Consider the following 72,089-nt stretch of genomic DNA (forward strand, 5'->3'; position numbering starts at 1 on the left):
CGTTTATTGTGTGTCTGGTGTGTGGGTGTGGGGACAGTGGGAAGAGTGATTAACACCGGGGTTCAAGCTTGCAGGATAGCTGGAGGAACCCTAGAAGTGTATAGTAATTGCTAGACTGCTCCCCAACCCTTAGAGTGCACCAGATTGTATGTAAGATTTGTATCTGCCTGTGTGTGGTCAGCTAGCTGGATTGGAGTGGAGTCTCCCTCTAGTGGTGGCCAAAGGTAGTGTAGGCTGTGAAAGTACTGCAGCCAGTCTTACATGCGCAGTATAAGTTCCCCCTTATTCCCTTAGTTCCTCATATACCCCGGTCACGGAACGCACGTCGCGGTTAGTTAGTAGCCGTTGGGGTGTGAATTCGTGACAGGGGGCGTCGGCGGTAAAACAGCGCTATTTTTAGCGCTGTTTTACGGCAGTATTCGTCCGCTAGCGGTGCGGTTTTAACCCCCCGCTGGTGGCCGAAAAAGGGGTTAAAACCCCTCGTATAGCGCGGCTATAGCCGCGGTATAGCCGCACTGCCCCATTGATTTCAATGGGCAGGAGCGGTTTAGGAGCGGTGAATACACCGCTCCTTCACCGCTCCAAAGATGCGGCTGACAGGAGATTTTTTCTTCTCCTGCCAGTGCACCGCTTCGGCTTTCACACTGAACAACCAGCGGAGGCTGTTTAGGGGCGGTTTGCAGGCGCTATTTTTAGCGCAATAACGCCTGCAAACAGCCCCAGTGTGAAAGGGGCCTTACTGTGTTATTCCTCAATTTGCATCAAGTTATGCTCTTCTTCTGAGGATTAGAGTTTCACTATTTTGTCTTTTTAAAATTGGATACACTCAGCTAATGTTTGTTAATGAGATTGTTACATCTTTATATTATAAAGCACATAATCCAAATATTATTTGCAATTACATTTCCAAAACTAGATAACCGTGCCCCCACCCATCCACAGCTTGAGCCCATATGGGGTGGATGGGTGGTCTGTAGGCATGCTCCACAAATTATTTCCATAGATTTTGACCTTTATTCTGGATCCTCACATCTATTACCATCCTATAATGTCTCATCAATGCTTAATTTTCTTCTCTACTGTAAGATTAATTCTAGTCATGAATATATAGATATGTTTCTATTATTTATACATGTATCCCAAGTTACAACGCTTGTTATAATTTGTATTCTTTTATACAAATTGCAATAAAATATTTAACAAGAGAATGTCCAGATAGCCCCCGTAGAGCTGCCTGAATGGTGTGACGGGTTTTGTTTACCACCTGCCATCAACAATACTCCCCTTCTACAGGGCATTTCTCCTGCAAAATCTCCTTACCAATCTGGGAAGCACCGCAGAAATGCAAGCAGAAGCAACTATAACTCTCCTGCTTCCAAATGCTCAGACATGAGAGGATCCAGATAAAGCCAGAGTTTTACTATGCACTTACACTTTGATAACTTTCTGTTATTACCCGTTCACCACTTCTAAGTTTCAGGTTGTAATGTTAATAACACTGTGAAAGCACCACTTTGTTCTAGGGCTGGGAAAATTAAAGATTAATTCCTCGATTAATCGTTATTTTTTTTGATCGATCAAAATTCTTTTGATCGGTACTCACCTCTCCACCGGCTTCCGGGTCTTCAGGGAGTTCCGTCGGAGATCCGGTGACGTTGATGTCCCCCCCCCCCCTTTCCCCAGGTGCCTCCGTCTGCTAACGAAGGGAAGGGGGGAGGAGTCTGGTGACGTCGATGTCCGTGAAATCATAAATTGAGGAAGACCGATCCTAACGATTTGATTGATATCACTGGTCAAAGTATTCAGATAAACATCTATGTAACTCCTGGACTTGGCTATGAAAATCAACATATCTGAGGGCTTTCCTGGCTGTAAGTCAGTGTGACGATGAACCGACATTGATTGGTTATCCAGCAATGAAGAAACATTTATAATGAGTAGAGCTGGGTGATTTTCTCAAAAAAAAAAAAAAAAAAATCTGTGATTTATTTATTTATTTATTTTTTAAACTTGATTCACGATTCGAATCGAGGTGTGTTTTTTTTTTTTTTTTTTTTTTTTATTTTGATGGACACCGCGCCGATCCTGAGGAGCTGCGGGCAGGAGTTTTTAGGCGAGACCGCGGCTTCGGCCTAGTCCACTGCGTCCGGCCTCGCGGACTAAGTCGAAGCCGCGGCCTCGCCTAAAAACTCCTGCCCGCAGCTCCTCAGGTGTCAGCGCTGGTCCTGGTGAAAAATAAAAAATCTAAAATCGATTTGCTGAAAATTTTAATCGATTTTGACCTCTTAACTCGATTCAAGATTCAAATCTATTTTTTTGATGAGGGCACTTTTTTTCAAAAGAGCTGACACTTTGCTGTCTCAGCAGGTGATGGATGTCTCTGGCTCTCCATCGGTCCCCCTGATGCACAGCGGTGCTATTTAAATAGACTGTAGGGTGACGCCATAGCCCCGCCCCACTGAGGAACTTCTGATTGAACGTAACTTGTTCGGGGGAGGAGCTACGCATGACGTCGGCTAAAAGTAGTTGGATCTGTATGTGCATTATAATTAATTGAAATTAGTCAATTAATCGATTTTAAAAAAACGTATTAATCGAACGCGAAAATTTTAATCAGTAACAGCCCTACTTTGTTCATCTTTAGATAAAATGGAAAGCTGTTGTATAATTTCTAAGATGCCATTCTGCCATTTAGCCACTTGAGGGCACTGTCACCACACAGTCTCGCAGAAAAAAATTATTGATAAAATCTATTCCGCAATGTTTTTCCCACCACCAGAGGGAACCGTTTTAACAGAAACGGCTCCACAGGAAAAAAAAAAAATTAATTTTTTTTTTTTTTTTTTGCTTTCTGTTTTGTCTAATAATTTTAGACAGTTATAACTCTTTTCCTCTTTACCCTGAGAACTTCAGACGGAATGACGTGCGATAAACTATTCTCCCCAAAGAAGATGGATTGCTTCAGAACTTTCGTAGCAAGTGTCATAAGACCTTTTTGTGCAGTAGTTGGTGCCTTAAAAGTCAACCGTGAGTAAAATATCGGACACATTTGATGCCACAAACACAGAATACTTCACCTCAATGACCTGTAATGCCGCGTACACACGGGCGGACTTTTCGACAGCAAAGGTCCGACAGGACGAAACCTCTGGACAATTCGATCGTGTGTGGGCTTCATCGGACCTTTGCTGTTGAAAAATCAGGCGGACTTTAGAAATGGAACATGTTTCAAATCTTTCCGATGGACACAAAATCCGCTCACCTGTATGCTAGTCCGACGGACGAACAACGACGCAAAAGGGAAGCTATTGGCTACTGGCTATGAACTTCCTTATTCTAGTCCGGTTGTACGTCATCCCGTTCGAATCAGTCGGACTTTGGTGTGATCGTGTGTAGGCAAGTCCATTGCGTCAGAACTCCATCAAAAAGTCCTTCGGAGTTCAGTCCGTCGAAAGTCCACTCGTGTGTATCTCTTATATATGAACTGAATGGTACTTAGATATGTTCAATACCAAAGTTCTCTTCTAGGTTTACATAGGTTATATGTTCTTGATGTTTATTATTCTTCTATTCGTCCCTGGTATATCATTGACTACAAAAAGAAGAAACCTGTTTTAATGTTACCCATGTCCTTTTTGGCTGTCTTTTATATTGCCTTAATAGCAAAACAAGTTGGAGCTTACACAGAGTCAAAGAATGATTATATAACATACCTTGATATTTGTTCCCAGTCCTCACAGAATTCATTATATTACAACTAAATCTCTATACATTATACAGATTACCTCTATCCATAAACGTGCCTCCCACCTATCCCCCACAGAGTCGCATTTGGTGTCATCCCTCACACCAACAACCAGCTCTAGACTATACGGACGTATATCAGAGCTAAGACTCATCTTCGGTACCATTGGTACGACCCTACTTTTTTCTATCTCTTTACAACTTGACCCCTTCCCTGATCCCAACCCTCTCTCCATACCTCCCTTTGTACCCCTATTTCACTCCTGCTTAATTACAACCCCAAGATGGCATATTCTCAATTAGGGAAATCCCCTACGTTCATTTCGCACAATGTTAACGGCCTCAACTTCCCGAAAAAAAGATCTAAATTGCTGAAAGAACTTAGAAAAGTAGGTCCAGGGCTTTTTTTTTTTTTACGCCACTGAATGTATGTAATGGCAAGGAGTGCTGGGTTGCGCTACAGTGTCTATTGATGCTGGCTGCTGATCGATCTATTGTTGCTGGAGGGGATCTATTTCTGCAGAAGGGTTGATTGCTGGTGGGGGGATCTATTGTTCCTGGGGTGGGTCTTATGTTGCTGGGGGGGGGGTCAGTTGTCGCTGGGAGGGATCTACTGTTGAGGGAGCAGTCTATTATAGCTGGCTGCTAGAGGGTCTATTGTTGCTGGGTGGTATTTTGTTGTAGGTGGTCCATTGTTGCACGGGGGGGATCTACTGTTGCTGGTGGGTCTATTGTTGGCTGTGGGGGGGGGGGGGTCTATTTTACTGCTTTTCTTGTTATCAATAACAAATTCCATACTAATTATTTAGTACCGCAACTGTTACTTTGTTCTGTATTCTCTAAAAGGGGCAGTGCTGGGAGGTGGGTAGGGGGTGGAACCAAGGACTCTCAGAGAGACCTGACCAATCTAGCCAGGGCTGACATTGGAATCGCTACCTTATCAGACCATGCACCCACTGCCGTTACCCTAAAAGCTAACCTTAACAAACGGAAGACCTTTAACTGGAGACTTAATGCTGCTCTACTAACCGACCAGATAATACATGACGATATATTTGAATCCATCAAAACTTACTTCATGATAAACGCAGACTCGGATATCAATCCCCTCAACAATTGGGAAGCACACAAGAGCGTTATTAGAGGTGATTTAATAAAATGGGGAGCACGGGGAAAAAAAAAAGAGACAAAGAAATTACATCTCTATCTAACAAAATTGCCAAATTAGGGACTCTGCACAAATACTCCCTTGCTTCCAAGGCTGAAAATGAACTCGTAGATTGCAGGAAGGCACTACAACAAATTCTAAATCTCAAAACCCAAAAATCTCTTTTCTTTCAAAGAAGTGTTTTTTATGAACAGGGAGACCAAAGTGGGAAACAACTTGCTAGAACATTTAAAGATACAACTGCAAATCACATCCACGCCATACGCAACAAAGAAGGGATACTAGAACATAAATCCGGGAAAATAGCTGAAATTTTTCACGATTTTTATTGTAAACTATACAACCTCCCCCCCCCAACATAAAAAATTTTGAGTGACCGTAAATTCCCACCCTTAAGCAAAGAAGATATGAATAACCTGGAGGTCCCCATTACCATTTCAGAACTTCAGACGGCTATAAAAGAATTTAAAACCAGGGAAAAGCCCAGGCCCAGATGGATTCACTTCACAATACTACAAAACTTACAACTTCTCTCCCATCCCCTCTTGAGAGCCTTTAACTACCTCTCTGATAACAATAACAATTCCAAAGCCCTCCTAATGGCTCATATAGCTGTTGTCCCCAAGCTAGAAAAAGATCACACAGGCTGTGCAAATTTTAGGCCAATCTCACTTTTAAATGTGGACATTAAACTCCTGGCGAAAATCATAGCCACCAGAATAAAACCCCTCTTCTCAAAAATGATTGGACCCAAACAAGTGGGATTTATGCCCGGTAGAGAAGCCAGGGACAACATACCAAAAACTTTAAATCTCATACACTACTCTCGAAGGTCAAAAATCGAGGGCCTTCTGTTGTCCACTGATGCAGAAAAGGCCTTCGATGGGGTCTCCTGGGATTACATGGTATCCACATGTTCCCATATAGGTATAGGGACTAATATGTTAAACTGGATAAAGGCCCTTTACCAGAAACCACTAGTAAAAATCAAAATTAACAACATTTTATCTGAACCGGTTACAATTCAAAACAGTACGCGTCAAGGGTGCCCCCTCTCTCCAATTCTCTTCATTCTAACCTTAGAGCCCCTAATCAGAACCATAAACCTAACTCCCCCAATTCACGGCTTCACTCTCCATAATAGAGAATACAAATCAGCAGTTTATGCAGACAATTTTTTTTTTTTTACGCAACCTCATATTTCAATACCTAACCTTAAAAAAGATCTTTAAAACATTTGGTTTCATATCCAACTTTAAAGTTAACCAATCTAAGTCTGAAGCACTCAACCTTGGCTTACCCCAGAATACATTACAACTCCTAAAAGGTAACTCCAATTTCAAATGGGAACAATCCATACTCAAATATCTGGATATCAAATTAACACCCAATATTGACTCGCTCTTCTCAGCAAACTTCACTCCCCTGCTAAATTGTATAGCTAAAGATCTACAAAAATGGACCTCCAGGTTATTCTCATGGTTCGGAAGAGCTGCAATATTAAAAACGACAATACTCCCGAGACTGTGGTATCTATTTAATGCATTGCCCATACCCATTCCCAACTCCTTTTTTCTCCAGACTACTGATGTTACAGAGAAGATTTTTGTGGGCTGACAAAAAACCTAGGATAAATTTTCGCCTCCTCAAACTCCCCAAAAACAGAGGAGGGAATAGGTTTTCCAGACTTTAAAAAATATTATTACGCCGCTCAAATTACTAGACTAATCGACTGGCACTGCCAAGAAAAGGACTGGGTACATTTGGAACAGTTACACAACACACAACCACCACTTTTATACTACCTTTTGGTCTAACCACTCTAAAAAATACCAGAAAAATAGACCACCCCCTAGTAGCCACTACACTGAACATATGGCATAAAATAGCCACACAAAACAAGCTAGCCACAATCCCAGGTCCATTAACGCCAATAATCAACAACCCAGACTTCCTTCCAGGCCTGAATCAAAGAGCAACCCCGACACCAGACTGCAACTCAAAACTTCTAGCCATACACTGTTTTAATGGAAACCGGATGAAATCCTATGAAACTTTTAAAAGCAGATCATGGCAATCTATTCTCTAATATTTGGTTCTACATACAGTACAGAAGATTTTCTGCTCAACAGTAAACATAAAGCCTCACACTGCCTACAACTGACGCCCTTAGAAAATATTTGCCACAAAAGTTCTCAGATCTTTAAACCAACCTCCATGGCTTATTCATGGTTGAACTGCTGGAATCATGCTGTGGACAAAAAAAAACATAAAGAAAAATGGGAAGCTGACCTAGGCACTAAAATCAGCGAAAACCAACGGGAAAAGACATGTCTTGGCACATAAATGTTCCTTGAGCACAAAATACCAAGAGATATACAAAACTCTCACACAGTGCTACATAAGTCTGCAAAAAGCTAAAAAGATGGTCCCACACAACATCGGACTCCCGCTGGCGTTGCGGAAAGGAGACGGGTTCATTCTTACACATCTGGTGGAGCTGTCCCCCAATCCTTGAATATGGGGAAAATGTCTCACATTGGATTAAACAGATTACTGACTCTAAAATCAACCTGAATGGTGCTGCCTGTCTGATCCACATCAACTCCTTCACACTAAGCAAATACAAGAAATCCCTAACCAGGCGTCTCCTAACCGCAGCAAAGACTCTAATGCCGTGTATACACGGGCGGACTTTTCGACAGCAAAGGTCCGACGGAACGAATCCGCCGGACAATTCGATCGTGTGTGGGCTTCATCGGACCTCTGCTGTCGAAAAATTCAGACGGACTTTAGAAATAGAACATGTTTCAAATCTTTTCAACGGACTCAAGTAAAATTCGTAAATTCAAAAAATTAGTACATTCGGAAATCTGAAATAATAATTAACTAATAATAACTTAACTACTATTACTAGTAACTATTAAATTATAGGTATTGTCATTTCCCTTCAAATTTGGCTGTCAGTGAACGTAACAAATACGAATTTATCCAAAGTTACGAATTATCCGAAATAACGAATGCTGCATCTAAACAAATGGAATGGAACAAATTAATAATAATAATAAAAAGTTGTTATTATTGTTGTTTATTATTATTATTTCATTATCTTCGGATAAATTCGTATTTGTTACGTTCACTAGAAGCCAAATTTGAAAGGAAATTACAATACCTATAATTTAATAGTTGCTAGTAATAGTAGTTAAGTTATTATTAGTTAATTATTATTTCAGATTTCCGAATTTACTAATGTACGAATTTACGAATTTTTCGAATGTACGAATTTTCGGAAAAATTCGTTAAACGGGTTTTTGTTAATTCGGATATTTCCGAATTAACGAATGTGTCGAAATTCGTTAAAAAAAACGAATTCGGAACGAAACGAACTGCACATGCCTACTGGTTATCTCTCGCCTCGACTACTGCAACTCCCTCCTCATTGGATTACCTTTTCATAGACTATCCCCCCTTCAGTCCATAATGAATGCCACTGCCAGACTCATCCACCTTACCAACCATTCAGTGTCCTCCACCCCTCTCAGCCAATCCCTGCACTGGCTTCCACTCACCCAACGAATAAAATTCAAAGTACTAACAATAATTTACAAAGCCGTCCACAACTCTGCCCCCAGCTACATCACTAACCTAGTCCCAAAATACCAACCAAGCCGCTCTCTTCGGTCCTCCCCTGACCTCCTGCTCTCTAGCTCCCTTGTCACCTCCTCCCATGCTCACCTCCAGGATTTCTCCAGAGCTTCTCCCATCCCTTGGAACTCCCTACCCCAATCTGTCCGACTGTCCCCTAATCTATCCATCTTTAGACGATCCCTGAAAACCCTTCTCTTTAAAGAATCTTATCCTGCTTCTAACTAACACTGATTTTTTACTTCCTCCATCAGCTCATCCCCCACAGCTATTACCTTTTGTATCAATTGACTCTTCCTTTTTAGATTGTCAGCTCTAACGAGCAGGGCCCTGTTGTACCAAATTGTAATGTAACTGTAATGTCTGCCCTCATGTTGTAAAGCACTGCGCAAACTGTTGGCGCTATATAAAACCTGTATAATAAGAAGTAATAATAATAATAATAATAAAGACATGGATGATCTAATTGGGGTGGAGGAACTTGACTGGCCTGCACAGAGTCCTGCCCTCAACCCGATAGAACATCATTGGAATGAATTCCAGCGGAAACTGTGAGCCAGGCCTTCTTGTCTACATCACAAATGCACTTCTGGAAGAACGGTCAAACATTCCCATAGACACACTCCTAAACCTTGTGCACGGCCTTCCCAGAAGAGTTGAAGCTGTTATAGCTGCAAAGGGGGGGGGGGGGCAGCTCATTATTGAACCCTACGGACGGTCTAATTTCATTTGTTTAGCATAAAATTAAAAAAAAAACCCAGTGGTGATTAAATACCCAACAAAAACCTCTATTTGTGTAAAAAATTATAAAAATGTAATTTGGGTACAGTGTTGCATATGACCTCAAAAGTGTGACAGCGCTGAAAGCTGAAAATCGGCCTGGGCAGGAGAAAGGCGCCTGGTAGGCAAGTGGTTAATTTAGAAGACTGTCCTGTGCCGCGGTGTTGAAGTGGTTTCACAATACCGTACAAAGGTTTTACATACTCGATATGTGTGACGAGTCAAGGATAAGCTGCTTATCTTAAGGTCTTAATTTTGTACAAATTGTACAACATTTGATGTTTGTCTCCATGTCAAATTGTGAAAACTGGGCGGGATCACTTTTTTTTTTTTTTTTTTTCCCCATGTTTGGGTTTCTCTGTATGGTCGGATTTCTCCCCACCGCTAGAGAAGTGAAGTTAATAAGTGGGTGTTACCCGTCATTCTTATATGACAGAACAACACCGATGTACACAATAGTCCTCGCAGCCATGAATGCTCTTAGATTAAGATCCATCTCTCTCCTGTTCCCCGGGGCCCGGGCCCGTCTCTTGCCGCAGACCTCCAGGGTCGGGCGGATGCAGCACAGAGCAGCGGCAACAGAAGCTGCGGCGGCCGCAGTATTAGAGGGGGACAAAAAATTGAAAACCTTCGAAGACTTGCCTGGACCTTCTGTATTCACCAACCTCTACTGGTACTTCATCAAAGGATACCTGTTCCATACGCATGAGTTATCTGTAAGTATAGCGCCTACTAGAGCTCCTCGTCATTCCTAATTCAGCCACTAGAGAGAGTACTCAATGCTGAACCTGGCCACACAGGACAAAAAAAAAAAATCCATTCATTAACCACTTCAGCCCCGGAAGAATTTACCCCCCCCCCCCCTTCTTGACCAGAGCACTTTTTGCGATTCGGCACTGCTTCGCTTTAGCTGACAATTGCGCAGTCGTGCACCCAAACAAAACTGACGTCCTTTTTTTTCCCCCACAAATAGAGATTCCTTTTGCTGGTATTTGATCACCTCTGCGTTTTTTATTTTTTGTGCTATAAACAAAAAAAGACCGACAATTTTGAAAAAAAAGCAATCCTTTTTGCTATAATAAATATCCCTCAAAAATATATAAAAAAAAAAATTTTTTTTTTTTACTCAGTTTAGACCGATACGTATTCTTCTACATATTTTTGGTAAAAAAGAAATCACAATAAGCGTATATATTAATTGGTTGGCGCAAAAGTTATGGCGTCTACAAAATAGGGGACAGTTCTTATGGCATTTTTTTTTTTTTTTTTATTTAGTAATGGCGGCGATCTGCGATTTTTATCGTGACTGCGACATTATGGCGGACACATCAGACACTTTTGACACTATTTTGGGACCATTGTCATTTATACAGCAATCAGAGCTATAAAAATGTACTGTGTAAATGACACTGGCAGTGAAGGGGTTGAACACTAGGGGGCGATGAAGGGGTTAAGTGTGTCCTAGTGAGTGATTCTAACTGTGGGGGGAGGGCTTATGGGCTACCACTGACATGACAGCGATCACTGCTCCGGATGACAGGGAGCAGTGATCTCTGTCATGTCACAAGGCAGAACAGGGAAATCCCTTGGTTACATAGGCATCTCCCCGTTCTTCCGCTCCATTACATGATCTAGTCCACGGGACTCTTGGTCATTGAGCACGCGGCATGCGCCCACAATGCTGCATCTTAAAGGGGACATACCTGTACGCCCATTTGCTCAGCCATGCCATTGTGCCGACGTATATCGTCGTGATCTGGTCGGCAAGGGGTTAAAGCTGAACTCCAGGATAAGCAAATACCATCTAAATCCATTCATCATGTGTATTCTTTTTTGAATCTTGGTGAGCTTTGTGTATTTTTTTTTCTAGATCTGTGCAGTAATCCAGTGTGAGACTTTGCCTTTGTGCAGGAGCTTCCTGTAATAAAGACCCGTCAGTGCCGATCTCTCTCCTTTGGCAGGGTGACTGGTCTTGTCTCCGCCCCTCCTGTAGTTTTCTGTAGTGGGTGGAGTCTGGGCCCCTCCCACAGCCCTGCTCTCTGCACAGGCAATGTACAGCAAAGTAATGATACTATTGCTAACTTTACAAGTTTTTCAAAAGGCATTTGGTGCACACAAATTGGATATAATTGGTATGTGGCTATTGCAGAATATATATTTCAAATAAAAGTTTGTGTCCGGAGTTCAGCTTTAAAGCTGAACATCAGGATAAGAAAATAAAATATTGTCTAAATACAAGAGGCACGTGTATTCTTCCTTAGAATCTCGGGGGTTGCATTTAGAAAAAAATTTGCATAGCAGTTCACCCAGTGAAAGTTTAGGTATGTCTGTTCTGTGCAAACGGGGAGATTTTTCTCCTGTGCGGGTTGAATATTTTTCAATGATTTAAAACGGTAAATATCAAATTTGCCCACAGGATGGTGCTAACAGCATAGGAAATTCCTATGATACTTAGCACCATCTAGTGGCCAAATGCAGTACTTTTTTTTTTTTTTTTTTTGACATTCCACCAGCACAGGAAATAGTCTAACATTCATTTTTCTTTCTTCATTTACATAGATCGAATATAAATCCACTTTCAGTGGGGTAAATTTCTAGCGCAGATTTTTTACAAACACATCCCAGGGTGTGCTCTTTGTATTTCTTTCTGCGTGAACCTTCCCCTCTGACTATCGAGGAATGTTTTTAAATGAAAGTTTTTTTGTGCTTGAAGTTCAGCTTTAAAAAAACGATCTCGACATTGGTATATTATAAGATAAAATTGTTACATAAATTTAGCTAAGCAAAGCGCTGGATGCATCAACTCCAGTACAACCAGCCTGCCCAGAGACAGATCGAAATATGGACGGTACTGGCCAAACCTGCCGATATATATGGCGGGCTTAAAAGTGAAAGTCTCCAGTTGAAAGTTGTTCCCAGTGGTGAAGATGCCAAGTAAGCACGAGCGAAGGTTCAGGCTGAATATCAATGTCTCCGACCAAGGAGGTCAATGATGTCATCATGGAGGGAGACAGCAGGAGTGCGGAGGAGGACATGGAGGAAGCGGAGGAGCACAGAGGGGGGTGGAGGAGGACATGGAGGGGGACATCAGGAGCGCAGAGGGGGAGCGGAGGAGGACATGGAGGGGGACATCAGGAACATTGAGGAGGGCATCTGGAGCGCAGAGGGGGAGCGGAGGTTATAGAGAGGGACATCAGGAGCATGGAGGGGGAGCGGAGGAGGACATGGAGGAAGCGGAGGAGCACAGAGGGGGGTGGAGGAGGACATGGAGGGGGACATCAGGAGCGCAGAGGGGGAGCGGAGGAGGACATGGAGCGGGACATCAGGAACATTGAGGGGGACATCAGGAGCGCAGAGGGGGAGCGGAGGAGGACATGCGGGGGGCATCAGGAGCACGGAGGACGACACAGAGGGGGCCTGGAGTAGGAGGACACTGAGGGGGACTGGAGGAGGACACACGGGACAGTCAGGGACGATCGGTGTGGCGGTGGGGGAAGTTACAAGCACCAATCTCCCTGTATAGATTTCAATAAGGCAGCTGAAAGCCGCAGGAGGGAGAGGAGGAGAAGTGTCTGTCAGCTGCCTTATTGAAATCTATACAGGGAGATTGGTGCTTGTAACTTCCCCCACCGCCACACCGATTACTAGGAATGCACCGATACTGAGCATTTGCACAAGTACTTGTACTCGTCCAAATGCTCCAGTGCCTAATCTGATACCTGGGCAGTCATGGACGATCGGTGCAGGCAGTTACAATTACCGATCTCCCTGTATAGATTTCAATAAGGCAGCTGAAAGCCGCAGGAGGGAGAGGAGGAGAAGTGTCTGTCAGCTGCCTTATTGAAATCTATACAGGGAGATCGGTGATTGTAACTGCCTGCACCGATCGTCCCTGACTGCCCAGGTATCAGATTAGGCACCGGAGCATTTGGACGAGTACAAGTACTTGTGCAACTGCTCGGTATCGGTGCATTCCTAGTAATTAACCACTTGCCACCCATTCTGACATTTCTTTCCTACATGTAAAAATCTCATCATTTTTTTTTTGCTAGAAAATTACTCAGAACCCCCAAACATTATATATATATTTTTAGCAGACACCCTATGGAATAAAATGGTGGTCGTTGCAACTTTTAATGTCACACTGTATTTGTGCAGCAGTTTTTTAAACTCGTTTTTTGGGGGAAAAAAAACGTTTCATGAATTAAAAAAAAAAACAAAAAAAAAACTAAGGTTAGCTCATTTTTTAATTTTTTTTTTTGTATATGTGAAAGATGGTGTTACGCCGAGTAAATAGATACCTAACATGTCATGCTTTAAAATTGCGCACACACGTGGAATGGCGCCAAACTTCGGTACTTAAAAATCCTCCAGCGACGCTTTCAATTTTTTTTTTTACAGGTATATGTGTATCTGGCTCTGATACTAGCCAGTGACCTCACCACAGGTCCCTGATCTGTCCCTCAATGCAGGAAATCACTCGGTGGGTTATTATTATATGTTAACAGCCACGGAGTGTCAGCTCTGCCATTGGTTTCTACAGGTTTCTACATCAAAGACATCCGGCTGTACCCACTGCATAAAATCACTGAGCTGGGCCCTGATCCGCGGTCTGTATGAGTCCTAAAGGTGCCGTCACCATATTGTCCTCCTGAATTCTCGGTGAACTTCTGCACTGGTTTCCGAGAATCAGTTAATCCCCTTTACCAAACCGGTTCCCTCATCCACCCGATGGCGTGACAGACGCCGAGGAATGTTCTTCTCTCACAATACAACCTTCACCCCTGTAATATCAGATGTCTGAGAGGAGGTTCTGTGTTATTGTAAAGCTAAAGTATAATCTGCTTATATTTTACCTCTCCTGGTTCCTTCCTCGTCCCCCCTTCCCTTCTCCCTCCCCGTCCTTTACATGTTCATTACATACCAACTAACTATGCAAACCTTCCCTTCAGTCTTGCACAGTTGTAGATCGGGATCGACCGATTACCGGCGGCGGATATTCACGTTTTTAGAAGTATCGGTCAAAAAACTGACCGATATTACCGATATTGCTTCAAGGGGTTTTACCAGGGTCATGCATGCAGCCGGTACCGTTTTTATTATTATTATTATTATTATTATACAGGATTTATATAGCGCCAACAGTTTGCGCAGCGCTTTACAACATGGGGGCAGACAGTACAGTTATAATACAAATCAATACAGGAGGGATCAGAGGGCCCTGCTCGTTAGAGCTTACAATCTAGAAGGGAGGGATTATCAGGGGCGGACTGATAACTCATGGGGCCCCCGGGCAATAGGAGATTATGGGGGCACACAGTATACACGCACACAGTATACAATCACACAAAAAACACAGATTTATACATACTGTCCCTGGTTTTACTGAGGCTGGCAACCCTGATGGGGTCCCCTAGTGGCCCAGGGCCCTCGGACAGTGCCTGAGTGGCTCAATGGTCAGTCCACCCCTGTTTATTATTATTAAAGGCAGCGGGAGGGGACGTTCCCCCCCCCCCCTCCCGCCGCTCGCCCAGGGAGGCCTGAGCAACCAGACGAAACGTCCGCCCGTCTGGCCGAAGACCCGAACAAAGCCGATGCTTCGTTCGGATCTCGGATCTAGTAACCCGGAAGCAATGCCATGACATCACTTCCCGGATTACTGGCATCTTAAAGGCGCCAGTTATGACAAAATAAAGTATTCAAAAATGCCGATCTTGACGTTTTGAATACTTTGAAGTGCAGTGGAGGGGTTTGGGGTCTTATAGAGCCCCCGATCCCGCCATAAAGAGTACCTGTCACTGCCTGGAAAGAAGAAAGAAATGGCTGCACATCCAGAACTTCCGGTTGCCTTTTATTTTGTTTCACAACGATAACACCAAAGACACCAAACTGTGATCACGTAGACGTGTTTCTCACATACATCTTGTGCTTAATCATTACGATTAATGATTAAGGAAAAAGATAAAACTGCGCATAGGTAAATATATACACAAATTAAAAAGCTGCAGTCCCTATGTATAACACAAACATAAATTAAACCAAGTAAGAAAATGTGAAACTGCGCTAATAGACTGATATAGATGACAATTGACCATCATAGGGTGCAAAAAAAGACCATGTGAATATATGGAGCATATAAGTAGTTGCTCATAAAAAATTTGCATTCAATACATGTGCAAAAGTGCATAATCATGTGCATCAGTGCAAATTTTGAGACATATTAAAAGTCCATATAATAAATGCGATGACCACCCAAGTGCTGATGAGTGTTGAAAGTTTGTTGATGATTAAATATGAAGTGTCAGATCCACCGTCACCAAATATAAAAGCTGGCCGCTTACCAGAGACCCATGACCCCCCGCTACAGAGGGTCTGGGTAAGCTGTTAAGGAATAATCACTCCGGACCACCATCAAAAACCAGACAGCTCCGCTGTGTTGAAAAGTTGGGGGCCTTGATATCAGATGGATCAGTAGCGGGTCAGCAAACCCTCAGCACGGAAAACCATAAATGAAAAGAGAGCTCCAAATAGTGTAAAATCCTTTGGTTTTATTAAATAAAATGTATATAAACACTCACATGTAAAATAACACTGGCGAACGAAGTGAAGAGAAGTCTGGGGCACCGGCCGGATACCCTCAGACAGCCCGTCCTGCTGGTAGCCACAGCGATCGGAGGTGACGCGAACACGTCGCTCCTTTCCGCCCTATGCGGCGTTTCGTAACAAGATTACATCTTCCAGGGGCATACTTCTCTTTTACATGGGAGTTAGAAAGCTGAGGGGTCTGGCTTCTTCCTCTAGAGCTGCCTTTTATATTTGGTGACGGTGGATCTGACACTTCATATTTAACCACTTAACAACCGGCCCATAGCCGAATGATGGCTGCAGGGCGGTTGCTTAACTCTGGGAGGGCGTACTATGACGTCCCCCCAGAATTCCCCTCTCGCGCACCCCCTGGGGCGCGCACCCGAACACATCCGTGACCGCCGGCCGTTTACCATGTGATCGCGCCGTCAAATGGTTCCTCTCCTCCCCTCCTGTGTACCGATTGGTACACTGTGAGCGGAGAGGGGGATGGATGGATGGATGGCTGCAGCGCTGTGGGCTGTATGTGTAGTGCCCACGGCGCTGCACAGAGACATCCAGCCATCCAACCATGCTCAGCCATCCCTACTACTCTGCAATGCTGTGCAATACTCTGCAAAGCCCCACATTACCCTGGAATACCCCACATTACTCTGCAATACCCCCACAATACTCTGCAAAGCCCCACATTACCCTGCAATACCCCACATTACCCCGCCATACCCCGCCATACTCCGTCATACCCCGCCATACCCCGCCATACCCCGCCATACCCCTCAATACTCCGCCATACCCCGCCATACCCCGCAATACCTTGCCATACCCCGCCATACCCCGCCATACCCCGCCATACTCCGCCATACCCCGCCATACCCCGCCATACCCTGCCATACCCCGCCATACCCCGCAATACCCCGCCATACTCCGCAATACCCCACCATACTCCGCCATACTCCGCAATACCCCGCCTTACTCCGCAATATCACCGTACTCAGGAGGAGTAGGAGAATCTATTTTGGGGTGTCATTTTTGGCATGTACATGTTATGTGGTAGAAATATTGTATAAATGGACAACTTTGTGTTAAAAAAAAAAAAAAGCATTTTAACCACTTCCCGCCCGCCGGCCGTCATACAACGTCCTTGACTTTGTGCGGAGATATCTGAATGATGGTTGCAGCTACAGGCATCATTCAGATATCAGCTTTTTCAGCCGGCGATTCCCTACACCATAAGAATGATCATAGCGGCTGTTCCACTGCTTGATCGTTCTTACGGGAGGCGAGAGGGGATGTCCCCCCCCTCCCGCGCTTCTACCGACTCACCGCTACGATCGAAGCCAGGATCGTTTTTTTTTTTTTTTTTTTTTAATTTCAGGTTTCCCAGCCTAGAGGTGAGATGTGGGGTCTTATTGACCCCATATCTCACTGTAAAGAGGACCTGTCATGCCATATTCCTATTACAAGGATGTTTACATTCCTTGTAATAGGAATAAAAGTGGTCAAATTTTTTTTTTTTTGGAAAAAAGCATCAAACTAAAATAAATAAAGTAAAATGAACAATAAAAAAAAAATTTTTTTTTAAAGCGCCCCTGTCCCTGTGTGCTCGCATGCAGAAGTGAACGCATACGTAAGTCCCGCCCACATATGAAAACGGTGTTCAAACCACACATGTGAGGTATCGCTGCGATCGGTAGAGCAAGAGCAATAATTTTGGCCCTAGACCTCCTCTGTAACTCAAAATATGTAACCAGTAAAAAATTTTAAAACGTGGCCTATGGGGATTTTTGAGTAGCAAAGTTTGGCGCCATTCCACAAACACGTGCAATTTTGAAAGGTGACATGTTGGGTATCTATTTACTCGGCATAACTTCATCTTTCACATTATGTAAAAAAATTAGGCTAACTTTACTGTTTTGGTTTTTGTAAAGCACAAAACTGTTTTTTTTCCAAAAAAAGCGTTAAAAAAATTGCTGCGCAAATACCGTGTGAGATAAAAAGTTGCAACGACCGCCGTTGTATTCTCTAGGGTCTTTGCTAAAAAAACATATATAATGTTTTGGGGTTCTATGTAATTTTCTAGCAAATAAATTATGATTTTTACATGTAGGAGAGAAATGTCAGAATTGGCCTGGGCACTCCAGAATGCCTGATGGTGCTCCCTGCATGTTGGGCCTCTGTATGTGGCCACGCTGTGTAAAAGTCTCACACATGTGGTATCGCCGTACTCGGGAGTAATAGCAGAATGTGTTTTGGGGTGTAATTTGTGGCATGCATATGTAGTATGTGAGAAATAACCTGCTAATATGACAATTTTGTGGATAAAAAAAAAAGTAAAAAAAAAAACCTTGATTTTGCAAAGAATTGTGGGAAAAAATGACAACTTCAAAAAACTCACCATGCATCTTTCTAAATACCTTGCAATGTCTTCTTTCCAAAAAGAGGTCATTTGGGGGGTATTTGTACTTTTCTGGCATGTTAGGGTCTCAAGAATATAGATAGGCCGTCAGTACTTCAGGTGTGATCAATTTTCAGATATTCGCACCATAGCTTTTGGACTCTATAACTTTCACAAAGACCAAATAATATACACCGATTTGGGTTATTTTTACCAAAGATATGTAGCGGTATAAATTTTGGTCAAAATATATGAAGAAAAATTACTAATTTGCAAAATATTATAACAGAAATTAAGAAAAATGTATTTTTTTACAGATTTTTCGGTCTTTTTTCTTTTATAGCGCAAAAAATAAAGAACCCAGCGGTGATTAAATACCACCAAAAGAAAGCTCCATTTGTGTGAAAAAAAGGACAAAAATTTCATATAGATACAGTGTTGCATGACTGAGTAATTTGTCATTCAAAATGTGAGAGCACCAAAAGCTGAAAATTGGTCTGGTTAGGAAGGGGGTTTAAGTGCCCAGTTGTCAAGTGGTTAATCATCAACAAACTTTCAACACTCATCAGCACTTGGGTATTTATTATATGGACTTTTAATATGTCTCAAAATTTGCACTGATGCACATGATTATGCACTTTTGCACATGTATTGAATGCAAATTTTTTATGAGCAACTACTTATATGCTCCATATATTCACATGGTCTTTTTTTTGCACCCTATGATGGTCAATTGTCATCTATATCAGTCTATTAGCGCAGTTTCACATTTTCTTACTTGATTAATGATTAAGCACAAGATGTATGTTTGAAACGCGTCTACGTGATCACAGTTCGGTGTCTTTGCCTTTTATTTTGTTTCATAAAGATAACACCAAAGACACCAAACCATGATCACGTAAAGGCGTTTTTACACATACACCTTGTGCTTAATGATTACAATTAATGATTAAGCACAAGATGTATGTGTGAAACGCGTCTACGTGATCACAGTTTGGTGTCTTTGGTGTTATCTTTATGAAACAAAATAAAAGGCAATCGGAAGTTCTGGATGTGCAGCCATTTCTTTATTCTTTCCATATTTCCCACAGAGGCGGGCCGGGACTGGCACTCTGCAAGATACTTCCATCAGCCTTATCTTTATACACCTGGAGCAGCGGTTCTTTTTCTTGTATACCTGTCACCGCCTATTACTGTCACAAGGGATGTTTACATTCCTTGTGACAGCAATAACAGTCATAAAAATCAAAAATTTAAATGTACAATATATCGGCAAAAAATATCGGCAGGAGTAGTGGCCCAACTATCAGTATCGTATCAGCACAGAATAAACGACATTGGTCGATCCCTACTTGTAGAGGCTCCTTTCTTGTACTGAAATTGATTATTTTGATTTCACTGCACACTGTGAGCTTTTCACAGTGTGCATTAGAAGCTGCAGCAAGTTAGATAGAGCCCCACCTCATTTCCTGGCTGGAAGAGATCTAGCATCCCTTAGCCCTTATTTTCCCTGGCCCGCCACATTCATTCATTGGATTTCAGTTCTTCCAATCGTGAAGGCTCAGAAACACATGTGGGTGTTACCTAGGGTGGTCTTTATGCAAATATAGCCTGCCTAGGAAAGCCAACTACTCCAGAATGACACCCACCCATCAAGGCGTTTTTACATTTGCATAACTCCTCCCGAGAGCCCGTCTGCTGCTTGCAGACTGCAGGGCTGAGAGGGTCTTGGGAGGAGCACTGAGATTTTTTCAGGAAGCTATGTACAGCACCCTGCTGGCCCTTCCCACAAGCTATGATCTGCCTGCATTGCATAGAGAAGCACAGAGACCCAGTGATGACATCAGTGTGTCTAAAAAAGGTATGTAATGAAAATAGAATGGTTTCATTTAAAAAAATGTCATTAACATGTTAATTTTGGGGGGTGGGGGGGGGCAAATATAAGCAAATTAAACTTGAAGAGGAACTGCAGTCTGCTCACATAATTTGTAATAAAAACATCTTTGCCATTCATTTCCTGGATTTACACAGACACACACAGATGCACATCTCCAGCACTGCAGCTCTCATTGGCCCTCTTATGACTCTCTCCCCCCCCCCCCCCCCATTCCTGGCAAGAGTGAGTGAGAGAGAGAGAGCTGTGTATGATATGATAAGCCTAGACTTTTTGCCAGACAAGAAACAGGAAGTGGGCTGTATAAGGTATTTACTGGCAGAAAAAAAATTGTTTTACTATCCAAAGTTAAAACAACAAGGGCTGGAGATTTAATAGATGGAAAGATTAAAAATGGCTAAAGGTCTGCTTTTAGCTTTAAAATGAGCCGGTCTCCACAGTAGGGTGACCACATTTCATGCAGCAGTCGGTGACATCACAGGGGGCGGTGCCACCCTGTGATGTCGCCGGGTGGCCACACCCCTTGCCTATTTAAGAACTGTCACTTGGCTTACAATGCAGTTGGCGGGTGGCCAATGTTAGGCTAACATACATTAAACAAATGCTCTGTATATGATATATCTAAGGCACTAAAGTTGCATATAAAAGGGGGCGTGTCCAAGATGGAGACCGGAGCAGACGTGCTTTGAGAGAGCTCCGCTCAGTCTCCGGCTAGCACCGCTGTTACCCTGCAGACCGAAGATCCTGGACGCCCTGAGACAGCCCAGCTGCCGGCGGAGGACGGTATGACAAAGGGGAAGGGGTCCCTGGCCGCCCGAAAGTCCCAGAAAGTCGCCCAAACTACCGCTGCGCGGAACTCCCGTCCCGCCACAGGCCCCAACATGGCGTCGCAAGCAGGAGAAAGCGACGTGGACCCCGCTGAGAAGGAGCAATCCAACTTTGAGGCCCTCATGCAGGCGATCACTACATGCCAGACAACGCTAACAGGCAAGATAGAGCTGATACAGCTGGATATTAGCCTCATTAGGAGAGACATGGACACTTTTCGCTCCCGCCTTGCAGAGGCTGAGCGCCGCGTGGGGGACGCAGAAGACACGCTGCAGTCCCACACAGTCTCACTCCGCACGCTGCAAACAAAAATCAAGTCCCTGGAAACCCGCGCGGAAGATGCAGAAAATAGAAATAGGAGGAATAACCTCCGAGTGGTGGGACTACCTGAAGGGGCTGAGGGAGCTGACCCCACTGCCTTCACGGAGCGTCTCCTGCGCACGCTTCTACCACAGGCGCCATTCTCAGACTTCTTTGTGGTGGAAAGGGCACATAGGATGCCTGCTGCCCGGGGGCCCCCGGGAGCTCCTCCACGCACGTTTATTCTGAGATTGCTCAACTTTAGGGATCGAGATGTGGTCCTGCGTGAGTCAAGTAAAACTGAACAACTGCGGTATGAAGGAGCGAAGCTGATGATATTTCCAGATTTTTCGGTGGACACACAGAAGCTGCGTCGATCATTCGACCAGGTGAAGCTCAACCTTCGGAATAGGAAAATAAAATACAGCATGCTGTTTCCAGCTAGGCTCCGAGTCCAGGATGGTGAGATGGTGCGCTTTTTTACCTCCCCTGAGGATGCATCGCAATGGCTGGAGACTCTGCCTAGGCAGGGGTGACTGCTGCAGGCAGCAGGGTATGTTTACTTTCAACTATCTAATGTGTTCTGGGGGTCCCCTCCTCCGACTGACCCTGAAGGGTTAATTGATCATTTCCCCCCCCCCTTCCCTCCAGAGTGGGACGTTTACACACGACCTGAAGGACTTCCTAGGAACTGGTTGCAGTTCTTCATGTTTCACCCACCCGACCACATGTGGATTCTATATTAATCCTGCTCATGACACAGGGACATTGGGGGGGTGGAGGAGGGTTGCCCCGAATTTCTGCATTGCATTTTATGGCGGAGTTTGCAACAGTTTAAGAATTGTGCCCCCGGAGGAGTTATGTCTGTTTTTTTATATAATTTGTTCTTTTATCTATAAATTTTTCTCCCCGGGTGATCCAAGATACAAATCTGCAGGGACCGTTAATCCTGTGAAATTTTTGCTGGAAGACTACTTGCACGTACTGTGACACTCAGGTGTCCTTCTGTTCATTTCCCCCGTTGGCAGTTGCCATGACAGTTTCTGAGATGAAGGCACACCGAAGTTCGGGGGGTGGTGCGGGGTGGGGGGATGGGGGCTGGAGTTGGAGCACAGGTTTTTGCTCCCAGTTGGGATTTTTATTTTTTTGCTGCTACATGAGTACTCAATTATATGTAAATGTCTCCTATATTAAGGGTCAGTGTTATTCTAATACTCATCCACTAGATGGCAGAGATGTTCCTCCTTACAGAGTTTTTACAATGACGAATAAGATTATGCTACTTTTGTGTATTTACATATATAGATGGATATGGATTATGCTGCATAGTCGCCTTTACACATTTCTTGTAAGATTTAAATGACTCCCCTGACTATTTTGTCTTGGAATGTTAGAGGTCTGAATTCCAAGATAAAAAGATCACTGGTTTTCAATTTTTTGAAAAAGTACAACCCGCACATATGTGTACTCCAGGAGACACATTTGGTCGGGAGTAAGACGCTGGCACTCAGGAAACCATGGGTTGGTGCGTATTACCACTCTACCTATTCTTCCTGTTCCAGGGGTGTCAGTGTCCTCATACATAAATCCCTTGGGTTTACCCTACTGGATCTACACCTAGATCCTGAGGGGAGATATGTGGCCCTGCATGCGATGTGCGACAGAATGGAATTGCTGATCGTGGGCATCTATGTCCCCCCCCCCTGCCACGGTGAACATACTGGGGAAATTAGCCCCAATAATAGCATTATATCCGTCAGCTGGAGTTATATTGACTGACTGGAGACTTTAACATGGTCCCAGATGCAACTCTGGATAGATTTAGCGGGGGGCCCTCTTCCATCTCTCCCCTCTCTCAATGGGCGGAAAATTTCGGGTTCACTGATATATGGAGACTGAAACACCCTAACATGAAACAATATACGTGTCATTCAGCTACACATGCTTCTTTCTCCAGAATTGACCTGATGTTTGCCACGGACTCCCTGCTCTCCCGGATACAGGAGGTTGAGATCCTGCCGCGTGGCATTTCAGACCATGCACCTCTCCTGCTTAGACTTAAAACGGATTCACCGGTGGGTGCTGCACTCTGGCGACTTTCGGGTCTGTGGATTACGGACGAGAGGGTGTCCCCCCTGGTGGAGGGAGAGTTGGGAGTCTACTGGGCAATTAACGAGGGCACGGTCCCCCCCCCGACACTGTGGGATGCCTTCAAGGCGCATACCAGGGGCCAGTATCAAACTGCGATTGGGAGGGTTAGGAAGGACACCAGACTAGCACTAGAGGAGGCGGAAAAGAGGGCTCTTCTGCTAGAGGATAGATATGTGCATACTAAAGACATACTGACTTATGACGCGCTGCAATCCCTTCACAGGGAAATCTCCCTGATGAGGGTTGAGACCACCAAGAAACAGATACTTGCTCAATCCCAGAGAATTTTTGAGCAAGGAGAAAGAACAGGTAGACTATTAGCATGGTTAGCTAAAGAACGCTCCTCCCAGTCACACATTGCCCACATAAAGGACGATAGGGGAAAGCTCTGCTCTGACCCTGCTGATATAAATGAACAATTTGCTAAGTATTACAAACAACTATATACCTCTACTAACACCTCCACTAGTGAAGACCTTCACAGTTTCCTCAATCAAATAGAATTTCCACAACTTTCGGTTACGGCTCGTAGTGCATTAGACGCCCCGATTACTCTTAAGGAGGTCCAAATGGCGGTGGGGGCACTTCAGTCAGCAAAAACTCCGGGCCCGGACGGCCTACCAGCGGAGTTTTATAAGGAACATAGGGAGTTTCTGATCCCTAAATTTCATGACCTGCTTTTAGAGATGCTGGGGGAGGGTTGCTTACCTCCATCTATGTCGGAGGCAGTTATAGTAGTTATAGCCAAACCTAATAAGGATCCTACGTCTTGTGCCTCGTACCGTCCCATCTCACTGTTAAACGTAGATGCCAAGATAACTACTAAGATACTCTCCACTAGGCTAAATTCGGTTATCCTTTCTATAATTCATGGTGATCAAACAGGGTTTATGCCTGGTAAGGGAACTGACATTAACCTACGTCGACTTTACACAAACATATCTTTTGCGGAGAAAAAGGAATCCCCGGGTGTGGTGGCCTCTTTAGATGCCGAGAAGGCCTTCGACTCGGTTGAGTGGGAGTTCCTTTGGCAAGTCCTGGAAAGGTTTAATTTTGGCCCCAAGTTCATATCCTGGGTAAAGCTCCTCTATAATGGCCCCACTGCAAGAATACGCACAAACGGTGTGCTCTCACCTCCTTTCTCTCTGGGGAGGGGGACCAGGCAGGGATGCCCTATGTCTCCAGGGCTGTTTGCCCTGGCCATTGAGCCCCTCGCTATCCTACTTAGAACGTCTCACAGGGTTAAGGGCATAATGGTTGGTCCGTTGACTGAGAGGCTCTCGTTATACGCTGATGATACGCTATTGTATCTACCGGATGCGTCTGCCTCATTGGAGGCGGCACTGGAACTTATTAATGGCTATGGGGCTTTCTCTGGCATACGGATCAACTGGTCTAAGTCGACCCTATTCTCGCTGTCCCGCACCCCGGTTCCCGTGGACCCGCAGATACCGCTGGTTATGGTGTCTGGGTTCAGGTACTTGGGCATCGAGATACAGCGGGACCCATCTCAATATTTAGTGGATAATGTCTACCCAATTCTACAGCAATTAACCACCAGATGCCAGGCTTGGAAGTCTCTTCCCCTTACACCGGTAGGAAGAATCAATTTGCTTAAGATGACGTTTCTGCCTAAATTTCTTTATGTCTTTCGTAACACCCCGGTCCCCATCCCTAGCTCCTTCTTTACTAAGCTAGATCAATTAGTTAACACCTTTGTGTGGGGAGGTCGAGCCCCTAGAGTTGCTCGGGCCACCTTGCAGCTTCCTTTGTCATTGGAAGGTCTGGCACTCCCCTGCTTTAAAAAGTATTACTGGGCAGCAGTGGTTGTGACGGTTCGTTGGTGGTTCTCCCAGCCGAAGTCCAATCCAGCGGTTAACTTGGAGGCCGCTATACTGGGATCTTACTCAGCACTGAGCAACCTGGTCTTTAGGGGCCCAAAAACACATCCAGATATGACGTCCTCAATGTATACGACAGTCAGAGTTTGGGGGCAGATGTCGGGGAAACTTACTGAACCAGGTTCTATGTCTCCCTATACACCACTATGGGGCAATCCCAAATTGAAGCATCTCCAATCAGTTCCAGACCCGGCCTTGTGGGCAAATTATGGTGTTAAAATACTAAAACAGGTAATTTCGGGAGGGGGGATCCTTCCTTATGATATATTAAAAAACGATTTCCAACTCCCCTCGCGAATGTTATTTCGCTATTTACAACTACGTCATGCACTGCGAGCCCAATTCCCGTCGGGAATCACCTTGCACTCACATGGGGTTGAGTCCTTTTTGATTTCCAGACACGTGGACCGAATTCTATCCTCCCTATATATGCGAATAATAGGTGAAGAGCCATCTAAGAAGAACACACTTTTTGACAAATGGAAGGAGGACATACCCGCCCTGGCGGCGGATGACTGGGAGGAGGGCATACAACGATGCATTCCTCTCATGGTATCTGCGAAAGATCGTTCTATACAGCTTAAGTTTCTCCATAGGGCGTATTACACGCCGCAGAGATTGTCTAGAATTTACCCGATAGTGTCAGATAGATGCCCAAAGTGTGGGGGAGACTGGGTACCTTTATGCATGTGGTCTGGTCCTGTCCTCTTATACAACAGTTTTGGCTGGAAGTAGTCAACGTGATTAATTTGGTGGGTGACTTACATCTACAGTTAAACCCGATTGTCTTTCTCTTGGGAGTATGTGATAACCTCATACCCAATACTCATAAAAGATTGTTTGTGTTTTATGCCTCGTTCTATGCTAGGAAAACTATACTGCTTAAATGGAAGCAACCTGACCCTCCTACAGTGGCCCAGTGGAAGGCCTTGGTCAACTCCACATTGCCATTATATAAGCTTACCTATATCAACCGCAAATGCCCAAAAAAGTTCTCCAAAATTTGGGGTGCATGGTCTCACCAATAAGATGGATGTGGGCTACTGAAGCGGAAACATCCTACTTTGGACAAGTCGTTTCCTGGTCTCCGCTCCCCCCCCCCCCCCCCTGGTTTTGCCCCCTCCTTCCCTATCCTTGTCTCTCTCCCTCCTTCCGTGCCCTCCCCCCTTCCCCCCCCCCCCCCCCCCCCCCCCCCCCCAGGGTAAAATAAAATAAAAATGAGTGTCTAGCATTGGTACTTATTTTTCCACCATAGAGAAGATCATCCCTCTATTAGACACTATAGAATACGATAAGCACAGGATTTGGTATGGGGGAAGATATTGATACACCTCTATTAAGATTTTTTATATATAACCTGATGATAGGATGATAAATTGAAAAAATAGTCTGAATTGTAGCCATTTGACCTGAATATATATGTATAATTTGTAGCAGCACACTGTTCAATTAATCTTTATTGTTTGTATGTGTATATAATCTCCTTATGGAGCAAATAAAAACTTTTCTGTTAAAAAAAAAAAAGTTGCATATAAAAAAACATACTAGACTACAAAAGGAATACAAATGACCTGAGGGATCTGGAGTAAAAAGTGGAAAAAAATGCGGGACTGTCCTGGGCAATCTGGGACATGTGGTAATCCTACTCCACAGGGATGCTTGAATTCAACAGCATACCTATAAAAGAAGAAGAGGCAATGTAGTTACCTTTCCGGTGGCCCTGGTGTTGACGCACAAGCCTCTTCACTGCTTACCAGCTGCCAAAGGTCTTCAACACTTCAAGGTGGTTGGAATACCTGCTCCCCCCACCAGACACAGTGGTTTCTCCCTATGACTTATACAGCACTACAGGCTGTACGGGCCATTGGGAGGAGCCACAGCGTGCAGCAGGGAGCAGGAATTTCACATACACAGAAGAGTGCAATACCACCAACCAGGAAGTAGCAGCGTTTCAACACCTAGACCAGTGATGGCGAACCTTGGCACCCCAGATGTTTTGGAACTACATTTCCCATGATGCTCATGCACTCTGCAGTGTGGTTGAGCATCATGGGAAATGTAGTTCCAAAACATCTGGGGTGCCAAGGTTCACCATCACTGACCTAGGCTGTCAGAAAAGTAAGTCTATTGCTTCTTCTTTTACAGGTATGGTATTGTATATAAGTGACCAAAATGTGACTTTTTTGAAATGGAAGACAAATATTTGTTTTCAAGCGTTGTGTTCCTTTCAAAAAAAGTAAAATTCTCCTGGTTGTCAGACCTGTCAACCGTCACCCCCATGTCTACAGCTTGTTCAAAGGGCTGCAAGAAAAAAACAAGCAATGTATGCACAGGATCCTCAAGATGGATTACCGAGGTACCTGTCTGAAAAGAAAGCAGTTGTACAACTTCTCCCAACTGCTGATTTAGAAAGGAACAGCGCAGGAGAACACAACAGAGCAAAGAAAGATGGTGCCCTCTGAAGAGCAGTAATGCAGATTTGGCATGGAAAGCCTAAAGAGAGCAAAGACAAAATACAAATTTCCAGCACACATATCAGCAACACAGCAAAAAAATGGAGGTTTTATTTTCAGGAAGGGCTTCTGCCGGTGTAAATGAGCCCCAAAGCTGACCTCCCTGCAAACAGCTAAATACACAGATGAAATACATATACCAAAGCTGTTTTACCATTTGTAGTTCAGTCCATCCAGTCCTGAAATTTGCACAGCTTTTCCACACAGCAAAGCCCTATCTGGGGGGCCAGGAGATCTCATATTTCCCTGGTGCAATTAAGGCCCCAATGTAAGCTTTTGTATTGGCAATTTTCACGTGATACTGCGCAGGTGCGTATCTACCGCGAGGCAAACAAGGCATTTGCCTTGGGTGGCATTTTTCAGGGGGGCGGCGCTGCTCCCAAACAGAAGGGACACCATGAGCAGTGGTCTCACTAGGGGGGTGCAGACCGCACCTGGGTGACACCCACTAGAGGAGACTGACTGTTCAGTGACAGGGGAGCAAAGTGGAAGCAGGAGGCGGCAGTAGCCACAGCCTCCGATCCCAGAAGTAGCTCACTTGGCAGAGCAGTTTGGAGTCCCGGGCTGTGATCGTGCTGCAGCAGCCTCGCAACATACAGCTGGTAAAAAGGAGCCGGCGGGCTGCAGGAAGGTGAGAGTCCGGTGTAGTTTTTCACCCCCCTCTTTCTCTCCCCCCAGTCTCTCTCCACTCCCGCTCTATCTCTCATCCCCTCTCTCTCACACTCCCCTCTCTGTCTCTCCCCTCCCTCTCTTCATCTCATCCCCTCTCTCTCTCACACTCCCCTCTCTGTCCCACCCCTCCCTCTTTCTCACCCCCTCTCTTTCTCACCCCCCCCTCTCTCTCTCACACTCCCCTCTCTGTCTCTCCCCTCTCTTTCTCACCCCCTCCCTCTCTCACCCCCTCCCTCTTTCACCCCCTCTCTGTCTCTCCCCTCCCTTTCTCACCCCCCTCCCTCTCTCACCCCCTCTCTGTCTCTCCCCTCCCTCTCTGTCTCCCCTCTCTCTCACCCCCTCTCACTTTCCCGCCTCCCTCTCTCACCCCCTCCCCTCTCACTCCCCTCTCTGTCTCTCCCCTCCCTCTCTTCATCTCATCCCCTCTCTCTCACACTCCCCCCCACTGTCTCACCCCCTCTCTTTCTCACCCCCCCTCTCTCTCTCTCTCTCACACTACCCTCTCTGTCTCTCCCCTCCCTTTCTCACCCCCCTTCCTTTCTCACCCCCCTCCCTCTCTCACCCCCTCTCTGTCTCTCCCCTCCCTTTCTCACCCCCTCCCTCTCTCACCCCCTCTCTGTCTCTCCCCTCCCTCTCTGTCTCACCTCTCTCTCTCACCCCCCTCCCTCTCTCACCCCCTCTCTGTCTCTCCCCTCCCTCTCTCACCCCCTCTCTTTCTCACCCCCCCTCTCTCTCTCACACTCCCCTCTCTGTCTCTCCCCTCCCTCTCTCACCCCCTCTCTGTCTCTCCCCTCCCTCTCTCACCCCCTCTCTGTCTCTCCCCTCCCTCTCTACATCTCACCCCCCCTCTGTCTCACCTCTCTCTCTCACACCCCTCTCTGTCTCTCCCCTCCCTCTCTCACCCCCTCTCTGTCTCTCCCCTCCCTCTCTCACCCCCTCTCTGTCTCTCCCCTCCCTCTCTACATCTCACCCCCCCTCTGTCTCACCTCTCTCTCTCACACCCCTCTCTGTCTCTCCCCTCCCTCTCTACATCTCATCCCCTCTCTCTCACACCCCTCTCTGTCTCTCCCCTCCCTCTCTACATCTCATCCCCTCTCTCTCACCCCCTCTCTGTCTCTCCTCTCCCTCTCTCACTCCCCTCTCTGTCTCTCCCCTCCCTCTCTACATCTCACCCCCTCTCTGCCTCTCCCCTCCCTCTCTCACCCCCTCTCTGTCTCTCCCCTCCCTCTCTCACCCCCTCTCTGTCTCACCTCTCTCTCTCACACCCCCTCTCTGTCTCTCCCCTCCCTCTCTACATCTCATCCCCTCTCTCTCACCCCCTCTCTGTCTCTCCCCTCCCTCTCTTACCCCCTCTCTTTCTCACCCCCCCTCTCTCTCTCACACTCCCCTCTCTGTCTCTCCCCTCCCTCTCTCACCCCCTCTCTCTCTCACACTCTCCTCTCTGTCTCTCCCCTCCCTCTCTCACCCCCCTCCCTCTCTCACCCCCTCTCTGTCTCACCTCTCTCTCTCACCCCCTCTCTCTGTCCGTTTTGCCATGACTGCCACATGACAATGACGGCAAAATCACACCACATTTGGGGTGCCACTTAAAATGAATGGCACTCAAACGTGTGTTGCGTGTTTTGCAGAGATTGCCAAGCAATTTGGAGTTGCGGCAGAATTGCACGAATTCTGCTGCGATTCCAGATCACCAAGTGTGAATGGGACCTAAGCAACAAATACAATGAAAGGCTTGAAGAGGGACAAGACCTATGAGTGTTACTCATGGGGGGGGGGAAGGGGTGCCAGGGTGGCACAACATCACCTTTAGGGTGAAGGTCTGCTTTAACTGCAGCAAAATAGAAAAATCATGTCTCCTCCCATGCTGGGTAGGGCTGTTTTGTGTGGCAGAGATGTGTAAATTTCAGGACTGGATGGACAGAAAAAAAATCTTTTGGTCTATGGGGCCTCAAATGCAGCCCCTGATGTCACCAAAGCGCCACATATAATATTTATTATATGTAATGATGCAAAAGACTGTCAAAGACGGAGGTCTTACTAAAGGAGATGGTCAGAGACTGTGTTACATGAATGGTTGGAGAATAAACATCATGCTGTAGGAGACAGTCAACCAAAGCTCCCATTTGCTGGGTTCCGAGGGCCACACTGCAGTGCAAACGCCAAAGGGCCGCATGTGGCCCTCGGGCCGCAGGTTGGGCATCAGGGGTGTAGAGAGACGTTCTCTGCAGGCATCTTGTCCAGGAAGAAGCCCAGGAGTAACAGAACACTGCAAAAGTGACCCAAACCATAAAGAGCTCAGGGTTAGTCTGGGTAAGATAAATATTCATAGCTCAGTGATTGTCCATCCCACACTGGATATTGGAACCTCCTTCACACTAACAGGTAGAAACCATCAACACGCTGAGATTAGGAGAAACTTGCAGAGCCCAGAAACATTTCAACAGAGCTCAGGCAGGTTACATCCTAGCAAAAAACTTGCTGTATTTGATTAGGGTAGGGTTGCCACCTGTCCAGGATTCACCCGGACAGTTCGGGTTTGGAATCATGTGTCCAGGTTTCCAACTGCCTGAAACCCGGACACATTATTCAGACTGGACTATGGCCTCCCAGCAGGGTTGCTGGCTCCAGCTGCCTAAGCTAAGTGTGTCCATTACACTTTCTTTCACACTGCCAAAAGCCAGCGCTAACAATCCCCCCACATACAGATGGGAGAGGAGAGAGGGCTCGACCTGTTCCTCTTCCTCCCGCCCCTACCCCTCTGTGAAGTCCAGCAGCCTCAGATACATCTGGTTGAAAGGTGCTGACTGCCAAGAGGTGAGTGAGCTCACCATCCATCCCTGAGTGATTACACTAAGGTAAATCAGGGTTCTCAGGGCACCCCTTACATCAGAGTTCCCCTTTTCACCAGAGGCCACAGTGTCCCCCCTTACATCAGAGTCCTCTCCGTGCATCAGAGTACTCAGTGTTCCCCATTAAAGAGGGAGTCCACCTAAAAAAAAAAAAAAATATTAAAAGCCAGCCGCTACAAATACTGCAGCTGCTGGCTTTTAATAAATGGCCACTTACCTGTCCCGGAGTCCAGCGATGTCGGCAGCCGACGCCGATCACTCGCTCGATTCTCGGCAGCTGCCGCCGCCATCCTGGGTGTGGGAATCAGGAAGTGAAGCGTTGCGGCTTCACTTCCCGGTTCCCTACTGCGCATGCGCAAGTCGCGCTGCGCGTCGTAACTGGTCCCGGCTATCTCCTGGGACCTGTGTGTTTCCCAGAAGACAGCGCGGGGGGACGGGAAGTGGCGTAGACTCCCGTGGGAGTCTATGCCAGGAAGTGGGTGCAAATACCTGTCTTAGACAGAGGGGAGGGTTCCAAAAAGCAGAACTTCCATTTTTGTGTGGAACGCCGCTTTAAATCAGGGTTCCCAGAGCATCCCTTATGTTAGAGTCCCCAGAGTTCTTCCTTGCATCAGAGTCTGCAGAGTTCCGCCTTACAGTGAAAGGGAATTCTGGGAGTTCAGATGTAAAAAGGGAATTCTGCGGATTCTGATGTGAAGGGTGACTCTTGTGATTAACTTCATATGATTGGAAATGTTTTTTAATTGCGAAAAATATGTATAGTTTATACTATTAAAAAAAAAATTGCTGTATTCGGGTTTGACGTGAAGAAAAGGTGGCAACCCTAGATTAGGGGCACAACAGCACAGGGCCCTGACCCTACAAATATGGCACAATATAAATTAGTGAGATTTGATAAATACCATGTAGTAATATCTGCAACCTGCTGGACCTCGATTAATAGTTTTTTGATTATTGACAGATAAGATACAAGAAGCTTTACGGGCCGTTGTTCAAGACGGTTATTAGTCGCTACAAAATGGTCAATATAGCGGACCCCAAGCTGATTGAAAACCTGCTGAGACAAGAGGGGAAATATCCCATGAGAACAGAAGTGGACCTCTGGAAGGAGCACCGGGATATCAGGAACTTGCCCTACGGTCCCTTTACTGAGTAAGTCCGCCCAACTGGTGATATCACCTCTATAAATTGATCTTATAAAAAGTGCTACAACACAAAACAGCCAACTTTATCTGATCTGAGGTTTCAATCAGACAAATGGATCTTCTAGAACAGTGGTTTCCAAACTGTGGCCCTGGGGCCAGATGCGGCCATTTGCTTGCCTTTATTCGGCCCTTGGGGCAGTGTTCTTCTCACTGATACAAGACACTATTCCAACCACTGACGCCAATGATCGGGCACTATTACTCCTACTGATACCAATGATGGGGCACTATTCTTCCTACTGACACCAATGATGCGGCACTAATCTTCCTACTGACACCAATGATGGGGCACTATTCCTCCCACTGATACCAATGATGGGGCACTATTCTTCCTACTGACACCAATTATGGGACACTATTCCTTCCACTGATACCAACGATGGGACACTATTCCTTCCACTGACATCAATGATGGGGCACTATTCCTCCCACTGACACCAATGATCGGGCACTATTCCTCCCACTGATACCAATGATGGGACACTATTCTTCCTACTGACACCAATGATGGGACACTATTCCTCCCATTGATATCAATGATGAGGCACTATACTATTCATCCCATTGACATCAATGATGGGACACTATTCCTCCCACTGACATCAAAAATGGGGTATTATTTCTCCCACTGATGGGACACTATTCCTCCCATTGACACCAATGATAAGTCACTATTCCTCCCACAGATACTATTGATGGGGTACTATTCTTCCTACTGACACCAACGATGGGACACTATTCCTCCCACTGACTCCAAGGTCTGCCCCCCCCCCCCAAAAGTCTGAAGGACAGTGAACTGACCCCCTTGTTTAGAAAGTTTGGAGACCCCTGTTCTAGAAGATTACTGCTGTCTCTTTGGAAAACCCATGGTGCTCTGGGAATCCTTTGTAATGCATTACATAGATCAGGGGTCTCAAACTGGCAGCCCTCCAGCTGTTGTGAAACTACAAGTCCCATCATGCCTCTGCCTGTGGGAGTCATGCTTGTAACTGTCAGCCTTGCAATGCCTCATGGGATGTGTAGTTTCGCAACAGCTGGAGGGCTGCCAGTTAGAGACCCCTGTTATAGATGGATAAGTACTGGTACAAAAAAAAATAACAGCAACATATACAAACCTAAAGCCCCCCCTTTTCTGTTACCTATTCCCCATTGTTAAATTGTAAAGTGTCTTTGGAAACACCATTTATATTCACCATTAGAATTGGGCCAAACACCCCCCCCCCCGTTCGGTTCATGTCAGAACTAGAACTCTCGAACATAGCAAAAGTTCTGACCCAAACAGTAAACCCCATTGCAGTCTATGTGACCCGAACCTGAAAAATCAAAAGTTCCCATTTTGCCAAAGGGTATTGGGTTCGGGTACTGCCCTGGGGGACATGTAAAAATGCAAAAAGAAATTTAAAATAAGATTTTTCTTCAGTAGCAGTGAATTTAATGATGCTTAAAGTGAAATAATAAAAATGAAAAATTCCTTTAAATATAGTGCCTGGGGGGTTTCCTTAGTCTGCCTGTAAAGTGCTGCATCTGTACCCTGTATAGAACCTGCTGCAGAAAAACTGACATTTATAAAACAAAAAAAAAATTAAATTGCTGGCAATACAATACCATTGGCAGCAATACAAAAATGATTAAAAAAATTGCCTGGGGGTCCCCCCTAATCTATACCAGGCCCTTTGGGTCTGCCTCAACGTTGAGGCCTGGTATGGTTCAGTAGGGGGAGGGAGCGCTCACTCGTCACCCTCTTTCCTGACCTGCTAGGCTGCATGCTCGGATAAGGGTCTGGTATGGATTTTGGGGGTTCCCCTTAAAATTCATACCAGACCGAAGGGCCTAATGTGGACTGGGGGGGGGGGGGGGCCCGAGGGCCCACATCGTTTTTCACTTTTTTCTATTGCCGGCAATGTTTTTCTTTTTCCATTCAGAGGGGAAGCCCGTTGACAGCTGATAACTCATCCGTTTTTAAGGACGCAGCGACCGGCTTCAAGGCCCGAACCCTAACAACAAGCTATGCACGATGCAAATTAGGGTGTTTGCCAAATGGGCGAACAGGTGATGTTCCGGCCGAACTTTTGCTCAGCTCAAATTGTTCGCCCAACTCTATTCACCATTCATGTCCCTCGCCAGTTCCACTTTCAAGAGCCACAACCGGCCAATTTATTGCTGCAGTAGCCTCACAGTGATGTAGTCACATCAGCCTCTGGAATTTCCAAAGATCCCTGCCTCTTGACAGCCAATAGGAAGTTCTTACAGGCTAAACTCCAGGCTAAATTTTTCTTGGAAAGTATTCAGCTGCAATACTCTATCCGGCGCTGCCCCCTGAAGTCCCTCTTCTCCTCCACAAGATGGCCTGAATTACAGCAGCAGGGTTTTTTTTTGAAGCACCTGATTAGAGCCATAGGCTCTAATAGGCGTCAAAAAAGGTGACCTGCGAGTCGCTCGCAGATCACTCAGCTGTGTTAGAAAAGCAAATGAATATTCGCTTTCCTAACACTAAATTGCCTCTCCGCCAATCAGGTGCTCGGATCTGTTACCCGTCACCTGATTGGCTGACACGACAGGCGCTGTGATTGGAACGTCTATCAGGTGTCCAATCATAGCAGAGGACAGGAAGAGAGGACGGGAGAAGACATCGAGGAACATCGAGGAGCTGTCCCACCAAGACAGGGTAAGTGCAGACGGTGGGCGGAGGGCACACTGGCAGCATTTGATATGGCACAGTGGCAGCATTTGATGGCACAGTGAGGCTGCATATGATGTCACAGTGGCTAATTTCAGTTATTTCAATCATGGAGGCTCAGCATTATATGTGGCTGTTACCTAGGGTGGTTGGTATACAAATACAGCCTGCGTAGGAACACCCCCCTCTCCAGACAGACATCCCCCCATGAAGGCCTTTTGGTATTTGCATAACTCCTCCCAAGAGTCAGCCCACTGCTTGCATCAGGACTGAGGGCTCTTGAGAGGAGTACTGGGATGTTTTCAGGAAGTTATGGACAGCACCCTGCTGGCCCCTCCTACCAGCCTGATCTGCCTGCATTGCATAGAGAAGCACAGGAACCCAATAATGATATCACTGGGTCTAAAAGAAGGAATTCAAAGTGGAGTTCCAGCTGTATTTAAAAAAAAAAACACCCCCTGATTTATTAAACAAAATCAATTAAAAAATGTTATTAAATGCAATGTCGTTTGTATAATTACCTGTATTTCTTCATAGTAAACTTTCTGTTCCCTGCCGAGCACGCTCCCATCTTCCTTGTGGGCATGTGAAGCCCACTAGTAGCATCTTCCTGGATAAGGTGTTGCTGGCTACCCAGCGTGCACCTATCGATCTTGTACATAAAGCACAAAGTGCGGCGCACGTATTGCCACTCGACACTAAAACCTGGATGCTGTCCTCATGGCTTTTAAAATGTAGCAATACGTAATCCTCATGTAGTTCACTAAAAAAAAAATTGCCTCTCTAGCCGCCTCCGCCGATCACTACTGCACAGACGCCAGGGTACCAAATGGCAACAACAGCCTGGTTACCTTTTTTAAAGATGGCGCTTCCATCGCGTCATTTCCTGTTAGGAAATAACGCGCCGCTTTCAGACAGCAATGCCCATTGACTCCTGGGATTGATGACAAGCATCTCCCAGGAGCCACTGCGCGTCCAGAAATGACATACCTCGCCGCGGCAGGGTACGTCAGAAGGGAACAATTAAGCCATTAAAAAAAAAAAAAAAAGGTAAATAAAAAAATAAAATCAAGAAATACCCAATACGTTATTTACATGCAATCATTGACTAGATGGCGAAAAGTCTTTAATATGGGTGAAACGTTTTAATGAAAAGGAAAGGTTTGATTTCAAAGATGTCATCAGTATGTTGATGAGGGGGGAAAGAAGGAACCAGAGAAAACAAAATTTAAGCGCGGGGGGGGGGGGTGTGTATCTGGAGATGGGCTGCATCAGATTTATTTTTAAACTTCCATTTATGTAAATGGAGTGACCTTAGCACAGCTGCAGTATGTCTGGATAGCAATCATTGTACTTGTTGGATGGACTGTGGCCACTCTCTGTATCTCCAGGCAGGGACACAAGTGGTACAATCTCCGCAACGTGCTCAACAAGAAAATGCTGAAGCCAACAGAAGCCAGAGCCTACACCGGGAGCATCAATGAGGTGGTGACGGATCTGATGGAGAGAATTCAGGAAATCCGCAGTGAGAGCTCCTCTGGAAATACAGTCCCTGACATCGGCAATCTCTTCTACAATTTCACCTTTGAAGGTATGTCATACAACAGAGACCTTCTCTGTTTTTACAGGCTGTATGCCAAGTGATAGTGGACCAAGCGTCAGATATTGTTTTTTTTTTTAAGTTAAAGCAGTATTCAACCCAAAAGCAAAGATTTATTATATTGCAGATTACCATTTCTAAGATGTGATGGCTGCATTCGTTTTCTTTTTTAGGCTTTTTTAGTCTGTTGTTTTTCAAAAGACTCTCAAGCTCTCTTCCAGATGTATCAGGTTACATGGATGAGCCAAATTTCGAATTTCTGAAATTTAGAATTTTCGAATTGTCCAATTTCCAAAATTCTCCAATTTCCAAAATTTTCCAATTTCCGAATTCTCCAAAATTTCGAATTTCTGAAATTTACAAATTTCTGAAATTTCTAATTTTACAATTTCCGAATTTCTGATATTTAGAATTTCTGAAATTTCCAAAATTTCTAATTTCTGAATTTCCAATTTCTGAATTTCCAATTGTTGAATTTCCGAAATTTTGAATTTCCAATTTCCGAATTTCCAATTTCTGAATTTCCAATTTCCGAAATTCAGAACTTGGAATTTTCCAAAATTCAAAATTCCGAAATCTCCCATTTCGAATTTCCGAAATTTCAAATTTCTGAAATTTTGAATTTCCAATTTCCGAAAATCAGAACTTCGAATTTTCCGAAATTCGAATTCCCGAAATTTCCAATTTCCAAAACTTCAAATTTCGAATTCTCCAATTTTCGAATCTTCCAATTTCCGAATTTCCAAAATTCAGAATTTCGAATTTTCCAATCTCCGAAAATTCGGAAATTGGAAAATTCGGAAATTCGAAATTTCGGAATTAAAAAAAAAACGAATTCAGAACTAAATGAATTGCACATGTCTAGCTGCTGCCAGTCACCTATTTATCCATGTATCTTTCATTCCTATCCACAGTTGCATGTGCATTATTCCACACGTCCCATATCTTATGATATTTTTGTATCCCTCCTCTATGCTCATACATTATTTTCTCGTAGGGTATCACTTAAGTAACTGTTTTCATCCATTGGTTTACCGAAGATGGTTCCACCTGCATCCACCTTACCGCTATTTGCTTCCATGATTTTAATATATCTAGGCCATATCTCCTCTTCCAATAATCCCAACAGGCATACCTCCTCATTACATGGGATCGATTTGCCCACCACATTCGACAGCTTTCCTATTACCTGCTTCCAATATCTTAAAGTGTGGTCGCAGTTCCACAATAAATGTAGGAAATCTGCTCCCTCTTGATGACATTGCAGGCAGTTCAATGTAGCCCTACACCCCATTCCAAATAGTCTACTTGGGCTAAGATATATCTGATGCGTCATATATAATTGAATTCATCTATTATTAGTCGCTGGTGAGACCGTCAGATGTATAGAGCAATGGATAATACAGTTGTGAGTCTCATTTGTTAAAAACATTTTTAAAAAATGTCTTCCTTTTAGGACTCTCCTACATCTTATTTGAGGCCAGATCTGGTTGCCTTAATAAACACATCCCTCCGGAGACCCAGAAATTTGTCGCTTCCATCGCCTTCATGCTGAGAAACTCCGTGTATGTCACTTTCATGCCGCTATGGACCAGACGGGTCTTCCCCTATTGGGAGCGATATCTCTCCGGCTGGGATACCATCTTTGCTTTCAGTAGGTGGATGAAAATTCTAAAACGGTCTAATCGCTATAAAGATGATGTTTATCATATAAGAAAAAATAGAGCCTTCTGCTGACCAAAGCAACCAGGCAAATGCCGATTCCAGAACAATTCATTTTTTAGTTTTGGATAGAAGTGGACTTTGCAGATATTTTTACTCACTTCCTGTTGCATTTCTGGGACAGGAACTGAAGGTAAATCTCCCCAACAGGACACAGACAGCAAAATATAAACGTATTGGGTTTTGAACTCTTCCTAATCTATCCAAAATGTAAAAATAATTAAAAAATTAATTCATAAAAGGTGTTTTTTAAAATTGCATAGCCATTCTCCAAGCGAATACGCGTGTTAATGTGGAATGTGCGAATTAAAAAAAATAAAAGTTCCATAAGCCGTTTTCTCTTCTGAACAGTTGCTCTTTTATTAAAAAGGTTCTTTATGTGTAAATCCAAAATCTTTTTTTTTGTGTTGGAAGAGGTAGAAAAGCATTTTAGAAACCCCTGCTAGGTTTTTATTGCTCTAGAAAGATAAATCCAAGAGGCGCTGAGACTTCTAAACGTATTTGATAAATAAGACAGAGAAAGCGCACTCATTCAATGAGCTCAATGGCTCTGGAAAGGCTGATTACATCAAGCAGGGAACTCAAATGTGATACACACAGAGGATGATTTACTAAAGACAAATCCGCTGTGCACTGCAAGTGCATGCATTGTATACATACAGGATACATTATATAATAAATTGTATACATACAGGATACATTATATAATACATTGTATACATACAGGATACATTATATTGTACATTGCATACATACAGGATCCGTTATATTATACATTGTATACATACAGGATACGTTATATTATACATTGTATACATACAGGATACGTTATATTATACATTGTATACATACAGGATACATTATATAATAAATTGTATACATAAAGGATACATTATATAATACCTTGTATACATACAGGATACATTATATAATACTTTGTATACATACAGGATACATTATATTATACATTGTATACATACAGGATACATTATATAATACTTTGTATACATACAGGATACATTATATAATACATTGTATACATACAGGATACATTATATAATACATTGCATACATACAGGATCCATTATATTATACATTGTATACATACAGGATACGTTATATTATACATTGTATACATACAGGATACGTTATATTATACATTGTATACATACAGGATACATTATATAATAAATTGTATACATAAAGGATACATTATATAATACCTTGTATACATACAGGATACATTATATTATATTACAGAATACATTATATTATACATTGTATACATACAGGATACATTATATTATATTACAGAATACATTATATTATACATTGTATACATACAGGATACGTTATATTATACATTGTATACATACAGGATACGTTCTATAATACATTGTATACATACAGGATACATTATATAATACATTGTATACATACAGGATACATTATATAATACTTTGTATACATACAGGATACATTATATTATACATTGTATACATACAGGATACATTATATAATACTTTGTATACATACAGGATACATTATATAATACTTTGTATACATAAAGGATACATTATATAATACTTTGTATACATACAGGATACATTATATTATACATTGTATACATACAGGATACATTATATAATACTTTGTATACATACAGGATACATTATATAATACTTTGTATACATAAAGGATACATTATATTATACATTGTATACATACAGGATACATTATATAATACTTTGTATACAGGACACATTATATTATGCATTGTATACATACAGGATACATTATATAATACATTGTATACATACAGGATACATTATATAATACTTTGTATACATACAGGATACATTATATAATACTTTGTATACATACAGGATACATTATATAATACTTTGTATACATAAAGGATACATTATATTATACATTGTATACATACAGGATACATTATATAATACTTTGTATACATACAGGATACATTATATAATACTTTGTATACATAAAGGATACATTATATTATACATTGTATACATACAGGATACATTATATAATACTTTGTATACAGGACACATTATATTATGCATTGTATACATACAGGATACATTATATAATACATTGTATACATACAGGATACATTATATAATACTTTGTATACATATAGGATCCATTATATTATACATTGTATACATACAGGATACATTATATTATACATTGTATACATACAGGATACATTATATAATACTTTGTATACATACAGGATACATTATATAATACTTTGTATACATACAGGATACATTATATAATACTTCGTATACATACAGGATACATTATATTATACATTGTATACATACAGGATACATTATATAATACTTTGTATACATACAGGATACATTATATAATACTTTGTATACATACAGGATACATTAGTCCCCTTTCACACGGGGTGAATGACTGGTCCGTCTCCGGTCACTGTGCTGAGACGGACCTGTCAGAGTCCCTTTCTCCTCTATGAGGAGATCGGAAGAAAACGGACAGCCTGTCCGTTTTTCATCCGATCTGACCCGCTGGACGGATGGTGAATGTATCGCCATCCATCTGTTTTCAGCAGATTTTGGTGGATCGGATGTCAGCGGACACATCCACCTCCCCATAAAGGACAATGGGTGGCCCGATCTGGTCCGCCTGTAAAACGGACAGGCAGACCTGATCGGTCCGATCTTGTGAAAGGGGCCTTCTATTACACATTGTATCTTTTTCTCCTTGTTAGGGGTTAAAACTGTAAACACAGAAAAGGGTGTGTAAAAAAAAATAAAGATAAAATAGCTAGATCAGGGTTTGGTCAGGGTCAAAGGTCAAGGTCAGAGTAAAAGCCAGGGGTCAAAGGTCAGTGCATTTTCTGTAGGATTAAAAACAACACATTTTTAAATGTAGTGTCAGTTAAGCCTCGTACACACGATCAGATTTTCGGCAGGGAATTGTGTGATGACAGACTGTTTGCCTAAAATCCAACTTTTAGTACGCTCCATCAGACAATTTTTGTCCAACTTTCAGGCCAACAATCGTTGGTTAGCAGGCTAGTAAATTTTCGGCGGACAACGTTGTCAGATTTTGTGTCGCGTGTACACAAGTCCGTCACACAAAAGCTCGGAATCAATGCTCACCAAACACGACATTAGCAGAAGGTGCCCAAAGGGTGGCGCTCAAGAGCTGAAATTCCATGTAGTATGTCACTACATTCATGTTTGCTGGCCGACAATTGTGTGCCGTTAGTATGCAAGACAAGATCCCGGCCCACGCCCTTCGGACAAAAGTCTGACGCTCTGTCTGCCGAAAATCCAATCGTGTGTACGAGGCTTAAGTGTCAGTGTGTGTTAGAAAAGCAGAGTGCACACTATTTTTTCTGTGTCCTACTAGGGGAACAAACATCAAATGATATACACATACGTGGTATTGCTGCACGTACAATCGTCAGGAGCATTAATATTGCAAGAAATATACAGTTACATTTTATATAATGATATTTTGTATTATTTTGTCCCAGTTTTCCTTTGCTGCTATTCCTACATTGAGATACTTGTTTTACTATGATTCCAAGCTCTTATCTAATACACATTTGTCTGGTAACTTGTCCCACTGAGTCCACTTAAGCCCTGCTAGTGATTCCAACCCCAGATGAAGGGGGAGGGGGGAGTGTTGGTGCTGAAATGCATTGGCTGTCATTACAGTAGTGGTGACCCTACCCATGTGAAATGCTAGGCTGAAGTTATAGATGTATGAGGAATTGCAGGATTTAACCTGAAGCTTCTGTCTGATTCTCCTGCAGCTAAAAAGCTGATTGATAAGAAGATGAATGAGATCCAGGAAAGACTGGAGAGAGGAGAGGAGGTGCAGGGAGAGTACCTGACCTACCTGCTGTTCAGCGGAAAACTCACCATGTCCGAGATATGCGGCAGCGTGGCCGAGCTGCTGATGGCCGGTGTAGACACTGTAGGTAACATATATATTTATCTAAAGCTGAACTCCTGGCATGGTCTTTATTGCAGACTTACATTGGCCCAGTTTGAACCAATTTACACTTTATTGTCAAAAGTATTGTGACGCCTGCCTTTACACACACATGAACTTTAATGTCATCCCAGTCTTAGTCCGTAGGGTTCAGTATTGAGTTGGCCCTCCCTTTGCAGCTATAACAGCTTCAACTCTTCTGGGAAGGCTGTCCACAAGGTTTAGGAGTGTGTCTATGGGAATGTTTGACCATTCTTCCAGAAGCGCATTTGTGAGGTCAGGCACTGATGTTGGACGAGAAGGCCTGGATCGCAGTCTCCGCTCTAATTCATCCCAAAGGTGTTCTATCAGGTTGAGGTCAGGACTCTGTGCAGGACTGTCAAGTTCCTCCACCCCAAACTCGCTCATCCATGTCTTTATGGACCTTGCTTTGTGCACTGGTTCAAATCATTTGGTGGAGGGGGGATTATGGTGTGGGGTTTTTTTTTTTTTTTTTAGGGGTTGGGCTTGGCCCCTTAGTTCTAGAGAAGGGAACTCTTAAGGTGTTAGCGTGCCAAGACATTTCAGACAATTTCATGCTCCCAAGGGGATGGCCCCTTCCTGTTCCAACATGAATGTGCAAAGCAAGTTCCATAAAGACATGGATGAAATGCAGACTACTATAGTAATTTACAGCATCCCTAGTGGCCCTCTGGATATCAGATATGCATACTTACAGCCTTAAATCGAGGCAAGCTGGCCCAACTTAAACTGATTGTAAAGGCTCAAGTTTTGTTTACCCCCATTCAGTCTATGCATAAAGGTAAAAAACCTTTTGTCTGCAGCAGTTCCCCCAGCCCACCCCCCACCCACGAGTGCAACGGCTCTCCTAGGTCAGCCATTGAGCCAATGAGGAAAGAGTGGGAGCGGGGTTGAGCCGCGCTTCGTGTGTGAATGGGCACACAGAGCAGCGGGTCTGGAGCGAGAAAGCTGGTTGCTATGGGGGCACTCGGCAGGAGGGAAGAGCCAGGAGCACTGGTGGGAGGGGGACCCGAGAAGAGGAGGATCTGGGCTGCTCTGTGCAAAATCACAGCACAGAGCAGGTAAGTATGTTAAGTTTTTTTTTTTGTGGTTTTTTTTTTTTTAATCTTCCTTTAATATCCCTTTAAATGTCCTCCACCACCTCAGGAAGCACACACAGCTTCATATCAGATGTAGCTGACCACCTAATTAGAAGTGGTCAATGCAATAATGCTCCAGGAATGGTTCACAGGAGACCCGATCCACCACCATGTACATTTAGCTTTGAACTTACCCACACAGAAGTGGCCAGATAGTGAGAAACAGCAAGCTCCCAATGGTATATCTCATGGGAAAAAACAGAACCCTCTCATGGTTCAGTATGTTCGTTGCCTCAATTTTATTAGGTGCAAAGAAATAAACTCACACGAATCCAGATAAAACCCACGCAATGTTACTATTCCAAAGTTTCAAATTGATAAAATGACCACGCTCTGTTACGGTACGTGGTGACATCACTCGCCTAGCTCCACCCTACGCGTTTTGTCATTTTAAGAGGTCGTCACACCCCTGACCCTCTACACTTTATGTTTTTAAAAGTATACAATATCTGGAGTTAATGTATTTAGTTTCTTTATAACTTGACCATAAAATTCACTTTAAAGTGGTTCTAAAAGCAGAAGGTTTTTTATCTTAATGCATTCTATGCATTAAGAGAATGAAAACCTTCTGTGTGCAGCAGCCCCCCTAATACTTACCTGAGCCCCATCTCGATCCAGCAATGTTGCACAAGACACTAGGCTGTCCGGGACTCTTCCTCCCCGATTGGCTGAGACACAGCAGCAGATGCCATTGGCTCCCGCTGCTGTCAATGAAAGTCAGTGAGCCTCCACACAGTGCTAACCACGCAGTGCCAAAACACCTAAAACCCTAAAAACGCTAAAACCCTGCAGTGCTGCCAGGTCCCCCCCCGTCCCGCCAGCTGTCGCAAAGGATGCTTTCAGGATGGAGAGCGGGGAAGGGGCTGGTAAATGTGTCATCTATAGGCCCCTTTCTTGTCTTGATGAATAGAGTCAGTGATCTGTACCGATCTGTACTCACTTTCTCTGTCTCAAAGATGAAGATGTTTAGACCCCTGATATTTCACCAAAGCCCCCAACGGGGCTTTCAAAAAAAAATTAGTAAAAAAAAAAAAATACTAAAAAATGAAATTGTAAAAAAAAAAAAAAAAGGTAAAGAATAACACAAAAATTAAATAACAAAAATAAAAAACTGACCCCAGTGGTGGAACTACCAGGGTCGCAAAGGTCACACCTGCGACCGGGCTCTAGTGTTTTGCCACAATGAGGAGGAGGTTCTGCCGGTGGTCAGAGGGGCCCTTTATGGTTTCTTGCACCAGGGACCTGAAGGTTCTACTTATGCCTCTGGCCTGAACCCAATAATTTGGAGAGATGTCCTCGTATTTTGGCCATATAGGTTGGTATGATGGCCAGGTGTCCATGAACATTTAGGCATATAATGTATAAAGCCGTCTGTATTTTTGTCTTCCTGCAGACATCAAACACGTTGACCTTTTGTTTGTATCACCTGGCGCAAGACCCGGAGTTGCAACAATCCCTACATGAAGAGGTGGTCAGAGTTGCTCCAGCAGAGTGCATACCCACAGCTGACGATATCTCTCAAATGCCGCTACTAAAAGCCACGATCAAAGAGACTCTACGGTATGCTTATTGGATTAAACTTCCCCCTAAAGGCGGACATTGACTGTTTTTCACTTCCTCTATCTTGCTGCTCCACCCCCACATCAGCAAATTGCACACAAAAATGTTTTTCTTAGAGGTGTATATTTAATCCTGTCCTTCCACCTTTCTCGTCTAGGGGGGGAAAATGCTCCCCCACCCCGCCCCACACACAAAGCCTCCGGGGGTACTCACATTGTATATCCCAGGAGGCTTCAGGCTATGTAGAACCCACTGTACATCATGTGTAGTGAGACTTCTGATATCCTGATGACATTGTTTGAGCTCAACCCCACAGGAAAGGTAAGGGGGGGGGTACATAATAAAATTATAAGGCTACAGGCTATGTAGAACCTACTGCGCATGCGAAGTGAGCTGCTAGGACCCTGAAGAGACATCCGAACTCCTGATGAGGGTAGGTTGTTTCAGCTCAACCCAGCAGCAAAGTTTAGAGGGGGTTCATAATAAAATAAAATGTCCCACTTACAAAACATACTTGCGGCTTAGACATACTTTGAAATTTTGGATATCATGAATATTGAATACCTTTATTTTTTACATTAAATAATGCTTGTCAGATGCATCCTCTGTGTTGGTTTTCTATATTGTATGGACTGTTGTACCATCATCCTGGCTAGTCAACACTTTCTAAGCACATCTCTACAACAAAGCTTTATGGTCATTCAAGACGTGTTATTGTAGCTCCTATATTTGTTCCGATATCTTAATCCTACATGTTTCGCCGTGTGGCTTCCTCAGGGACAAACATGGTTTCATTCATATAGAAGCCACAAAACCACGTTTTTCCCAGAGGAAACCACACAGTGAAACATGTAGGATTAAGATGTGTGAACAACTATAGGAGCTACAATAACACGTCCTGAATGACCATAAAGCTGTTCATGTATTGTATAAAATAGTTTTTATGTACCCTTGTAACTTTTGGAAATTAAGTTTGGAAATTCGAAAATTTGGAAATTTGGAAAGTTGAAAATCCGAAAATAAGAATGAAAATGTCTGTCATTATTCAAAATAATGAAAATCCCAAAATTCGAAAACTAGAAAATCTGAAATAACTAACTAATAATAACTATTGAATTATACATATTGGAATTTCCTTTCAAATTTGTCTGTTAGTGAACAGAACGAGTACAAATCCGAAATTACAAATTATCTGAAATAGCGAATGCCATATCTAAAGGAATGGAATATAATGATCTAGTAAAAATAAATAACAATAAAACCTTTTTATTATTATTATTGATTATTAATTTGTTCCATTCCATTTGTTTAGATGCGGCATTTGTTATTCCGGATAATTCGTAACTTCAGATAAATTTGTATTCATTACGTTCACAAACAGCCAAGTTTGAAAGGAAATTCCAATAACTATAATTTAAGTTAGTTATTATTTAGAATTTTACTGATTTTCTTTCAGATTTTCACATTTTCGGATTTTCGAATTTTTGAATTTTCGAATTTCGGAAATTCAGAATTCGAAAATTTGAAAATTCGGAAATTCGAAATTTGAAAATTCGGAAATTCGAAAATTTCCAAATTTTCGGATTTTTGAATTTTCAAATTTTCAAATTTTCAAATTTCCAAATTTCAGAAAAAAGCAAAAAAAGAATGAAACGAAAACTAACAAATTTTTTGTCGTTTTCAATAGGAGTTCTGTAATTATGAGGTTGCCAGTAAAAAACGTGCTCCGCCAGTAAATTGTCCATGTTTTGTCAGTAAAAAAATGCTGCGGGAAGTTGGCAACCCTGGGCAGGCTCTTCAAGTAAATGGGCTGCCCTATGCTGTCAGATGAAAAAACGCACCAAAAAACGCAACGTGCAGGTGTGAGTGGGGTCTGAGCTGGACACAGCCACTGCTCCCAATATGACATCTGTGTGGGTGCATTCCCCCCCGAGTTTGAGGCCACCCCTCACCCCCTCCACTTACGCAGATGTCAAAATGGGAGCAGCTGTGTCTGTGCTGCAGCTGCATCACAATTGATATGAATGTGACTGTCTGTGCATCCTGTGTGCACAAACAGCGCCCTCACATGGATGTACGCTTTGATACACCTGTGTGAGTGAAGTTTATATATCCATTTACAATCCAACATAGATAATAAAATACTTTTGCTTTTTCTCCCATGCAGGCTGTATCCTGTCGCGGCTGTCAACGGCAGAATGATCTGTGAAAAGGAGGTCGTGATTGGTGACTATTGCTTTCCAAAAAAAGTACGTTACCTGTACCAAATTTATAACTAGAGTTTATCCTTTGCATTGAGGCGCTCCTCGTGTTATTTTTTTTTTTTTTAAAAACCTAGAAAATGTTTAATCGAGATGAGCAGAGTAAAGTGTCTGTGCCCGAGCCAAACAATCGGATTCCATCTGTCATTTTTCTAATGTGGAATCTGGTTGCTTTGAGTACAAGTTCCTCTTTAAAGGAGCACTCCACCCAAATAATATTTTAGTTATAGGTGGAGCTTGATGGGTTGAGTAGGCCCCCTTACTTCTTATATGCCTTGAATAACCCAACAGCAAGATCTCCCTGCTACAGTTATCAACTCACAGTGATCCCACCAACAAAGTCCCCAAGAATTAGAAGAGACTATCAAGGGGTTTACCTCTCCAGCACCCACCTGTAGGCAAGTGCAGTATACTTTCTCCACTGCAGGTGGCGCTCATCTGCAGCGGCATTACAGTTGGAAAGCAAGTAAAGAGGCACATGGTTCTATGGAATAAATTTGGTATTTGAGGTTGGAGATTTCACCATATACACCACCTCCTTTAAATTACTTCAAATATTACCAAGGACAGAATTGGAGTTTGAAGGTGCAAACAATCAATGAAAATTGATATTAAAAAAGTACATAGTTTTTATGATTTGCAACTTTTCTGGATACCTTCCCGCTTGGGCACGAGATGGCCAGGCCGCTGCATTCTGCCCCTCCTAACAGGCATTGTCAGTTGGGCTGAAACCTGCTCTCTACGGACTGCTAGACCTGTGATTGTTCCTGGTTGGGGCTGTTTTCACACCGGGTTTATTGTGAACTGTCTTGGCTGCACCCACCTACACACCAAATGCTGAAATATCACTTTTGGGTGGACTGACCCTTAAGTCAAATTATAAATGTATTTGTTAAAAAAAAAAAAAAAAAAATTGAATCTAGGCACACCCCCCTACTCTCTATTCAACCTCATGTATCGTCCATTTACCAGAATCAGATGTCTAGATCCCTGCTGGTTGTTGCATTTCCATGCAGTCATATTTGTATCTCTTCCCACAGACTCTGTTTGTTCTGAATCATTATGCCATCTCCAGAGACGAGGACTATTTTCAGAACGCGGACAAGTTCCTGCCCCAGAGGTGGCTGCGCGATGGCGGGATGAATCGCCATCCATTCAGCTCCATTCCGTTTGGCTATGGGATTCGGGCCTGTGTTGGGAGACGTATTGCCGAGCTGGAGATGCACCTGGCTTTGGCTCGGGTGAGAAAATAATATTAATTAAGTAGAAAAATGGTACTCAGTCTCTGAAAAATACCTGTTCAAGTACACCTAGCATCAGATAGCTCTGTTCATATCTGCCGCTAAAGAAGTATGGGGCCCCTAGTGGCCTAGTTGTGTCTAGCTTTAATACTTTTAAGTCACTTACCCAAAATAATCAGCTACCTGTGATCATTCAGAGGAGAGACAGAATGACAGTCTGCCTATGTGAACAAGGCAGACCGCTGTTCTGTCAGAGAGGAAGAGAGAGATCTTGTGTTCCTGCTGATCAGGAACACATATGTCTCTCTTCCTCCAGTTAAACCATCCCCCACACAGTTAGAAATCACACCCTAGGAGCACACTTAACCTTTTGATCATCCCATGATGTTAACCCCTTCCCTGCCAGAGTCATTTATACAGTGACAGTGCATTTTTTTAAGCACTAATCACTGTATTGGTGTCACTAGTCCCCAAAAGGTGTCACTTAGTGTCAGATTAGTCCTCTGCAATGCCGCAATCCCGCTAAAAAAATCGCCATTACTAGTAAAAACAATTAAAATAATTCCAAAAGTCCATAAAAATATCCCATAATTTGTAGATGCTATAGATTTTGTGCAAACTCATCAATATACGCTTATTGGGATTTTTTTTTTTTTTTTTTACCAAAAATTGAGCTAATGCATTCTCTGTAATTGGAATCTATGACAGATGCTAATGTTTCTCTGTAAGCTGTACTGTTTTTTTTTTTTTGTTTTTTTTGTTTTCTCATAAACTTCTTTGAGAAAAAAAAAAAATGTTAAGATCTGCTTAGGTTGGACCAGCAGACCCTCCCGCTCCAGAATCAGTCTGTAAAGGACATGGGAAAACAAACCACAATGTCTTTAAAACAGAAATTGGTAGGAACCTGCAACAGAATGTGTTATAATCCACGCAATGTACAGTACATACAGTAGATCACCCAGTACATATTTTGCAGTTCTGGTTCCCAAATGACATGACCTGTATTGTTTTATCTTTGAATACGACACTCTAATTCTAGCCAAAATCCTTGTCTCCTATTTGAATAAGGTCATACTTTCTCTAAGTAATCCTGACCAAACAGGCTTTATGCCTGGGAAAAATACTGCCATGAATATTAGGCGTTTATTTATCCAGACATCTCATGAAGAGACGGCGGGGCAGTGACTGGGTGAGCGGCAACTAGTTAAACTACGTAGAGGGTTCTTTACTGTAAGAGTGGCAAGGATGTGGAATTCCCTTCCACAGACGGTGGTTTCAGCAGGGGGGGGGGTATTGATAGTTTCAAAAAACTATTAGATAAGCATCTGAATGACCGCAACATACAGGGATATACAATGTAATACTGACATATAATCACACACATAGGTTGGACTTGATGGAATTGTGTCTTTTTTTTCAACCTCATCTACTATTTAACTATGTAACACTTCCAGGAGTGCTGGATGCCTGTGGTTACTTCCCCCAAGACCCACTTCACTGGCAAGTCCTGTAGTGACATAGGGGTCCAAGGAAGGAACCACAGCATCCAGCAGTGGGAACAGTAGCATTTGACACTCCCAGAAGCGTTGAATGCTAGACACTGACAGATGTTGCAGCACTGGAACTCAGGAGAGGTAGGAGATACAGGCTTCCAGAGAAGTGAGGTGAGTGTACTGACCTTCTACTGAAGGGAATTTAGATTTTTTTTGAGGCGACAGACAAGAGCTCTAGACACTGAACTTTTGCACACGTGCAGTGGACAAATCCAAATATACTAATTTATTTCTCATTGAATGTTGCAGATCATCAGGAAGTTTGAGATCAGATATAACCCCCAGGGGGGAGAAGTGAAGCCAATATTTAGAATCGTGATGGTACCAAGTTCGCCCGTCAACCTGGAGCTCTTGGAGAGACCAACCGGCTAGACGCCAGGTTCCTCTGCTATGGATATGGGCGGAGCTCAGTCATATGATCTTCATGATGGGGTTCCTATAGTGATAAAAACTAAGCAGAGATTAACTTTCTTTCATAGATAACAAATATGTTCGTAGATAAATATGGAATGGGGATGAGAGTGGGTCCTGCTCAACCCATAGGTCCGGTGGGATTTGCTGTTGTGTTTCCAACATCTAAGAATATAGAGGACAAGGTTTTCCTACTCTTTAAAAATGATGATGCATTTTATTGTGAATTCTAAGAGATGTGAGCATATCAATCACAGAAAAATGTAATATAATTTAGAATACTATGGGGAAGATGTAATCAGATTGCATTTTTATCTTATGGATAACGCAGGTTCAAGAAATATTCGGGGCAAAGTATCAGATGGCATTGATGGCTTGAGATCTTCTGCTCTCCAGGATATAGCATATATCAGTATAACAGACCTGTCACAAACTAAGCGTATGATGGAAAACACCAAAGCTGGGGTTACACCGTGTCTAGGGATGAACAAAATAAAGAATTTTAATTTCCCTGAAATTCTAGCAAAAATGGGGAAATTTGAAATTTTCAAAAAATGCATTTAGCTCAAGGAGGAAGATGAAATTAGGTGGTTTTGTTGTTTTAAAGGGTTTATTAATGTTTAAATGGGTTACTAAAGCTTTAACCACCTTGGACCTGTTCCTTTGGAAAAAACAGCCCCTCGTTAGCCTAATTATTTAGTAAAAAAATTTTCAGAAGGAATACAGCAAACACAAATAAATGTAAAATAAAACCTGGACAAATAGAAATAACATTACTTGAAATAAGCTTAACTACCCTAAATACCCTTCAATTTAAATTGTGAGTTTCCACTTTTGCAAAATCATTAATCAATTTTGCTGAGATCTCTAAGCTCCTTAATACTCATGACAGCCAATATGTAGGTCCAGAAACACAGAAAGAAGCAATTAAATGCAAATCTCAACTTTTTCTATAAAGGACAGCCTTTGCCACACCCCTTTCCACCCCTTGAGATTTCCTATTGGCCAGTCAGTTCATTCATCAATTACAAGAACAATAAAGGTATTGTTGGGTTGAGGAGGCTGGGCCAAGCTTAATTTTTTCGAAAAAAGTCAATACATTTGGATATAAATTCAGCTACCTATATCTCTGGATCTGTTGATCCTTGTGAAATGTGCGTTCTTTCTTGTTCATCAAAGGATCCAGGAATTCCTAAACGTTCAGGTTACACTGCTGACTACAGGAGGACTGGACACTGGCAAACAAAAAAACTGTACGCCAGCCCAGGATCACACCTTCTATTACCAGCATGGCTCACTGTTTTGCTATTGTCCAATGAGGAGGGACATCTTTTCTTCAGCTCTGCTGCTGTAAAGAAAAACAAAATAGTTTGCTAGCACTTTTTTCCACTCAAATTTTCTGAACCTCTGCAATAAGTTTCCCTCTGATTTGCAGCTACCCGGCATGGATGTCCTCAGCCTGACTTTTGGAGTACCATATCCAGATCCGGCACTGGACTGGACGTTGTGGAGATAGCCCTGAAGTGACCTCCAGGCAGTGGGTTCAACATGGGGCACTTTCCAGACTCAGTTCTCTTAAAAGTTGGCTGAAGAGCACTTTCCAGTTCCAGAGCTGCCTGCATTGCCTCACTTGCCCTGTCACTTAAGACTCACTCAGTGAGTAGCCCAGTAGGGACGAGAACCAGTAGCTACCTCCTTTTTTTTGTGTGCCATTATTCCCTGTTTTCTGCTGGGTGACGTGCCTCTTTCCAACCATTCATCATCAAGAACTGTTGCTCCTGCTTGTTAAGAGCCATGTAAAACTCCAGTCCTCGACGTGTTCTTGCTGCCTGCCTACAATGATTTTGGTGATCTCCAGCCATTTGACCCTCAATTGCTACCAGCTGTCCAGGTTTTATGAGTACTTGATGCCTTGCCTCTTACTCTGAGCCCTTCAATTGGCTTACCACACTGTGGTGGCAACATGTTTAAATTCAGACATGGGAGGTGGAGGGGGGCAGTCCTGCTGTACTGGATGTCCCCAGTTCACTTTACTAATAATTGGGGCTGCTGATGGTCTTCATGTTTCCAGCCTGAAGTCATGCTGTCCTGTATTGTTAGACTCTCTCCCTACCATTAGAGTCATCATTGGCTCGATCAGGTGCGGCTGGGTAATATGTCCTTTTTTTTTTTCACCATTACATGAAAAACTTTATTATCCAAATTACCTAGTTATTTGCTCACAGAGGCCACAAACCTGCTCCAGGGCCCTTTCCAATAGAACAACCAACAGCCTTACCTGCTTCTGAGCGACTCAGGTCCTTGACAGACGAGCTTAGCACTCAGAAGTCACAGTTTACTGCAATTACTACTGCCAAATTAAAAGATACTGTTTCAGCTTTAATTTATGCAGTGCACACAACTGTGAAGCTGGAGGATCAGCCTGTTGCTTCTACCACTAATGGTTCCAGTTATGGCTCATCTAAAACTCCTAAGGCTGAAAAGTGTCATTGCCCCAGTCCCAGTGACAGAAAAGTTTCAGGGGTAGTATTATAACCTGTTCACAGTTTCTAAATCAAAATGAGGCATTCATCCATTTTTAAATGTTTAGAGTAAAAAAATGTTCAAATGGAAACCACCAAATCTGTCATCCCCTCCATCCACCAGAGAGACTTTCTGGTTTCTGTGGACATCAAAGAAGCTTACTTGCATGTGCCCATCTTTCCCATTATTGATTTTTTATGATTTACCTTGAGGACATTACACAAGCAGCTAATGGTCCTGCTCTTTGGCCTTGGGTGTTCACTAAGGTTCTGGCTCCAGTGCTATCCCCGTTGCATTCTCAGCATTTCTATTATTGGATACTTAGACAACCTCCTGTTAAGGGAATAGCTGGCAAAGGCTCTGTTGTACAACATGTGCTAATACTTCAGTTGTTGCAGAGATGAACCTCTAACTTCAGATTTTGTTGCTGAAACTGATTCCTTGCTTGGAGTATCTGGGTTGGGTCCTGTACATGTCCAAGGCCGGAGTTCTCCTTCTCCTGGAGAAGCTTCAGGCTTCTCAGGTCCAAACTTCTCAGTGCAGGAGTTATCCAACTCAATTCTGCATGGCAGTCATAGGGGAAGACTTTTGTAGCAGTTCCTTTTCCTCAACTTAACTCTAGACATTCTATCATCGTTGAACAAATCTGTCTGGTCTCTGGACTGCCTGATTCAGTTAATGCCAGGGACCAGGCTATCCCTGGCTTTGTAGTTTAGGAATCTGGCCTTGAAGTCAAGGAGGGTCTTTCTGCCTGTTGTTTGAAAGACTCTCATGATGGGTGCCAGATGTGGGTCTGGAGGTATTCACCCCAGGATGTTCTCCATAGGAATCACCTCTCTTTCCTGCATCTGGGTCTGGACATTTATTTTATTTTTTTTTTAATTTTAGGACATTTAGGTTTCTAACCTTTCCATTCTGTTTCAGAGACCATTGGCCTCTCACTCTTGAATAAAGACCTTTATACAAGGGGTCTCCCATGTAGCTCCCCCTGTTTATTCCGAAATGACTCAATGAGATCTAAATCTGGTTATCTTTGTGCTTCAGAAACTTTCATTTAAACTCAATAAAGGCATTCCTTGCTCTATTCCAGTGGCGGCTGGTGCTCATAATTTTTGAGGTGGTGCAAACTGAAAAAAAACATCAATTGCAGCCTAACTATGCCCATCAAACGCAGCTACTGTGCACATCAATTGCCGCCACTGTGCACATCAATTGCCGCCACTGTGCACATCAATTGCCGCCACTGTGCCCATCAAACGCAGCCACTGTGCCCATCAAACGCAGCCACTGTGCCCATCAAATGCAGCCACTGTGCCCATCAAACGCAGCCACTGTGCCATCAAATGCAGCCACTGTACCCATAAATTGCCACCACTGTGCCATCAAGAGCAGCCACTGTACCCATAAATTGCCACCACTGTGCCATCAAGAGCAGCCACTGTACCCATAAATTGCCACCACTGTGCCATCAAGCGCAGCCACTGTACCCATAAATTGCCACCACTGTGCCATCAAGAGCAGCCACTGTACCCATAAATTGCCACCACTGTGCCATCAAGCGCAGCCACTGTAACCATCAATTGCCGCCAGTTTGCCCCATCAAATGCTGCCAGTGTCCCCCCCGCCCGGGACTTACCTGTCTTGGGTCAGCGCATTCCTCCACGCTCCCTCCAAGTCCTTGATGTCTTCTCCCGTCCTCTTCTTTAGGCATCCAATCACAGCGCCTGTCACTTCAGCCAATCAGGTGACGGGTAACCAGACCCGGTGCACCTGATTGGCTGAGAGGCGGGTCAGTGTTAGGGAACCGATTTATTAGATTCCATAACACAGCACTACGTAAGCAGCGAACGCACAGCAGTGCGCCCGCTGTTTACCCATTTGGAAGCCTATTAGAGCCCACGGCTCTAATCAGGACGCCTATTAGAGCTGAGGGCTCTAATCAGGCACTTCCAAAAACACCCCGATGTAATTCAGATGCCCGGCGCCCGACAAGGCGCCGGATACCTGAATAGGGGGCGGCAGCAGCGACAATAGATAGATTCATGCAATGCATGAATCTATCTATTAAAGATTGATGGGTGCAGGAGAGAGGGGGTGGCGCTCCTGCGCCCTCTATGGATGCGCTGCCACTGCTCTATTCCCACCCACAAGGTGTAGCCAACACCTCCACAAGGCGAATGTGTGAACTGGTGACCTTATCTTGCAAACATAGTTACATAGTTAGTAAGGTTGAATAAAGACACCAGTCCATCCAGTTCAACCTGAGTGAGTGTGGGTGCGTGTCTACAATTATCCCTATTTTATTTAAGGTACCCATATAGCGCAGTCAATTTACGCAGCGCTCCACACATATATCGCACACTCACATCGGTCCCTACCCTCAAGGAGCCCACAATCCAAGGTCCCCAACTCACATTCATATACTAGGGCCATTTTTTTTTTTTGGACAGAAGCCAATTAACCTACCAGCAACCCCTTTTGGTCTTCCAAAGGTGAGGGTGATGAGGCCCAGGACTTCTTTCTTGCCTAAGGTCATTTTAGTCTTTCATCTCACCCAGGCTTTGCTCTCGCATCCCTTTATCCAGCTCTGCTTCAACAAATTTCCCTTAATTGTCTAAATGTGGTTTGTGCTGTGCAAGTTGACATCTCAGCCACTGCTTCTTTTAGAAAAAAACAATTCCTTTTTGTCTTTCCAGATGAGTTCCGAAAGGGTGCCCGGGCTCTCGTTCTATCATTTATCATCATAGGTGGTTCCAATGTTCAAGATTACCGTATGTTCTCAAGGATTAGGTCCCCCTCCTCATGTTAATGCTCGCTCTACTGGATCTGTGGCAACTCTTGGGCTTTCTGGCATTAGGCAACCAGATTTGCATTCTAATCATACTTCACGAAGTTCTACCAGATGGACATTTCGGGCATATCTGATGCTAGTTTCAAGCCTAAGGTCTTTCGGGCAGGTCTTGAGTTGCAGGTGGTCCACAGTCTCCTGTTGTTTATGATAGGCCTGTTAGCAATTGTTGGCTGTGTTTCCCCTCCTCCTTCCATCAGTTGGACCGCTTTTGAACACTCCCAAGGTGTAAGACTTTCTGTGTCCCTCAATGTTCAAAAAGAATGTTGTACTCACTGTAAAATGCTTTTCTTGGATCTATAATGGGTCAGAGGTCGCACTCTTCTGTGTTTATCATCATGCTCTTGGTACCATTTTGCCTTGCTTGGCAGTAGGAAGGGTTATCCTAGACTGGCCTACTGTACAGTTTTTGTGTTTGTCATTGTCTAATCCTCCTGTAGGTGGCAGTATTACCCAAAGTTTTTAAGACTTCCTGTATCCATCAAAGAACTCCAAAAAAATTATTTTACAGAAAGTACAGAACTCCTATTTTTCACAGGAGGACATAGTGGTTTTCAGTTGACCTACTGAGGTTTCAGGCCAGGGCATTTCAAACTGAGAAAAACTTTGTGACAGATACATTTCACATACAAGTACAGTGCATTCAACAGTGTGAAGTAAACAAAAGACAGGCTTCAGCTCACATCACACCCGCGGATCACATCCCTCTGACATGTTTCAACCACATTCGGCTTACTGGTAGAGGAACCTCTATGTGGCCTATCGACAATTATGCCCAATGTGGGCAAAACATCTCAGAGGGGCTTGACCGATGGGCGGGCATTTGAGTTAAATCCTGTCTTTTATTTATTTCATACTGGAGTTGAATCCAGTGTGCGGCGATACTTGTATGCTATATTATATCTTGGAACGAGATGTGTCTCTCCCAGCACCTGAAAACAGAGTGTAAACCTGGGAGACTGATACCGCAGGCTTGGGGAGGCACCGATCTGTTAAATGGTTATAAAGTCTCATGTTCTTTCACCTTAATGCATCCTACGCATTAAGGTGAAAAACGTTCTGTGCTTCAGCTGCCCCCCAGACCCCCCACCCCCATTTTTCTTACCTGAACCCAATTGTTCCAGCTACAAGCACAAACCCATTGGCTCCAGCCACTGCCTCGGGTCCTCATTGGATAGATTGATAGCAGCAGGAGCTATTGGCCATTGGCTCCCACTGCTGTCAGTCAAGACCAGTGACATGGGAGTGGGGGGCGGGGCCGAGTCCTGCTGTCTGTGTCAATGGACTCGTAAGCGCTCCCACACAGTTGCCCCCAGGGAAAGCGGCTCTCGGGGGGGGCGCCCCGATGAAGAGGAGCCAGGAGCGCCGCTGGGGGACCCAGAAAAGGAGGATCTGGGCCACTCTGTGCAAAACCCTTGTTTGTTATTAAAAAAAATAAAAAAACAAACCTTTACAATCACTTTAAGGTTAAATTCTAGTCAGACATGAAAATGGAAAATGTTGCAAGCCTTATATTGCTCAAAACTATGTTCCTATTTTACTGGGATTTAAATAAATAAAGTAGTCACAGTAATGCAGTGTGTCTTTTTTTTTGCATTTCTTCTTCTCCACCTTCAAACATTGTGCTGGCAGACACCAGCTACTTAGAGCGCATACCGAAAGTATGGGCTGCATGTGGGTCCTTATACCCAAGGGAGAGGGGGCACTCACCAACTACGCCCTGCCTCACTTTTCTTTTTCTGGTGAAAGCAATTTGCTGGGAAAAAATAACTTTATGGTTGTTACAGCAAAGAGAGTGTGGCCAGTGGGGTGTCTGGGTCAGGTGCAAACAGACATAAAATTGCTGGATTGACCAGACTGTAAGTTGCTGGATCAAGTTGATATAACACCACACCTCATAATACACACTTTGCCATAGATTCACCCATTTAAAATGCGTGAACCTATGACCATAGGAGCCCACCTGACTGCTATGGGGCCTGGAATAGGAAGGGGGCCACCCTATTAGGAAGGCTGTTAATGCAGAACTAAACTGCGTCTGAGCACCACAAACAAAACAAAAATGATTTAATTTATTTTTAATATTCAAAGCAAACCATCCATCCATGTCTCCTTGCTTTATTTTGTTGAGCTATCACTTTGATGACCCCCCCCCTAGCATTTCAGGCTGCAGCCATCTTGAGTAAAGGCAGATAAATCATGTAGCATTTACTTCCTGGATCCCATCTGCCCTTAGCTCAGGTATGCCGGCAGGAAGGTGTGCTTAGCTGGGAAAGCCCCTCCTCCCTTCCTGAAGACTCCTGGGATGTATGACATTATTTGCCTAGGCCTGGAAAATAGGATGTGTCAGAAACCATGAACCAGACCGAGACAGAAGTACAGTAAAATCACATTTGTTTATTAATAATAATAAAAGGGTAGATAGAATAAGCGTAGTCAAAGCATAGCCAGAGTCCAGTAACCGGATAGGGTAGTCAGCCAGGCCAGAAGTCAGGGATCCAAGTAGAGGAACAGCAAGCAGGATAAGGAGCCAGAAGGGATGTCAGCAAAGCCAGTCTTTAAACAGGAACGCAGGAGATGGTTTCTTGTGATGTGACCAAGGCGAAGGCAAGAATGAAGTGAGCTGGAGATATTTAAGTAGGTGGGACTGACGAGCAGATCCACAACAGCTGGTTAACTGTGGAGAGAGATGGGAGCTGGCAATTAGCCGACAGCTGAGCGGCCAGCTCAGAGAAGGAAGGGCTGAGCCAGCCCTGACAGGAAGTAACTAAAGAAATGTGAAAAATTTTAAAAACAAGTAAATATAATATACCTTCCTATCTATTTACTATTGCTAGCAGCATAAGAATTAAAACTTGTCAATGTTGATTGGGAGAATGAAGATAAAGCGGAAAAATTGAAATAACACTCCTAAATCCGTATAAACTTGATTGGAAGAGAGAACGGGTAAAGAGCCACAGGGCCCTAATTCAGACTTTACAGGCAAGATGGACAATGATATAGTACAAAAAAATATTTTATTAATGTAGCGATGTAGTTGCCGCTAGTAACAAACAGTCCGCTGACATCCGATCCGCTAAATCCAGGCGGATGGTGGTCCTATTTTTCATCCGTCTATCGGATCTGATGAAACAGGCGGACAGGCGGTCTGTTTTCATCCGATCCCCCCCATAGAGGAGAGTGGAGATCTGACAGGTCCATCTCTGCACAGTGAGCGGAGACGGACCTGTCATCCGCCGACTCAGCGGGGATCAATGGATCGATCCCTGCTAAGCACACAGCACAAAGTTAAAGCCAGAAGATTGGAAGTGCATTGGCACTGAATATGAATCTCCTCCTGCATCTCCATGCAGACTGTTACTCCTCCTCTGCTTAACTTAAGACTATCTCTTCTTAGAATTCTCCTCCTGCACAAACTTGTTTCCTCCTACACACACTGGTTTCCTCCTGCACAAACTTACAGTTACCGAGTTAAAGTATGTGACATCTTCTTCTATTTGAGTAATAGGGACCCACTCTGAATAAGCCCCTAATCAGGATCTGGTTGCTCGCTGCTACTAGGCCTGAGGCCTGCAGAACCTCTCCCCGGAGGCCTAGTAGTTTAAAAGCATGACTTTAGATGGTGGACTACTGTTCCCAGCCAGCCCAACTTGCAAATCCTGTGCCCTCGGGCCACGTGGATTTGACACTGATCCCCACAGTCTCTTTTCTGATCCAGGACTCCCCATCATTCACCGTGTGTATGATGAAGACTCTGGTAATGACCGTGTAGAAGCAGAGTTCCCTTACAGACTTCCTGGCACATCGAGCCCTCCACTGTGGTAACACTCACCGACCTTCCACTGCCCTGAGTCCTTGATGAGGAACTTGACCGGACCATATGTTCTGATAGCTTCACCTGCCCCTCTGCTGCAGGAGTTCTCTACCACCGACCGTGTGGTGGCAAAGACATTGCCAATGACCGTGTAGAGGCAAAGTTCCTTCACAGCTCTCCCTGGGCCTCCTCCTGCGATCGGTACACCTCCCCCAGATGGGGATGTCATCCTGCTGCTGCCTAGCATTCCATTCCTCACTTCACCCAGCCGACAACTCCCCCAGTGGCATATCACCTCAGCTTATATAAGAGGCCCGCCCCCTGCCAATACCAATTGGGGATTGATCGGGGCTCCCACATAAGCTGCCTGCCACTCCAGTTCCAGGCCCAGCCCCTCTTCCAGAATCTTCTCTCTGGAAGCATGGGAGGTGCCCCAGAACTAGAGCACAGGTGGTCACACCCACTGCTACTCTGACCACTCCCAGCCACCAGATCAAAACAGACAGGCCTAGCTTGCAGCATAGGCCTGCCTAAATTTGCCTGTACTGACTGTCTCTAGTAAAAAACCATACTAGCACCTACCTATTGGTAGAGGGTGCTACATTAACTATAAGTCATATCAAACAGGTCAAGTAAAAAAGAATTAAAAACATGCGATAGTTCAGTAAACAGCAGAGAAACAAAAGGGGGGGGGGTTCCGGCGCTCCGCAACATGTGATGTCTAAGGTAAATAGTACAATGGTAGCAATAATAGCATATTAAAATAAGGCAGGTAAATTCTAGAATGAGGAGGCAGCCATCCTCAGAGGGTGTCCATTACCTCTGTTGATAATCAATGTTGAAAAAAGGAGGGGTGTGGAGGCGCCAACTGTGGTAGCTTGTTTATGCAAAAATAGAAGTTAGTGTAACAATTACACTTACTGGTTCGCAGGGTGGAGATGTTTCTTTGAGATGGAAAGTGTCCTGGGATGTGCTGTTATCTTGTTTCCGGCTCGGATTTCATTCCTTCAGGTGTCTGGGTGTGGAGTCTGTACACAGGCTGAATCGCTGCATCCAGTGCATGGAAAGCTCCACGCTGACCACTCTGGAGCGCGGAAGAGGAAATTACGTCACTGATGCATGGCAAACGTCCAGGCTGGTGTTGGGGATAATGCAGGGATAGTACAGGCTACGCGCTCGGGGCTAACAGCTCCTTCTACTGGCATATGATAGTAATGAGTATCTAGTGTAAACAAGAGAGTTGACACCAAATAAACAGCAGTGAGCCCCTGTGCGTCAACGCGTTTCGCTGTTTTGCTTCGTCAGGACACACTTGGGGGTAGTTGGAAGGAACAGGTCTCACTTGTCAGCATAGAAATATCTTCACATGGAGAGCTCTCAGATGATCACCCAGGAATCACTGTGTAAAGCAGGAGGCACTTTCCTCATAATACCAGCGACCGATTACAGGTTTGATGGCGTAAAGATATATAGATATGAATATAAACTCATATGGTTCACCGGGGGAGTAAGGAGATGCACCATAAGTATCATGCTCTGTACACACGAGCGGAATTTCCGTCAGAAAAATCTTGGATGGTTTTACCGACGGAATTCCGCTCAAGCTTGCCTTACATACACACAGTCACACAAGAGTTCTCTGAACTTTCGACCGTCAAGAATGCGGTGATGTACAACACTACGACGAGAAAATGAAGTTCAATGCTTCCGAGCACGCGTCGAATTGTTTCCGACCATGCGTGATTTTTTGCGCATCGGAATTGCATACAGATCGCATTTTCGGATAGGAACTTTTTCCGACCGAAAAATAGAGGACCTGCCCTTAATCTTTTGCTGGCGGGAATTCCGCCAGAAAAAGTCCGATGGAGCATACACACGGTCGCGTTTTCCGACCAAAAGCTTTCATCTGAGTTTTGCTGGTGGCATTTCCGATCGTGTGTACGGGGCATAAGAGAAGGGTACAACAAACACCCTTTGACCTGTTTTCAGTCCACAGTAACAGGGGCTTCAACAATAATCCATATGGACAGATATATATTCCTTCCAAACTGGATATATCGAACTCTCCTATACCTGCCCACAGTCAGTATAACTATATAGGCTCCATAGGTATATTTAAACAGGCCATAGTAGCATGAGGTTCAGTGTCTCCCCCAGGAACAAACAAACAAACACTGTAGCTGCTGACTTTTACTATTAGGGTACTTACCTGTCCAGGCATCCAGAGGTGTCCTCACCTGAGCCGATTATTGAATCAGCTCTCGGGGGCTGGCGCCTCCAATCTTGGCCTTGCGGCTTCACGGTCGGTTTCCTATTGCGCATGCGCTGAATGGACCAGCTGCTGGAGAAAGGAGGAAGGGGCTAACTTCCAGCTCGCTTCGCCGTGGCAAAGTGAGTTGAAAGTGGGAGCGGGTACCTGTCAAAACCGGGTACCTGCTCCCCCCCCCCCATAAAAGGTGGCAAATGTGGCAGCCAGGGCCGGACTTTCAATTGGGCTTGACGGGGCTCAAGCCCATGGGCCCCGCCCGTTCCGAAAGCCGCCGAGAGTGGGCGAAAGTGACCGGCGGCGGGCGAGAGTGGCCGAAAGCCGCCGAAAGCCAACGGGAGCGGCCTAAAGCCGCCGAGGGCGGCCGCAAGCTGGCTCTGTATCTCGACTGCGCCATTTTTAAACTGAAAGGCTGCAATGACAAGGCAGCAATGACACTGGATCAAGGCTACACTGACACTGACAAGGCTGCAGATGGCCCCTTAAATGTAAGTTTTTTTCCTTAAACTTCCCTCCTAAAAGTTTCAAAAATTCCCTCCTAAACTTGGGGTGCGTGTTATACGCCCGTGCGTATTATATTCCATAAATACGGTAATTATCATTTTATCCATTTTTATTGCTTTTATTAATGGTGGACCCAGGACGAATACCAGTACAGTATCCCCCACTTATACGCTTATATATTATCTACTTTTGTGAGTAGCCATTTGGCTGTTTTGTCTTGTCCAATTAAACAGAAGTTCTTTAAATACTGCACTGAGTCTGGCGCACCTTGTCCTTTTCTATTTCTGTTTTATAGAGCTGTGCATATGTATAGAAGGGTAGGGCCCGAAAGTGACTCAAGCCCAGGGGCCCCCACCACCCTAAGTCCTGCCCTGGTGGCAGCGTAGGCAGACGAGCAGAGCTTCCCCTTTTGGGTGGAGCTCCGCTTTAAGGCTGCTTTCAGCTCACAGATTCCCGGCTGATCAGAGCAAAGCAGGCGGATGGCACATTTCTGCAGAGAAGACACGGACAGAGCCTGCTCTGCTCTATAGGCAGCTGGGAGTAAACAGACTCTACTGTCCATTTACACCCGGCTACCCTCCGATCCGCTAAAACGGAGGAGGCTGGATTGGACTTGGGTGTAAACGGACACAAGTCCGTTTACACCCGCCTGTCCATAGGAATGCAAGGACCTTCCGATCAAGTCCACCTGAAGAAATTGACAGGTGAACCTGATTGGATCGCCTAAGGCCCCTTTCACACATGCGGACCGTTCAGGTCCCCCTGTCAGTTTTTTCAGGCGGACCTGAACGGACGCTCCATGCATCTCTATGGAGCGACGGATGTCAGCGGTGACATGTCCGCTGACATCCAATCCGACCTGCTCCACTAAATCCAGGCGGATGGTGGTCCTATTTTCCATCTGTCTATCGGATCTGATGAAAACGGACAGGCGGTCTGTTTTCATCCGATCTCCCCATAGAGAAGAGCGGAGATCTGACAGGTCCATCGCTGCACAGTAAGAAGAGACGGACCTGTCATCCGCCGACTCAGCGGGGATCAACGGATCGATCCCCGCTGAGCAAGGTGAATCTGTATAATGGATCCGCATGTGTGAAAGGGGCCTAACTAGAGTAGAGAAACGAGGGGTCACAAAGGTGTTTCTTCTCTCTGGCAGATGTAAATCTGAGGAATATATAGACAAAAATACAAATCATTTGGCAGGTAAAGTCCCTATTTTTTATATTTGCCCTCGGGCCCAGAGTTCAGCTTTAACTACTTCCGGACCGCCCACCGTACAAATACTGATGCAGGGCGGCCCGGCTGCTGGAAACAACTTACCTGTACGTTGTTCGCACTTCCTGGTCTGGGGCGCGCGCAATGGCCACCCGCGATCGTTCAGGGGAATGACAGAACGGCAGTCTGCTTATGTAAACAAGGCAGACCGTCGTTCTGTCAGAGCGGAACAGAAATCTGTGATTCCTACTAATCAGGAACACCGATCTCTCTCTTTGTCTAGTGTCAGCATCCCCCACACAGTTAAACCTCGTACACACGATCGGATTGTTGGCCAACAAAACCGTGGAATTTTGTCCGAAGGGCGTTGGCCCAAACTTGTCTTGCATACACACGACACACAATTGTTGGCCAACAATCACGAACGTAGTTATGTACTACATGTTTTTTTCAGCTTTTTAGCGCCACCCTTTGGGCTCCTTCTGCTAATTTCGTCTTAGTAGAAGTTTGGTGAGTGTTGATTCGCGCTTTTCTTTTCGCGCCTTTTGGTTCGTTTCTGAACGGCCGTTCGTCAACCAGCCATGTTGCGGAATCGGAGGAGATAACGTGTTATTTATTATTGGCCTTGGAGTTATTGCTTTGACATTATTTTTTGGTTGAATAATAATGATTTGATTTGGTAAATTTTCTATATTTTTGGATGCATAGAATGCACTTTTTGGTTAAGTTCTATTGGCAGATAACATGTCTAATTTTATTTGTTTTCTTTTTTTAATGCACAATAAAATAATTGTGGAGAATAATACTTGGCTATGTGTTTTACTTCAAATGACAGTTTGGGAGTCGGCAGTTACATTTAAAAAAATACAATGTAAAATTGACAAGGGACACCAACATAGTTGTATCTTTGATCTTAAAAACTCCGGGATAATGGTGTTGTGGTAACTTGCACCAAATAAAAAATAAGAAAAAGCATAATTATATTATTCTTGATATCACTAGAAAAAAAAAAGCCTTTGAAATTTCGTTTGCAATAACTCCATCAGTATCACCAGCAAAGCAGCTTCATTATTATCCCATTAAAGAAGAAGAGAATTGTGCGCTGCATTTGGAGATTTCATAATTTGCCGCGTCACGAATGTTAATTCTCCACAAACGCTAGTTTAGAAGACTGACCACTTCCGGCTCGTCCTTGCTTCCGGACTTGTGTACACACGCTCGGAAAATCCGACAACAGACATTTGTCCTCGGAAACTTTTGAAACCTGCCATCCAACATTTGTCCGCGGAAAATCCGACAACGATTGTCCGATGGAGCGTACACACGGTCGGATTTACCGACAACAGCCTGTCGTCACACATTTCCCGTCGGAAAGTCCGATCATGTGTACGAGGCTTTAGAAAGCACACATAGGGAAAACATTTAACCCTTTGATCGCCCCTGATGTTAACCCCCTTCCCTGCCAGTGTCATTTTACAGTGTCAGAGCATTTTTTTTTTTTTTTTTAGCACTGATCACTCTATTGGTGTCACTGGTCCCAAAAAAAGTGCCACTTAGTGTCCAATTTGTCTGCCACAACGTCGCAAAAAAAAAAAAAAATCGCTGCCATTACTAGTAAAATACATTTTTTTAAAAAGTTCCTAAAACTATCCCATAGTTTGTAGACGGCGTCGCGCAACCGCGCAATTGTCAGTTAAAGCAACGCAGTGCCATATCGCGAAAAATGGCCCGGTCATTAAGGGGGTAGATCCTTACAGGGCGCAAGTGGTTAACTGACTTGTTTATGCATACCTCTGTTTTATGGGAGGCCAAAGTCAAACCTTTCAGCACAAAGTACAGTATACAGTATATAGATAAAGAACACACCTATGCCATTCTTCCAGTCACCCCGACCATAAAGAATTCATACGCAAAAACAAATGAATGAACACCACTAGTGATTTAGGCTGGGTTCACACGCAGCGTTAATCAGCAGTTTTCTTTTCCTATATTTTAGGAACAGAATCCTTTAACCACTTCAGCTCTGGATGGTTTTACCCCCTTCCTGACCAGGGCATTTTTTGCGTTACTTTACCTGACAATTGCGCGGTCGTGCGACACTGTACCCAAATAAAATTGATGCCATTTTTTTCCCACAAATAGAGCTTTCTTTTGGTGGTATTTGATCACCTCTGCGTTTTGTATTTTGTGAGCTATAAACAAAAAAAGACCGACAATTTTGAAAAAAAAAAAAACATTTTTTTTTTTTTTTTTACTTTCTGCTATAAAACCTATCCAATAAAAAAAAAATTAATAAAAAATCTAATTTCTTCATCAGTTTAGGCCGATATGTATTCTGCTACATATTTTTGGTAAAAAAAAATCCCAATAAGCGTATATTGATTGGTTTGCGCAAAAGTTATAGCGTCTACAAAATAGAGGATAGATTTAGGGACTTTTTAAATTTTTTAATTTTTTTTTTACTAGTAATGGCGGCGATTGGCGATTTTTAGTGGGACTGCGACATTGCGGCGGACAAATGTGACACTAAGTGACACTTTTTGGGGACCGGTGACACCAATACAGTGATCAGTGTTAAAATAAAAAAATGCACTGTCACTGTATAAATGACACTGGCAGGGAAGGGGGTTAACATCAAGGGCGATCAAAGGGTTAAGTGTTTTCCATATGTGTGCTTTCTAACTATGTAGGGGATGCTAACACTAGACAAAAAGAGAGATCGGTGTTCCTGATTGGTAGGAATCACAGATCTCTCTTCCTCTCTGAGCGAACAATGGTCTGCCTTGGTTACATAGGCAGACTGCCGTTCTGTCATTCCCCCGAACAATCGCGGGTGGCCAGGGGCAGTTAAACGTGTCCCCTAATGAGTGCTTTCTAACTGTAGGGGGGAGGTGCTTTGACTAAAGGAAAGCAGAGATCCGTGTTTCTGCTTAGCAGAAACACAAGATCTCTATTTTCCTCTCTGGCAGAACGGCGGTCTGGCTCTCTACAAACGATCGCCGTGTTCCCAGCGGACATTGCGTCCGCCGGACCCGCTGATTGGCTCCCGCTGTGTCCAATCACAGCGGGTCTCCTGCGGCGTGTGCGCACCCCAGAGCCGAAGTAGATCACGCACAGGTACGCGATTTTGCTCTTAAGGGCCGTCCTGCCGCAGTATATGTACGTGGGGTGGTCCTTAAAGCGGGATTCTGTCCCCGAAAAAAAAAAATCTAAAAGTCAGCAGCTACAAACACGGTAGCTGCTGACTTTAAATAAGTACTTACCTGTCCTGGGTGCCCGCGATGTCGGCCGCCCGAGGCCGACCCGTCCCTCGGCTCTCGGGTCCCGGCACCGCCATCCTAAGTAAGGGAAACAGGCAGTGGAGCCTTGCGGCTTCACTGCCAGTTTCCTACTGCGCACGCGGGAGCGGCGCTCTGTGAATGGCCCCGTGGTGTCCTGGGAACACACACAGTTCCCAGAAGGCAACGGGGCCACTCACCGAGGAGCATTACACGCCGCGGAATAGGAAGAGGCAGATTAGGAAGACTGCCTAGCAACAAGGGTTTAGGTAAGTTTAAAATTTATTTTTTTTTTTTCAAATTTTTTTTTTTTTATTTTTTTAGGATTTTTCATGCAATTTTTTTTTTTTAGGGTGGCCCTCCCCTTTTAGCGGTTGAAGGTCAGATAACATGTTTAGTGCAATATAAAACTTTTAGTAGCTAAATAGTACATATTATTTATAGAGGTCTAGATATCAGTCAAATATAGAGGGATGGGGCAGAGGGTTCAGGTTGTAAAACAGGGACTGGGACATTTGGGAGTTGTGGTTCATGTGGAAGTAAATACAGACGGCTGGGGGTTGGACATCACGCGCTTCTCAAATACCGAACGTCTGGCTGCGTGCCCAACCCCCGATCTGTGATCTCTGCTCCACTTTCCATGTGCAGAACAGCCCTCCCCACTTCCTTTAGCAGGGTAAATCCAGTTCACAACAGTGCAAAAATAAACTCACTTTGGAATGTTGTCTTCCTCAATCTATTGTTGTTTTTTGAAGGTTCAGTTTATAAAGAAAAAAAAGCTCTGCTATACAGGAACTGCAAAAGGCTGACACCAGGTCACATTCAGGTTCTCACTGCGCTTGTATTTCAAAAATACATTAAAAATGATTGTAAAGTTTTGCTTTTTTCTTTTTTGTTAAAAATAATAAACCTGTCAAACTTACAATGGGGACGGAAAGTATTCAGACCCCCTTAAATTTTTCACTCTTTGTTATATTGCAGCCATTTGCTAAAATCATTTAAGTTCATTTTTTTCCTCATTAATGTACACACAGCACCCCATATTGACAGAAAAACACAGAATTGTTGACATTTTTGCAGAATTATTAAAAAAGAAAAACTGAAATATCACATGGTCCTAAGTATTCAGACCCTTTGCTCAGTATTTAGTAGAAGCCCCCTTTTGATCTAATACAGTCATGAGTCTTTTTGGGAAAGATGCAACAAGTTTTTCACACCTGGATTTGGGGATCCTCTGCCATTCCTCCTTGCAGATCCTCTCCAGTTCTGTCAGGTTGGATGGTAAACGTTGGTGGACGGCCATTTTTTGGTCTCTCCAGAGATGCTCAATTGGGTTTAAGTCAGGGCTCTGGCTGGGCCATTCAAGAACAGTCACGGAGTTGTTGTAAAGCCACTCCTTCGTTATTTTAGCTGTGTGCTTAGGGTCATTGTCTTGTTGGAAGGTAAACCTTCGGCTCAGTCTGAGGTCCTGAGCACTCTGGAGAAGGTTTTCATCCAGGATATCCCTGTACTTGGCCGCATTCATCTTTCCCTCGATTGCAACCAGTCGTCCTGTCCCTGCAGCTGAAAAACACCCCCACAGCATGATGCTGCCACCACCATGCTTCACTGTTGGGACTGTATTGGACAGGTGATGAGCAGTGCCTGGTTTTCTCCACACATACCGCTTAGAATTAAAGCCAAAAAGTTCTATCTTGGTCTCATCAGACCAAACCAAGGCTCTTCTCCCCCGATAGCTCAGTTTGGCCGGAAGGCCAGCTCTAGGAAGGGTTCTGGTCGTCCCAAATGTCTTCCATTTAAGGATTATGGAGGCCACTCTGTGCTCTTAGGAACCTTAAGTGCAGCAGAAATTTTTTTTGTAACCTTGGCCAGATCTGTGCCTTGCCACAATTCTGTCTCTGAGTTCTTCAGGCAGTTCCTTTGACCTCATGATTCTCATTTGCTCTGACATGCACTGTGAGCTGTAAGGTCTTATATAGACTGTTGGGTGGCTTTTCTAATCAAGTCCAATCAGTATAATCAAACACAGCTGGACTCAAATGAAGGTGTAGAACCATCTCAAGGATGATCTGAAGAAATGGCCAGCACCTGAGTTAAATATATGAGTGTCACAGCAAAGGGTCTGAATACTTAGGACCATGTGATATTTCAGTTTTTCTTTTTTAATAAATCTGCAAAAATGTCAACAATTCTGTGTTTTTCTGTCAATATGGGGTGCTGTGTGTACATTAATGAGGAAAAAAATGAACTTAAATGATTTTAGCAAATGGCTATAATATAACAAAGAGTGAAAATTTTAAGGGGGTCTGAATACTTTCCGTCCCCACTGTACTTGCTCTGTGTAATGGTTTTGCACAGAACAGCCCAGATCCTCCTCTTCTCGGGTCCCTCTTCTGTGCTCCTGGCCCCTCCCTCCTGTTGAGTGCTCCTTCTGCAAGCAGCTTGCTATGGGGGGCACCCAAGCCCGAGTCACAGCTCCCTGTGTCCATTCAGACACGGAGCCCCAACCTGGCCCCACCCCCTCTCTCTCTCCTGATTGGCTAGCCGACTTTGATTGACAGCAGCGCAAGCCAATGGCGTTGCTGCTGTGTCTCAGCCAATCAGGAGGGAGAGTCTCGGACATCGCTGGACAGAGATGGGGCTCAGGTAAGTATTAGGGGGGCCGCTGCACACATAGAATGCATTAAGATGAAAAACCTTCTGACTTTACAACCACTTTAGGGATGTAATACTGAATACAGTTGCAATAAATTCATGCCACTGCACCCATAGCTTCCTGATTCAGTGCAGGGTATGGGGTTGCCACCTTTTCTTAAAGCCAAAACCAAACACTTTTTTAGTAGTATACAAACCAAATGAAAAACAGGTGGAAACCCTAGGTGTCCCCATCAGAATCCTCCTAAATTTGGTGTATCCAGAGTCCCTCTCTACATCAGGTGCCCCCATCAGAGTCCCTCCTTACATCGGGTGCCCCCATCAGAGTCCCTACTTACATCGGGTGTCCCCATCAGAGTCCCTCCTTACATCGGGTGCCCCCATCAGAGTCCCTACTTACATCGGGTGTCCCCATCAGAGTCCCTCCTTACATCGGGTGCCCCCATCAGAGTCCCTACTTACATCGGGTGTCCCCATCAGAGTCCCTCCTTACATCGGGTGCCCCCATCAGAGTCCCTACTTACATCGGGTGCCCCCATCAGAGTCCCTACTTACATCGGGTGTCCCCATCAGAGTCCTTAAATTAGGAGCCCCATCAGTGTCCCTCTTACATTCAGTGCCTTCATCAGAGTCCCCCTTACATCTGGTGCCCGTATCAGAGTCCCCCTTACATCAGGTGCCCGTATCAGAGTCCCCCTAAAGCTGGTGCCCCATCAGAGTCCCTCTTAAATCGGGTGCCTCCATCAGAGTCCCTCCTTACATTAGGTGTCCCCATCAGAGTCCTCCTTACATCAGGTGCCCTTTTTAGAGGTCCCTCTTACAGCTGGTACCCCCATCAGAGTCCCTCCTTAGGTGTCCCCATCAGAGAACCTCCTTACATCAGGTGTCCCCATCAGAGTCCTCCTTAAAGCTAGTGTTCCATTCAGAGTCCTCCTTAAAGCTGGTGTTCCCTTCAGAGTCCCTCTTACATCAGGTACCCCCAGATATCCCGCCACACATCAAAGTTGCCCCCCCCCCCCCTTGTACCCCCTTGCCCTCCCCTTGTACTCACAGATCAAGAACTGAAAACAACGCAGCTCCTCCTTCTTTTCTCCAGTCTTCACTCCCCTGCTGTGCCGGCAACCCTAGCAGGGTATTGTACTCACCCATCTACCACAGTAAGACTTGGTTCAAACCTGCAGGTGCCACCAAGCGTGTTAACGTTAACTGCACAAGAAATGTGGAAGTTAAGTCCCTGGCTCTTTTGCAAAAACACTGCTGCGGCACCAAGGGGTTCTGTGTGTGTTTACAGATGTGTGAGAGTGCCAGTGACCACTTGCCCTCCAGACGATTTACCCCCCCCCCCCCCCTTTGATGACCAGGCCATTATTTGCAATACGGCACTGCGTTAATTTACCTGAAAATTGCCGTACCCAAATTAAATTTATGTCCTTTTTTTCCTACAGATAGAGCTTTTTTTTTTTTTTAGTAGTATTTGGTAACCACTGGGGTTTTTTATTTTTTTGCTCAATAAATAAAAAAGGCTGTCAGTTTTGAAAAAAAAAATATATATTTTTTTTTACTTTCTGCTATAAAACATATCCAAAAAAAAAAATACGAATTTCTTCATCAATTTAGGCCGATATGTATTCTGCTACATATTTTTGTTAAAAAAAATCCCAATAAGTGTATATTGATTGTTTTAGCGTCTACAAACGATGCAATACTTTTACGGAATTTTTTATTTTTTTTACAAGTAATGGCGGCGATCAGTCATTTTTAGCGAGACTGCGGTGGGCAAATCGGACATCTGACACTTTTTGGGGACCAGTGACACTAATACAGTGACCAGTGCTGAAAAAAATGCACTTTCACTGTACTAATGACACTGGCTAGGAAGGCGTTACCATCAGGGGCGATCAAAGGGTTAAGTGTGTCCCTAGGGGGTGCTTACTACATAACTCCCAACATTTTCAGGTGGAAATGAGGGACACCTACTAGCAAATGTATGTAGGCATAGGACACGCCCCCTGCCACACCCCTTAAAGGAGAATTAACAAAAAAAAAAGATTAATTAAATCCACAAGGGACTTTTTTTTTTATCATTTCTATTCCTTTATATTGGCTTTTAAAATGTACAAATGCAGCAATGTAGAATTTTGGATGAAAGGTTTAGCT

At 44.1% G+C, this 72,089-nt stretch overlaps 1 protein-coding gene across 2 annotated transcripts; it reads left to right on the forward strand.

Moving 5' to 3' along the window:
- Window positions 1-2,881: 2,881 nt before the first annotated feature.
- On the forward strand, window positions 2,882-57,773 carry LOC141147197 (sterol 26-hydroxylase, mitochondrial-like). Of its 2 annotated transcripts, none has more exons than XM_073634352.1 (9): window positions 2,882-3,027; window positions 32,387-32,577; window positions 36,699-36,898; window positions 38,364-38,561; window positions 42,462-42,625; window positions 45,197-45,363; window positions 47,531-47,612; window positions 48,665-48,865; window positions 50,668-57,773. In XM_073634352.1, the coding sequence occupies exons 2-9, from the start codon at window positions 32,444-32,446 to the stop codon at window positions 50,788-50,790; spliced, it is 1,269 nt and encodes a 422-aa protein (XP_073490453.1). In that variant the 5' UTR covers window positions 2,882-3,027; window positions 32,387-32,443; the 3' UTR covers window positions 50,791-57,773. The 2 variants fall into 2 exon arrangements, with proteins under 2 accessions (XP_073490453.1, XP_073490452.1); XM_073634351.1 differs by lacking the exon at window positions 2,882-3,027 and adding an exon at window positions 9,733-10,053.
- Window positions 57,774-72,089: the final 14,316 nt, after the last annotated feature.

This window comes from Aquarana catesbeiana, linkage group LG06 (assembly GCF_042186555.1).
Source record: "Aquarana catesbeiana isolate 2022-GZ linkage group LG06, ASM4218655v1, whole genome shotgun sequence".
NCBI classification, from domain to species: Eukaryota; Metazoa; Chordata; class Amphibia; order Anura; family Ranidae; genus Aquarana; species Aquarana catesbeiana.

Excerpts from the sequence above, each read along its gene's own strand:
- LOC141147197 (XM_073634351.1), top strand. The coding sequence starts at position 9,784 with ATGTACACAATAGTCCTCGCAGCCATGAATGCTCTTAGATTAAGATCC. Across the intron at positions 45,364-47,530 it reads ACGATCAAAGAGACTCTACG|GCTGTATCCTGTCGCGGCTG; the intron begins GTATGCTTATTG and ends TCTCCCATGCAG. Across the intron at positions 47,613-48,664 it reads ACTATTGCTTTCCAAAAAAA|ACTCTGTTTGTTCTGAATCA; the intron begins GTACGTTACCTG and ends CTCTTCCCACAG.